This window comes from Nicotiana attenuata, unplaced genomic scaffold, assembly GCF_001879085.1.
Source record: "Nicotiana attenuata strain UT unplaced genomic scaffold, NIATTr2, whole genome shotgun sequence".
NCBI lineage: Eukaryota > Viridiplantae > Streptophyta > Magnoliopsida > Solanales > Solanaceae > Nicotiana > Nicotiana attenuata.
The window spans coordinates 175633-247721 of NW_017670459.1; the positions used below are offsets into that span (position 1 = coordinate 175633).

Here is a 72089-nt window from a genome sequence, read left to right on the forward strand (position 1 = left end):
CCTCAGTGACAAAGCATCGAAGGTAACTTGCCACCCCTACGGGGGCAGATAAAACTTGTGTATCTTTTGGGATCGAGATGATAAGAGGTCGCTTTCGATCGGGGTCAATGCTGGGAGCCGAAAATTGGTTAGCTTATAGCTCGAGGAAGCCTCATTCAATCTCTTCCTTGGTATGTCCAAATCACCCAAACCGGTGATATCTTCCACATTAGCAAAATAGCTACGGAAAAAATCTTACCCTCCGTGGGCCCCCTTTCCGTGACAAGTCTCTGCAGCCTGAGCGTCACGTATCATCGAATCCGGAACTGGAGGGAATGAGGAGGAGTCTCTGATCACTATTGCCCCAAGTAGGTCTATAGAGGAATCATCTTCGTTCCGGGGAGCCTCGAGCTCGGTTTCTACCCAGCCTCGATCGCCTCCTCGATGGCCTCCCCATCTCGAGGTGCGGCATCTTCAACTTTTGTTGGCTCGGGCTCATCAGACCAGGACAAATCAACTTCGGCTCCCGCCCGTCCAGTGGTTCTTTGAACCTCGATGCCAGACTGCACACGAGGCACCAATCCGGAATTTTCTTCTTCATCCTCATCTTCGGTCTCATCCGAAAGATGGTGGACGAACTCTAGAGTTACGTGGATAACATCCCCCTTAGGCTTACGGGGCCTCCTGGCCGGCCTTTTCTTCTCCGGGCTTGAGGAACTCGGAGCCTCTTTCCTTTTCCTCTCTTTGCCCTGCTTCGGGGCAGACTGGGAAAAGAGTGTCTTTTCTTCAGCAGAGGGGGGCCTCATTGGCACGTCCTTCCCGAGGCCTACAATATGGAAAAGATGAGAAGTACAAATAACAAAGTCTGAATGGAAACCTTGCCAAGGAAAAAACATTACCATGGTTTCGAGCCTACCATCGGCCCCTTGACAACTCCATCCAAGCACGCTCGGAATAAGGTTTTTGCGACACCAATCCTCGACCCATTATCTCAGGTTAGGGATCACTTCCGGCATAACGGCCTTGACTGCAGAACAAGAACTTAGATGAGGGGAAAACAAGAAAGCTGAACGGCAATAATAGATACACGAAAGGTCAAGCAATGCTTACGTTTCATGTTCCACTTTTCAGGGAACGGCATATCTCCGGCGGGGATTAGATCCGAAGTCTTTATTCGGACAAACCTGCCCATCCAACCTCGGTCTCGATCCTCGTCTATGCTTGAGAACGGGGTTTTGGTGGCTCGGCGATAAAGTTTGATCATGCCTCCCCGATAAAGTCGAGGGCCATAGAAGCGCATGAGGTGATCGAGGGCAAAAGGATACCCCTCGATCTTACTGACGAAAAAATCGGAGGAGGAGCATGACCCTCCAAAACGATGGGTGGATTTGGCCCAGAGTGACATCGTACCTCTTACAAAAGGCAATGATGATAGGGTCCGAGGGACTTATTGTGAAGGTGTAAATGTAGACAGTCAAATACCCCTCCTTGTAAGTAGTGATGGATTCTTCGGGGCTAGGCACCATGACGTCCTTGCCTAACCTGTTGCACTCCGCTTTCACCTTCTCGAGGAGGCGTTCGGTAATCGTACACATATATTTCGACATGGGTTCACATCGGCCCGGTGTTGAGGGTGTGTTCTCCACCTTGAAATCTGCAGCAGTGGCACACTTCGTCGGAACAAAATCCGCAAAAGGATGTTCCTCCATGGCGGCGACGCCGACGGACTTTGATGAAGAGGCGATTTCTTTCTCCGGCACAGTTTTTGATGTTTTTGCCATTTTGGGTTTAGGTTTGAAGAAAGAAGAAGAAAATAAGACTTTGTGTTTTGAGAAAGGGTTGACAACAAAACCTGAAGATTTTGCAGAGCAGAAAAACTTAAAAGATGTAAAAAGCTTTGGAGATTAAAATAAATTGAAGGTAAAGTTTGAATCAATGAGAAAAGGAGCTATTAATGGGTTTCACGGCGACGGTTCGAAACCACTAGTGGCCGACCATCAACTGGCACGCATTAAATGCTTGGGGAACTGCACCGACGGAACATTTCGGTCATATTTGCCGCTTACGTTACGGGAATGACGTCATGACAGCTCGAGGATCGAAGTCTCAATTCGTTTCTTGTCATTACACTCCAAAACACGAGGGGACTATCTGTATACGGTTAAAATCGGCCCCACCCAATTTTACTAATTTACCGAGACCAGTGTGAAGGATCAAAGATCGATCCCGTAATAGATCAGATCAAGGCACGAGGACAAGATACCGAATTCGAGATTTGAGGTACATGTCAAGATCGAGGCCGGTAGTGATTGAGATCAAATGATACAGACATCGAGCAAGATCGAAGATAGCATAATAACAGAAAGGCGAGATATCAGTGACTGGTCGAAGATCATGGCGGAAATCTCGGAACGGATCAAATCTAGGACGGTTAATTAGCTAATCATGGGATTTTCTTCTGTAATTAGAGTTATACCATAATTAGAATTCCACTACTATATAAAGAGGGGTTCCAATCATTTGTAAGGCACTTACATTCTCGTAGACCAAAGCAATATAACACTCTTTTTAGCTTATACTCTCTTGTTCATCAGCTTGCCTTATTTTTACTTGTTCTGGTATCAATCAGCTCGAGGGCATTCTAACTCGAGGGTTGAATTCCGTCTCAACATTGGTTTGCTTTACTTAATTATTAATTTCTATCACTAATCTTCACATTTATCAATTGGTATTAGGTGAAATCACGTGTCCTTAAAACCACATTATAAGTTTAATTGTTATCCAATTTTAAGGGTAAACATATATGAATTGTAAATTTTGAAGATCGGAAAGGAGGAGTTCTTCCCTATATTTAATGGTCAAGAATTATTCAAAAATTGAACTCTTTCCGACAGTAAATTCTTAAGTAGTACTTACAAATTGTTACACAATACTAGAAGAAAAGGAGGATTCTTGCTGAAGAAGAAAATGAAAAATAATAAGACTTTCAAATAAACACTAATTAATATGACAAAAAGAGATGTAGTCTAACTAGAATTATGACTACAAGTTTCCTATGGTTCTTAGGACAGTCAATTATTAGTAACAAAAACCATATAGATTTGAGTTTTTCAAGGCGCAAAGTCATTTCAATTCTCCCCAAGACCAAAACAAGAAATAATTAAAACAAACTCTTCATATTGCTTTCTCCGCAAGTTCAAAGAAAAGCTACAGCAGATAAACCATGAAAACCCCACGTCCAAATTCTCTCTTCTTCATCTTCTCGGCCGCCGTATTTCTCCTTCACCTCAGACTTGTCCCCGCGATCGCGAAGTTGCAACTCCGTAGGCCCGGTCCAAGTCAGGAAGACATAGATTATATCCACTCCAGTTGTCAAAATACGTTATATCCCGAAACCTGCTTCAATTCCTTTCAAATTTACGCCGACGCGGTCCAGCAAGACCCGAGGCAGCTCGCTTTTTACTCCATCTTGAAGAGCCTACGCAAAACCAAGAGTTTGGCATCTTATATAATTTCCAACGTAGCCGGCTATGAAGCGCAGATACAAGCCCTATATAACGCCGTAAACCAAATACGTGACTCATTTACACAGATGGAAAAGTTGATTGAGTTTGACTGTGGAGGTGAGTCGTTAGGGTTTCAGATTAATAAGGTTCAGACATGGATGAGTGCAGCCTTGACCAATATTGACAACGTGACTTGTACGCTTGTATTTAAGGATGTTGAGCCATTGAAATCGAACGTATGTGATCGTGTAACAACGGTGAAGGAGATGACTAGCAACGCCGTTACTTTGGTAAATAATTATGCCAATATGATATATCAACTCCGTAATGAACTATGAATAATTGATGATCGAGTTGATAGAAATAAAGAAAGATAAGTTGATAGATTATTACTACTAATCACTTTAGATTATTGAGAAGGTAGTATTTTTTCATACAAGTTTAGGTTGCATAGTGTAGTAGTAGGAGAAAAAGAACAAAGAGTATATGAAGAGTGTATTTGGGGACCTCAATCAAACGAATTTTTTTTTTTTTTTTGTCTATCTTTTTATTTTCTTAACGAGTTCTTACCTTTTCTTTCTCTCGATTACAATCTTGTATAAAACTCAATAAATTTGGTACTAAATCCTTTTCCTTTATTAGAATTTAGAATTTACAATTCATTCAACTACAAAAGTTGAGTAATAAGGTATGAGTGTAAATTCTATTCATAAATTACTGCAAATCTTTTACATAATTAGGTCAATTATATATAAGATAATTACAAATAAATTTATATGATAATCATATAACGTATAATCCAGTAGTACAAAAAATTTTACGCTATCCATAAAGTATAAGTTACCTTTTGTTGGATAATACTTTCAAAATTTAGTTACGAGAAAATTCTCTATTAGGACGCTTCTCACGTGACCTATAGCATCCTAGAGAAATCTGGTTTCTCAACGTGATAAGGAAAGGGTGAAAACTTAGCTTTGTTATATCAAGCTTTGTTAAGATAATTATAGAATATAAACTAAGATTTATTATGAGTAATATTTTAATAGAAGTTTTTTTAAAAAAAAAAAAAAAAAAAAACTAGTAGAGTCATATTTGTTGGGCACATGCCCATGTTGTCCAGCCAAATGTCCAATTGCCTAATCCTATTCTCTTTTGGTCTCCACTAATCCTATTTGGAATTGGATTCGGTGTTTATTCCTATTTTGAGTGGGTTTTGGCTTTAAGAAAAAGCACCACTCATGATCTATAAAGAGGACAATCTTAGAGAATTGTTCTATGCTCATTGATACAAGTCTTTGAAAGACTTAAGCACATAAGAGTGGTTTCTGAGAGAGCTTTCATCAAGAGAGAAGAGAGAAGAAAAGTATTTGTTTTGCTGCAGATTTTATTCCGACCAGCCAACTTCAAATCATATTTTCCGAGTCGTTAATTGTTGGATCGGGCTGAAATTTTAACTAAGTATTCGTAACATCTTAGTCTTTGATTTGAACGGTGGAGATCAGATTTGGAGGTCTGTAGCATCTGATTTCGAGCCTCGAACAACAGCTTCGTTTTTGTGGATTCTCCTCTTTCTTCGATTGATTAGTTGTTGCTCTTATTGCTATTGTTGCTTCATGTTTGGAACTTGTTGTGTAGCCAATTTAGAGAACTTTTGTAACTCTCTTATTGTTATAGTGGATTTTTTGGATCTTTGTGATCCAGTAGTTTTTGCCTTCGATTTGAAGTGTTTTCCACGTTACAATTTGGTGTTCTTTATCTTCTTTATTTTTGGGTTTGCCTCTTCCTCGACATAACAGTGGTATCAGAACCTTGGTTATTTATCCGGGTTGTTACGGAATAGAGGCGAATATGAGCAAGATGGTATGTTTAAATGGGATATAATGTTTGGAGGAGTAAGATGAAAGATTTGTTGTTCGTGAAGAAGATGCATCTACCCATTTTTGCGGCTCATAAACCCGAGACTATATCTAATGAAGATTGGGATTTCGAACACCAACAAGTATGTAGATATATACGACAATGGGTTGAAGATAATATTCGCAATTATATTGTGAATGAGACACATGCGAGATCATTGTGGGAAAAGCTAGAGACTCTTTATGCTTCAAAAAACTGGGAACAACAAGTTGTTCCTGATAAAGAAATTGATGACCTTTAAATACAAGGAAGGCAGCCCTAGCCTTGATCACATAAATAATTTTTAAGGCGTCCTTGATCAGCTGTCTGGAATAGGAGTTAATTTTGATGATGAGATACAAGGACTTTGGCTTCTTAATACTCTGCCTGACTCTTGGGAAACTCTTCGTGTTTCTTTGACAAATTCAGCTCCTGGAGGTAGGTGACCATGGAATATGCCAAGAGTGGTGTGCTGAACGAGGAAGTAAGGAGAAAATCTTAGGGTTCATCCTCACAAGCAGATATCTTGGTTACAGAAGATCGGGGGAGAGATAGAACAAGAGGCTCGTGGAATAGAGGTAAAAAAGTCCAAATACCATAATATTACATGCAACTGTTGTGGCGAGAAAGGACATATCAAAAGGTTTTGCCGCAAGTTGTTGTAAGACATTAGAGAAGGAAAGAAAGTTAAAAATAACAAGAACAATGTTACTGCTATTGTTCAAGATGACCTTCTTTTTGCTTATGATGAAAATGTCATCAATTTGGTATCCCATGAGACGAGCTGGATAGAAGATTCTAGAGCTACCTCATATGTCACACCAAGAAAAAAAATCTCATCTTATACTCCTATTGATTCTAGAGTGTTAAATATGGGCAATGCCAGTGAAGTTAAAGTGTTTGGTGTTGGCACAGTTTATTTGAAAACTAATAATGGTTCAATGTTAGTTCTTCAAGATGTCAAGCATGCTCCAGACTTTCCTTTCGATTTGATCTCCGCGGGAAGATTAGACGATGAAGGTTACCATAATAGCCTCTTTAATGGCCAATGAAAGCTCACCAAGGGCTTGTTAGTAGTGACTCGAGGAGTCAAGTCTGGTTATTTATATGTGACACAAGGCTCTATTCTTAATGATTCCATAAATCTAGTGGAAAGTGACATTTTATCACAATTGTGGCACAGAAGATTGAGTCATATGAGCGAGAGGGGGATTACGTGTTTGGCAAAGAAAAGTTTGCTTTCTGGAGTGAAACAAGCAAAACTGAAAAGGTGTATCAATTGTTTAGCTGGCAAACAGAAAAGGATTTCCTTTCATAGCCATCCTCCCTCAAGAAAGCCCGATTTATTGGAGCTAGTACACTCTGATTTGTGTGGTCCTTTTAAAGTAAAGTCAAAAGGTAGTGCACTTTTGTCACGACCCAAACCGATGGGCCGCGACGGGCATCCGGTACCTTACTCAACCGAGTACCAACATAACGTATCTTTCATATCACTCTATCATAGGTAAATGAACCGGAGTAAAGCATGAGGCAATACAAACTTATACATATGAAGTACGGGCCTATAAGGCCGGCATGATTTTTTTTATACACTCGAAACATTAGCCAACAAGACCATACAAGTATCCGTATACATGATATATGTCTACAAGCCTCTAAGAATACATAATATCATAAAGGTCGGGACAGGGTCCCGCCATACCAATCAATACTTGTACTAATCATACTGACCAAAGAAGCAACTCCGGAGCAAATGGAGCGCACCAACACCTTTCGCTGAGCTGATAGCCTACTTGGAGGACTCTCAACCTCTCTATCAGAACCTGCGGGCATGAAACGCAGCGTCCCCAAGCAAAAAGGACGTCAGTACAAATAATGTACCGAGTATGTAAGGAATGAAAATCAGTAACTAGTAGACATGAGAGAAACATGAAGTAAAAGACTCAACATGTATATCTGAATAACCTTATGAATCATTTAATATTATAATGTCGTGCATATGCGTATAAATGTCATACCATGCATGGGTATATGCGTTCATAACATCATCAAGCCTCTGAGGGCATCCCATCATATCATCTCGGCCACTATGGGCAAATCATCAACGTATACCAGCTGATCAGGTGGTGGTGCGCATATAACGTCGTAACGTTTTTCCATATCCCATATACATATATATACATATAAATACACGTATATAACACCATCTGGTCATGGATCAATGTACATGTATAAATGAATGCAGTGCATGAGAAGTATGTCAATAAATCTCTCGGAATGTCATAAGACCATTATGCTTTTGATTAATATCATGAAGTAAACTTTTTCAACTTACGTATTTTTCTGAGAACCATGAACAGATGATAAAATAATAAGACACATGGGAATTTAAGAATATAGGCACCTCTAATACTTCTATTAATAGAGTCATTTATGAAAGTTGTGCCTTTTCTCGTTTCGTTTGTATCGTACGGATCATGCCGAAAAGAAAGAAGGGATAGCATTAACATACCTGGAGTAAGGAAAAATCCGTATAATATTCTTGGAAAAGATTTCACTATACTCCTTTAGAACCGCAAAAATTTACATTGCTACGGTTCTAACAATTCTCATTGGAATTGCTTGCAAGAATTTCGTTGCTAAGAATTTCGTTGAAGCTTAGCGCTAAGAATTTCGTTGCTAAGAATCACGTCTGTTTCTTGAATATTTGAATTAGGAAGAAAGACTTATAGGTTAATTTGTTATTCTCTGTCCAAAACTCCAAAATGAACCAAGCTTTAAAGAGACCCAAATTTTTTTTTTGGTAATTAAAAGATTTTATTACCAAGTAAATATTTACAGATTACATCACGAGACTAATTGTCTATATTCTCCTTTGTTGGACATGAAGCCCCAACGAAAGGATACTACTCTATCCCCTGCACTACTAATTTCATTCTATGCTAAACTGGGTACCAGTTTAAATTGCTTAGGTACTTGTCCAGTTTTTTGTAGCTTTGCGCTCGTACATGGATCTCTTGCACTACCAGTTTAACTATTTTAATCACACTGAATTTTTCCTTTTGAAATATACTCCTGTTTCTAGCCTGCCATACATGATAGACAACTGCAGCCATTGTAACTCTGTGTAGTTCAGCTCCCACACTCTTCCCTGTTGCCTTCTCTACTACCCATTGTATTTCTTCATGCCACTGCTTCTTCTTTCTCACTATCCCTTGCCACATTAATATTTTCTGCCATATTTCCCATGTGACATCACATTCAAAGAAAAGATGTTGCACTGTTTCATTACTTCTCTTACAGAAAGAGCACAATGTATCATCCAGCTTACCCCATCTAGCAAGTCTTTCCTTGGTGGCTAGTCTATCTAGGATTGCCAACCTTAGGATGAAGATCCATTTAGGCATCCCCTTGTTGTTGCAAACTAGTCCTCTCCATGGCACCTTTTGGAGGTCCCCTTGTAATTTTTTATACATCTGTTTAGTGGAGAACTTGTCTATCTGCTTCACCTCATCTTCTGAATATCCTGCCTTTTGAAATTGCTCCTTTGCCTTGAAGATCTTCTGTATTACCCATGATGCATTCCTAGGTTCTATATCCCAGATGCTACTACCTTTTATGTAGTATGTGTGAACCCATTGTACCCATACTTTCTCCTTATCTTTGCATATGTTCCATAACAGCTTACAAATAGCTGCCTTGTTCCATATCTCAATGTTAGTAAAATTGAGCCCCCTGCTGATTTTGGCATATAATCTGTCCCAAGCAATCAATGCCTTTCTTGTTGGTTCAGCATTCCCAGTCCACAGAAATCTCCTGCATATTGTTTCAATAAAATGAATGATCTTCTTAGGTAATATGAAGACCTGTGCCCAAAAGTTTTGAAGTGTTCCCAAGACACTCTTGATCAGTGTTGCTCTCCCTGCATAAGATAAGAGCTTGGCTGTCCAGCATTGTACTCTACTCAACATTTTATCTATCAGTGGTTCACATTGGGCTACAGTCGCTTTGTACTCAATGGGACACCAAGATATCTAAAAGGTAGTTCACCTTTAGTATATCCTAGTATATCCAGTATTCTTTGTTGTACCCTGTTGTCTACTCCACCAAAATACACACTACTTTTGCTTGTGTTAGCTATTAACCCTGAAGCTTTGGAGAAAGTTAGAAACTGCTTATGGATCTCCATCACAGACTTCTCCTCTCTCTTGCAGAATAGTAGCAGGTCATCAGTAAATCCTAGCTGTATGAGATTCAATTTAGCACACCTTGGATGGAACTTAAAGTTCTTGTTGTTCCTTAGCTGCTTAAGTAATCTACACAGGTACTCCATTGCTATGACAAACAGCAGTGGTGATAGTGGGTCCCCTTGTCTTAGCCCTCTCTTTGCTTCAAATGGTTTAAGTGGCTTTCCATTTATGATAACTGAGTATGATATTGTGGTTATGCATGTCATCACCCAAGTTATATATCTTCCTGGGATTCCCAGCTGCCTCATTACTTGTTCCACATAAACCCATTCTACTGAATCATAGGCCTTCTGCGTATCTATCTTTAGCATACACCTGGGTGATGTATTCTGCCTTCCATATCCTTTTATTAATTCATGGCTCATTATGATATTATCAGTTATCACTCTTCCTGGTACAAAGGCTGCTTGACAATTATCTATCACTTCTGACAAGACTTCCTGCAATCTACTTGTTAAGATTTTAGATATGATCTTGTACAACACAGTGCAACATGATATAGGTCTAAACTCTCTGATGCTACTGGGGTTCTTCACTTTTGGGATCAAAGTTATGGTAGTGCAATTCACTTGCTTACACATTTGTGTGTTGTCAAAGAATTCCAACACAGCTTGAGTCACCTCCTTGCCAATTATGTGCCATGCTTTCTTGTAAAAGTAAGAATTGTATCCATCACAGCCTGGAGCCTTGTTGTCATCTATGCTTTGAAGTGCTTGCTGGACCTCCTCTTCAGTTACTTGTCTTATCAGGTTCAATTGTTGCTGCCTATTCAGTGTGTTCCCTTGCTTCATTACTTCAATATTTACTGCTGGTAGTTGTACTGCTGCTGTTCCCAGTAAATTTTTGTAGTACCTTAGGATCTCATCTTCCACTGCATCTCCTGTGTTGAGAATATGATCTGCACTATTATACAAACAACCTATATGGTTAGTGGCCTGTCTGTTTTTTGTACAGGCATGAAAATATGTTGTGTTTGCATCTCCCAGGTTGAGCCATTTGATCCTTGACTTTTGTCTCATGATGCTTTCTTCAATATACACCTTGGGTGTTTACACGTTAGATAGCCACTAATCTTCATATGACCACTTAGTCATTGTCTTTGTGAGCTTTCTTGCCACGTAACAACAACAACAACAACAAGCCCAGTTTGATCCCAACAAGTGGGGTCTGGGGAGGGTAGTCTGTACGCAGACCTTACCCCTACCTAATTCAGGTAGAGAGGTTGTTTTCAATAGACCCTCGGCTCAGGAAGGCAAGAAGAAGAAGAGGAAAGCAAGGGAGGAAGAAAGATGGAAGATAAAAAATAAAAATAAAAAATTAAAAAATTAAAAAAAATTAAAAAAAAAGGATAAGTGGCACCAAATAATAGCAACAGGGAATACAATACCCGAGGCGAACAAAACCACATAACATAATAAAAATCTAAGACTATGAAGGGACTCGCCTACTACTAAGACTATCAGTGAACAACTATAAACTACCAACTAACCTTCTACCTTAATCCTCGACCTCCACCCTCTCCTATCAAAGGTCATGTCCTCAGTGAGCTGAAGCAACGCCATGTCCTGCCTAATCAGCTCTCCCCAATACTTCTTAGGCCTACCTCGACCTCTTCTCAAACTCTCCATGGCCAACCTCTCACACCTCCTAACTGGAGCATCAATGCTTCTTCTCTTAACATGTCCAAACCATCTCAGCCTCGACTCCCTCATCTTGTCCTCCACGGAGACTACTCCCACTCTGTCCCGGATATCTTCATTCCTAATCCTATCTCTCCTGGTACACCACACATCCATCTGAACATCCTCATCTCTGCTACTCTCATCTTCTGCACGTGGGAGTTCTTGACTGGCCAACACTCAGCCCCATACAGCATAGTCGGTCGAACCACCACTCTATAAAACTTACCCTTAAGTCTTAGCGGCACATTCCAATCACACAAAACACCGGAAGCGAGCCTCCACTTCATCCATCTCGCTCCAATACGATGCGCGACATCTTCATTAATCTCCCCGTTTCCCTGGATAATAGACCCGAGATACTTAAAACTCGCTCTCTTGGGGATAACTTGAGCATCAAGCTTAACCTCTACGCCTGCATCGTGGGTCCCGTCACTGAACTTGCACTCCAAGTATTTCGTCTTGGTTCTACTCAGTTTGAAACCTTTAGACTCCAATGTCTGTCTCCAAACCTCCAACCTCGCGTTAACTCCGCTACGCGTCTCATCAATCAACACTATATCATCGGCAAATAGCATGCACCAAGGCATCTCCCATTGGATGTGACGCGACAATACATCCATTGCCAAGGCAAATAAAAATGGGCTAAGAGCCGATCCCTGGTGCAACCCCATCACCACAGGGAAATGCTCCGAGTCACCACCCCCAGTCCTCACCCGAGTCTTAGCATAATCATACATATCCTTAATCACACTAATGTACGCTACAGGAACACCGCTAACCTCCAAACACCTCCACAGTACCTCCCTTGGAACTTTATCGTATGCTTTCTCAAGGTCAATAAACACCATATGCAAATCCTTCTTCCTCTGCCTGTACTGCTCCACTAGTCTCCTTACCAGATGAATCGCTTCCGTAGTCGAACGCCCCGGCATGAATCCAAACTGATTCTCGGAAATAGACACGCACCTCCTCACCCTATCCTCCACCACCCTCTCCCAAACCTTCATAGTGTGACTCTACATCTTGATACCCCTATAATTATTGCAATTTTGGATATCACCCTTGTTCTTGTAAAGCGGAACCATCGTACTCCACCTCCATTCTTCGGGCATCTTCTTTGTCTTAAAAATAACATTAAACAGCCCAGTGAGCCACTCCAAACCTGCCCGCCCCGCGCTCTTCCAGAATTCCACCGGGATTTCGTCTGGCCCCGTCGCTCTGCCCCTGCACATCTTACGCATCGCCCCTTCCACTTCCTCTATCGTAATCCGCCTACAGTACCCAAAATCTCGCCGACTCTCGGAGTGCTCCAACTCACCCAGCACAATGCGTATATCCCCCTCCTCATTCAACAGTTTATGGAAGTATGTCTGCCATCTTCTCCTAATAAGTGCCTCGTCCAACAACACTTTTCCATCCTCGTCCTTGATGCACTTGACTTGGTCTAAGTCGCGGGCTTTCCTCTCCCTCGCCTTGGCCAACCGGTACAACCTCTTGTCCCCGCCTTTGCCCTCGAGCTCCTCGTACAAACGAGCAAACGCCGCGTTCTTAGCCGTCGTAACTGCTAACTTCGCCTCTTTCTTTTCCTTTCTGTAACATTCCCGATAATTCCTTTTTCCTCCTCGTTTGTACTCTCCACTAGCTTCATATAAGCAGCTTTCTTAGCTTCCACTTTACCTTGAACCTCTCCATTCCACCACCAGTCCCCTTTATGACACCCAGGAGAGCCCTTCGTGACCCCTAAGACCTCTCTAGCAGCTACCCTAATGCAATTCGCAGTCGTGAACCACATACTAGACGCGTCCCCCCTACTCATCCAGGCCCTCATAGCCAACAACTTCTGCCCTAACTCCTGAGCTTTGTCCTTGGTCAAGCTACCCCACTTGATCTTAGGTTGCCTGCACCCCGCCCTCTTCCTCCTACTCCTCTTGATCTCCAGGTCCATAACTAAGAGCCTATGTAGAGTCGTGAGGTGCTCACTTGGGATGACCTTGTAGTCAGTGCACAAACCTTTATCACACTTCATGCAAAGAAGATAATCAATTTGAGTCTTGCCCATTGAATTCCGGAAAGTGACCAGGTGCTCTTCCCTCTTCGAAAAACTCGAGTTAGCTATAACCAAATCAAAAGCTCTAGCAAAATCCAATAGTGAATTACCTCCCTCATTCCTAACCCCAACACCGTACCCGCCATGCACATCATCATAACCCCTAGCACTAGCCCCAATATGACCATTGAAATCTCCGCCAATGAACAACTTCTCTGTGTGCGGGATACTACGCACCATCTCGTCCAAATCCTCCCAGAATTGCTTCTTAACCTCCTGGTCTAACCTACCTGAGGAGCGTAAGCACTAATCACATTTACAGTAAACCCACCAACTACCAGCTTAATACTTATCAACCTATCATTTACCCTCCTAACCTCAACCACGAGCTCCCTGAGGTCCCTGTCTACTAAAATACCTACCACATTCTTACCCCCAGCGCTCCCTGAGTACCATAGTTTATATCCGTCTACATCTCGTGCCCTGGTACCCTTCCATCTAGTCTCCTGAACACACGCTATGTTAATCTTCCTCTTCTGAAGAATCTTACCTAACTCTATAGACTTCCCCGTCAACGTCCCAATGTTCCAAGACCCAATTCTCAACCTAGAGGCTTTCTTACCCCCCTTCCCACCCTTGGACCCCGCCCACAGCCCCACCCGAGGACATGACCTTACTCTCACATCGTCCACTACCGCCACTATAAACAAAAGGTATTAGGTACACACTACCACTAAGAACCAATAATGGGGACGAAGGACTACAGGCTACGAACCCGTATTATCTCATAATTTAATAATTAACTAGGTAATATCCCGTTACCCGATAATTAACGAATTACCCGCATAATAAGGAATTACCTCAAATTACCTAAAAATACTATTCATTTTTAATATACTTTATACATCATACTATCACAGTCATATGGTACCTCGTATGGTACTAGTCCATAAATATCGAAACTCGTTTTCTTTAATTCGTGTACCCTTTATCCTTCATGACACTTACTTATCGCTTGTTATAAATGGCATAATCCTTATAATCTCCAAATAATTTTTTCCTTGGACCGATGTCAATTACCTTATGACAAATTCAACGTACAATACTACAGGGTGCAACATCATCGTAATTTAATACTGCGACACGTAACATCATCGTAATATAATACTGCGGGATGTAATATTGACGTAATATTGCGAGGCGTAACATCATTCCCCCTTTCGAACATTCGTCCTCGAATGTTGACTGATGCTCTTATCATTCTCATAACCCATAGGTCTTGCGAACACTTTAGTACTCGTCTTGCCATCTAGGCGACTGTTCTGTGAATGAATCCCAAAGGCCAGGGCATTTCCCCCTTTAAGCCTCTTTCTCACACCACGACTTGTAGTCTGAATCCTTCTAATCTCGTAATTGTTGCTACCTTCTATCATGCAGCCTTTACGACTCTAACTTTGTATGTGCGCCTGACTCTTCTCTTCTCTTCCAGCTTTTAGCCAATCTCTAGGCTTCACTTTATGAACATATACAAAATTATGTCAATCTGTCCCTCTGAGCGTCATTAGCTTTACTACATCCAAGTAGGCCATACTATACCAAAATTCTTACTTCGATTTATCGTTACTGAGGTCTGCTACCGAACTCCAGGTTACTCTCGTTGCTTATCCTATATGCATAAAGGTAAATCCTTTAACACTTCTTCCTTACTGTTCATCTTAAGACTGATGGCCCAATCTCATCTCGTACTTTGCAACTTTTGTCCATCCACTGTTGATTCACCTCGATATTGATCTACAATATACCACTGATAATTTAAAACCTTTTACGTAATCACTAGGGCTCATGTTGCATCGTGGAACATTTGAAGCGATTTTTCTGATCCACTTGGGGTGATACGATACTATACTTCCATAACCGTTTTTCATAGCATCCTAATGTAATTCACTTACATGGGTATTTTAGTCCTGTACAATTCTTGAAATCCCTTTATTTATCACAATTACACCCTCATTCTATTACCAGGGCAGCATTCTATCTCTTCTAAATGCTACTAGTCTTAGACTCCTTTGAGTTTATTCGGCTATACTGAGCTTTCTACAACTTAGAGAAACCATCAGCTCTCTTGTTTACTAGGGCTTAATCCTGAGGACTTATCCATTCTCTTCACCTTCTCACTTGCCCTTTCTTATACTTACTCATGTCCTCCTAAAATCTTGTCGCTTTTCCATACTTTAGCTTACAATCTATACATATCTATTTATACTATTCGCAACCTCCCTTCAACTTGTTTGTACCATAAATTTCCTTATGTTATTCTGGAACATCAAACGAGACACCACATCGTCTCTTAATCTTCTTTACTCCCTTAACTAGATCTCTCGGTACTTAGAAACCATAGGCTGGAAGGTACGCCATTGACGACGTTGCTATCATTCCTGGATATTGAATCCTAGTGCTTCTAGCCTTCTATTCGAAGCATGGACTATTCACGATCTTCTGCTTTTGAGTATTTTGTACGTTGTTCACCTTTACCTTACTTACCTTAAAGCCTCACATCGCATATTCTATCTCTTTCATGACCTCCCCTCCACATAGGTATAATGCACATCCACGTCTTGAACTTCTATTATAATACATGCACCTCTTTACACAATCTCATGAGAGCTTCATACTAACTTCTTATGAGGTTGGGACACTTCTAACTAGATTTATCATAGAGCCGTTATAGAATATGACTACTGTACTATCTCTCTTGTACCTCTGATATTAAGAGTGATTCCACAATGTTCTCAATCATGATGTCTGTAACTTTTTGGGTCCAATAAGCAGACTCCTAATTACTTAGTTGATGTAATTCTTTAGTTTCCTCTTTCTTCTGATTAGCCTTTATGTAGGCTCAAGCTATCTTCCGATCTGTGGCTCATGGAGTTTACTTATTACTTTAGCCTTTTAAGGACGCTATGGAAAACCATGAAATATTCTTCTAATGATTCAATCCTTTGTCTATGACCTGGACCCAATTCCTTCTTTTAGCTTTTACTGGAGTCTTCTACAGCTGATCATTAATCGAACAATTCCTTTTATTTCATTTCAGCTTTCTTCAAATGTAAGCAATTGCTTTTCCTGGTCTTTTTGCCCCCTTTGCGTGCATACTTAGCTTATCTGAGTTTTCACGCATGCCGAAGTTTTTGCGCTACTCATATGGTCTCGAATATTACTTTTGGTTTTACTCCCCGGTCATTAGCCATGGTAGGTGCAACTTTCTTTTGGAGTGCATATAATTTTGTAGTTAAACTGTTGTTACATAACCCTTTCCTCTTTAGGTCAATGTGCTTTGGTTGAAGCCTTCTTCCTTATTTCCTCAACTAGTCTTTCATTGCGGTACTTAGGGGGGAGGATCCTCTGACTCTTGTAAGGCTGCTTCCTTATCATATCGTATGCCTGACGGAATTTTTGATGTTCTTCCTCGCCTATAATTACTCGTAGTTACTTATCTCCATGCCCTTGTGCTTGTAGGGTTACTCCTGAACTAATATTTTGACTGTCTTCACGGTGGCACTTTCTTTTATTTCCGTAACACTCATACGCTACCTTTTTAACTTCCCCCAACTCCTATATGGATATTTTTTTCAAGGATCACGATGTCATAACTGTGAGGCTGAATTCCCCATATTTGGGTTCCCTATGTTTATCTTGCCCGATCTGTTGATTTGTTTGTATTCTCTTGTCTAGCCATAGCTAGGCTCTTCTTGAATCAACTACTAATTGCTTGTTGGCCCATTCCCTTATCAATATTCTGCGTAATCTTTCTTGGGTCATTTCCTTTGTCTTAATTTACCTCTCGCACTGGCTCCTTATTAATCAATAATATCTCGGGGAGGAACCCTTACTTCCTATCCCTGACATCGTGTTTGCATAATGCTCTGGTATCGTAGTATATCTGTAGGCTTTGAATAAGTGCAATCTCATCCCTTTTTCATTTTATTGCATTCTTCCTTTACTATTCCATAATTACTAGAACCAATTAATTCTGACGTAATGTCACGTCATTCCATATTCCCCCCCTTTAGGGGAGTACTAAGAGTTGGAGCTACGACAATCTGCCTGTAGATGATCTACCTCTTTATTTTTGGCGTCCTTTCACATCATCGATGACCCTTACTCTCCTTGCGGTAATCCTTCTGTACTAAGGATAACGAAATTCCTTACTCGCGAGGTGACAATTACTATAACTAGCACATACAGTCTCTTAAGCTTAATTTTGCTCACATTGCTTACTTTAGGGAAGCGTCTTCCTGAATGACCATTCTCTAAATTTCTCATGAATCTTCTTTTGTTGTCCATTCTATTATTGCCGGTACGAAATCTGAAATTCTCATGATGTCGACCATTAACAAATCACTAAATCCCTAATTCATGTTTACTTTATCTTGTTCACCAGCCCATACTGATCTCTATTATTCTGGTGTCTAGCTTTTCCTATTGGTAATCACGTTAGAGTCACGAACTTACTTCTTGAAATGAGGATATGACTTCATGGCCTATACTCTTTTGTTGTCTTAAGTCCTATCACCTCTCGTCTCTTCCTTCACCTGACTATGGACCCGGTAATACCATCATCTTTTTGCTCTACCATTGTCATCCATGCATCTTACTCATAATTCTTCCTTATCTCTCTTCTCATTACTTCTGCTAATATTTCTGCCTATCCCTTTCTCGTGAAAACTTTAGCAAGACATTATTTTGCTCTTTGCTCCCCTTGCTTCATCCATCGGCTCTTCAGGTTGCTCAACGTCCTTGCTCTATTAGGGACGAGAGTCACACTAAGGTAATATTTATCCCTTCCAGGATTCCAGTGCCTATCTTATGAATTTTCTTTTTTCGATCATGCTAGTATTCGCATCTAATTGTAATAATCTAGAGTGCACAATCTGGGTGTCTCAAAAGAAAATCTATTAGCACATTTGTAATACCCTTCGGAAATGTCAACTAACACAAACAATCCATTCATCATTTTGGGTTACTCTAACCCCAACCGGATCCTGATGTTCCGTCCTTTTCTTAAACTACACCTGTTAGCCCCCATAGGGCATAACTAAGATGGGTACGGCCAATTGTACATACCTCTGTTACTGTTGAATATAACTCAAAAAGCTTATATTCCTCTGCCTGAATTATAAACACTGTTAACCTTCATTAATTGGGCGCCTCGTACTCTTCTTCATCTTGCTTCTTTTGCTTGTTGAAACTTGTATTTATCTTCTGAATCTCTCATTGTCTTTCACCATTAAGGTGGATAGTTATTCTTGCCTCAATACTCCTTATCAAGAGTCTTACACCTTTCAGTACGTACATGATCTGCTGAAGACCACACATTTACTTATCATAAGCATGATGCAAAGTCGAGTTCCTCTGACTCAACTTTTTCATAGCCATGTCTTTTACCAATCGTCTTTCTGGATGTAGGTGTTGTCTTATTACGAATAAAATAGAAGTTAGGAATTTGAATTCTTACAACTAAGCTCTACCACACAATCTAGAGTAAGAAGAAAGAGTGACAGTCCTAAATGCCCTGTAGCCTCCTGCTTATAAGTATGGTGCACGACACACTCATAAACAAGACTCTACTAGACACGGCTTGTAGACTCCCTAGGACAGAACTGCTCTGATACCACTTTTGTCACGACCCAAACCGATGGACCGCGACGGGCACCCGGTATCTTACTCAACCGAGTACCAGCATAATGTATCTTTCATATTATTCTATCATTAGTAGATGAATCGGAGTAAAGCATGAGGGAATACAAACTTATACATATGAAGTACGGGCCTATAAGGCCGGCATGATTTTTTTTATACACTCGAAACATAGGCCAACAAGACCATACAAGTATCCGTATACATGATATCTGTCTACAAGCCTTTAAGAATACATAATATCATAAAGATCGGGACAGGGTCCCGCCATACCAATCAATACATGTACTAATCATACTGACCAAAGAAACAACTCCGGAGCAAATGGAGCGCACCAACACCTTTCGTTGAGCTGATAGCCTACTTGGAGGACTCTCGACCTGTCTATCAGAACCTGCGGGCATGAAACGCAGCGTCCCCAAGCAAAAGGGACGTCAGTACAAATAATGTACCGAGTATGTAAGGAATGACAATCAGTTTCTAGTAGACATGAGAGAAACATGAAGTAAAAGACTCAATATGTATATCTGAATAACCTTGTGAATCATTTAATATTATAATGTCGTGCATATGCGTATAAATGTCATACCATGCATGGGTATTGTAGACATGTAATTTTTGATCCTCCCTAAGATTTTTTATATTTTAGCATGTAAATATTTAATTTAGGCGTAATATAACTATTTCAACTAATTTTTACTCTTTTACTTTATTTTATTACAAGAAAATAAAAATCACAAAAAAATAGTTTCATTAATATTTTGTAGTCATTTTTAATCTTGAAAAATACTAAAAAATAGTTTTGTTTTAACAGTCAGTCTTATTTTAATAGTCATTTTACTTAAGTAGGATTAATTAATAAATGAGATCGTATTTAAAGTCTCGTTCGCAGGGAAAGAATAAAACTTGGGCTCGAGCAACCCTTTTTAAGGCCTAATTTTTGGGCCTAGCCCATAATTCCCAAGCTCATAATTACTAGGCCCATACCCCTTAATGTAAGGCCCCGAAAAATTTTGCTAAGTAATCTAGGATTTCGTGATGCCACGTAGGCTAATTTTAATATTTTATGTGCTATTAACATGGTGGGCATCAACTGGAGTTGGTAAACAAGTGTGTGAGTCATATATTAAGTAAGGTGGGGTCCAAGGAGAGGCCTAAGTGTAAGCCAAATGGGGAAAATTTCATAATAGGCTAAGATTCCAAAGGTACTTGCACTAGTCCATTTTTTGAACAAGCACATCTAAATATTTATAAGGTTTTATGTGATGAATAACCTATCAAATGAAAGTTCTTCGAGTCTAGGTTCTAACTCTTCAAACCGTTCGTCATTTGGACATTCCTACACAAAGTTATGATCAAATTACCAAAGGCTAGATTTGCGACCAATTTGCGATCGCAAAACAACCATGCGGACCGCATATGAGTCGCATAGTGAAGCAGTGTCGGGCAACAAAGGACCCCAGAATGCAATTCAAGTCAGCAACAAAAGAAGCTCGCGGCAAGAATGCGAGTCAACAGTCCGAGATGATCAACGGAAGTTAGTCACAATCCAGAATTAAAAAAAAGGGCAAGAAATGAATCCAAATGCAGAAGTGGATGAAAGATGTGAGCTGCTCAAGACATGGCTGAGGTCACAAGCACTACATGTCCGGTCTTGATCCGAAAAGCTGAAGAAGAATGAACTAGCACCTGCAACTAGCATACGTCAAGGTTCAAATCCAAAGTCTGCATGAAGAACCATTCAAGACTAAAGATCAAGCTTCAGAAGACTTGTTGATAGGAATCTTGTAACTCGTAGTTGACAGGCTTAGCTAGTCTTTTTCATTTTTTGATTTTTGATGTAATAACAGGACTGTGGACCGGAACCTCGGCAGAACGACACCTCGACTGGCTCTCCACCTCAGTGTACTCCATCACTGTTTCTACTTCTAAACTACACGTGGCCTGATTCCTTTATAGCCAAGGATATGTAGGCAGCTCAGATACCAGGGCTCGGTCACATTCCCCTTTCTCTTAGTTTTGGTCTCCCTAAATAAGGGTCGGGTCAAAAAACATGTCTAGTCGTTCTTTGTCTGAAAATACTTCGTATTTCCAGTCAAGAGGGGCAGCTGTAGACATGTGATTTTGACCCTCCCTAAGATTTTTAATATTTTAGCATGTAAATATTTAATTTAGGCCTAATATTGCTATTTCAACTAATTTTTACTCTTTTACTTTATTTTATTACAAGAAAATGAAAATCACAAAAAAATAGTTTCATTAAAGTTTTATAGTCATTTTTAATTTTGAAAATTACCAAAAAATAGTTTTGTTTTAACAGTCAGTCTTATTTTAATAGTTATTTTACTTAAGTAGGATTAATTAATAAATGAGATTGTATTTTAAGTCTCGTTCGCAGGGAAAGAATAAAACTTGGGCTCGAGCAACCCATTTTTAGGGGGGCATTTGCATCTATACCCGTTTTTTGTGCCACATTTTAACTTGTGCCCGCTTTGCAAAAAAAATTGCAAGCGTACCCGCTTTTTCACATAACTTCAGCCCACGGGGCTGAAGTTTTTCTTTTGTACTGGAAAACTTCAGCTGAAGTTTTTGTCTTTGTAACCGGAAAACTTAAGCTCTAGAGCTTAAGTTTTCTAGTTATAAAATAAAAACTTAAGCTCTAGAGCTTATGTTTTCCAGTAATAAAATAAAGACTTAAGCTCTAGAGCCGAAATTTTTCTTTTGTAGTGGAAAACTTCAGCTTTAGAGCTGAAGTTTTTGTCTTTGTATCCGGAAAACGTCAGCTCTACAGCTGAAGTTTGCCAGTTATAAAATAAAAACTTAAGCTTTAGAGCTTAAGTTTTCCAGTTATATAATAAAAACTTAAGCAGTTTTCCAGCTTAAGTTTTCCAGTTATAAAATAAAAACTTAAGCAGTTTTCCAGCTTAAGTTTTCCAGTTATAAAATAAAAACTTAAGCTCTAGAGCTTAAGTTTTCCAGTTATAAAATAAAAACTTAAGCAGTTTTCCAGCTTAAGTTTTCCAGTTATAAAATAATAACTTAAGCTCTAGAGCTTAAGTTTTCCAGTTATAAAATAAAAACTTAAGCTCTAGAGCTGAAGTTTTTCTTTTGTACTGGAAAACTTCAGCTCTAGAGCTGAAGTTTTTGTCTTTGTAATCGGAAAACTTTAGCTCTACAGCTTAAGTTTGCCAGTTATAAAATAAAAACTTCAGCTCTAGAGCTGAAGTTTCTATGTTGTAACTAGGAAACTTCAGCTCTAGAGCTGACGTTTTGTATTTGTTTCTTGTACTGTTTCTCGTACATTCATCAAAGGAATTACATGGAAATATCTAGCAATTTTTGGCAGATAGTCTTGAAATATCATGTTTAAGTAGCTACAAATTATTTTCCGTTAAAATTTGTTAGAATGGTCAATGAAAATCTGACGATTACATATCGTGCAAAGCTAAATCCAGAAAATCTATCTTCTTCAGTTACCGCAAAGCATGAAACTAGCAAGTTCCAATCTCATATTCTATTTGTAAAGGCTTATCTCAAACACTAACTACAGTGAAGAGCAAGAACTGTGGTATTGAAGAAGAAGAAGAAGAAGAAGAAGAAGAAGAGGAGGAGGAGAAAGGGAAGCTGATGTTTTTTAAAAAGTGGGTACGGGTGCAAACAGAAAGACAAAGCGGCTACAGGTTAAAAGGGGGCGCCCAAATAGGGCGCTCCGTGCAATTTTTACATTTTTAGGCCTAATTTTTGGACCTAGCCCATAATTCCCAAGCTCATAATTAGTAGGCCCATACCCCTTAACCTAAATCTAACCCTAAAAACTTAAACCTATAAAAGAAGCTAACCCCTACACCTAAATGCAAAGAAATACACAAAAAAAGCTAACCCCTACACCTAACCAGGACGAAGTGTTTCGAGATCCGAGGTTATTGTTCGTTGGTTCAGATTTAAGGCTATTGTTGCGTCTGTTTTTCGATCGAGGTTCCGTCTTGGTTTCCGGTCGAGTTCGAGTTGTCGGCATTTGATGTTGCTGTAAACAAATTGGAGTTTTCATATATAAATTGACTCATATATAAAAGGTTTGTTTTCTTAATTTTCATTGTTCATTCAGCTTGTTACAGTAGAGTGTTTGGACTGTTTTGTTTTTTCTTTATTTTGTTGTCTCCTCATCGATTTTATGCTCTTGTTAGAGTAGCTTCTTAATACTTACTGTTAGTTTAGAAGCCAACTTTTATACGTTTCTTTCAAAACGTGGACTTAATTAAATTGGACCTAGTTGTATAATTATTTCAATGATTAGCTTAATTGTAGAATATTATGTCTTGAATCTATGACACTTCATTTATATGCATGATTCGAAAGGGAATAGTCATGTATCCATGTGCATGATTTGGCAAGATTCAGCTAATTGATCTAATACCGATGCTCGTAGTTGCTTTTAGGCCGGTTTAAAATACTATCGTGGTCGTGGACACGTTCGCGTGACATGATTACTTCGCGCAACTTCGGCCAAACTTTCTTAATATTAGTAAAGAGTTATTAATTGTGGACACGTTTGCGTGACATGATTTTTGACGCGCCAAACAAACGGGTTAACAGAATTTCTTACCCGAATTTCTGTGTTTGCAGACCATAATAAGAGTCAACCTTCCTCGATTCGGGATTTTAACCGGTGACTTGGGACACCATAAATTATCCCAAGTGGCGACTCTAATTTTAAATAAATAATCCCGTTTTGATTGTCACTTAAATTGAAAAAAACTCCCTTTTATATACCCCTTCTGGGGGTAGTAAAAAAGGAGGTGTGACAGGTATATGTGTTCATAACATCATCAAGCCTTTGAGGGCATCCCATCATATCATCTCGGCCACTGTGGGTAAATCATCAACGTATATCAGCTGATCAGGTGGTGGTGCGTATATAACGCCGTAACCTTTTTCCATATCCCATATACATATATATACATATAAATACGCGTATATAACGCCATCTGGTCATGGGTCAATGTACATGCATAAATGAATGCAATGCATGAGAAGTATGTCAATAAATCTCTCAGAATGTCATAAGACCATTATGCTTTTGATTAATATCATGAAGTAAACTTTTTTAGCTTACGTATTTTTCTGAGAACCATGAACAGATGATAAAATTAGGACACATGAGAATTTAAGAATATAGGCACCTCTAATACTTCTATTAATAGAGTCATTTATGGAAGTTGTGCATTTTCTCGTTTCGTTTGTATCGTACGAATCATGCCGAAAAGAAAGAAGGGATAGCCTTAACATACCTAGAATAGGGAAAAATCCGTATCATATTCTTAAAAAAGATTGCACTATACTCCTTTAAAACCGCAAAATTTTACGTTGCTACGGTTCTAACAATTCTCATTGGAATTGTTTGCAAGAATTTCGTTGAAGCTTAGCGCTAAGAATTTCGTTGCTAAGAATCACGTCTGTTTCTTGAATATTTGAAAATGAACCAAGCTTTAAAGAGACCCAAATTTTATATACACCTTGGGTGTTTACACGTTAGATAGCCACTAATCTTTCATATGACTACTTAGTCATTGTCTTTGTGAGCTTTCTTGCTGCCACGTATTATCTCATAATTTAATAATTAACTTGGTAATGTCCCGTTACCCGATAATTAACCAATTACCCACATAATTAGGAATTACCTAAAAATACTACTCATTTTTAATCTACTTTATACGTCATACTATCACAGTCATATGGTACCTTGTATGGTACTAGTCCATAAATATCGGGTATTATCGCTCGAACGGTATTTTATCCCAAATCGGCAACCTTCAACGAAACTCGTTTTCTTTAATTCCTGTACCCTTTATCCTTCATGATACTTACTTATCGCTTGTTATAAATAGCATAATCCTTATAATCTCCAAATAATCTTTTCCTTGGACTGGTGTGAATTACCTTACGACAAATTCAACATACAATACTACAGGGTGCAACATCGTCGTAATTTAATACTGCAAAGCGTAACATCATCGTAATATAATACTGTGGCACGATATCGACGTAAGATTGCGGGACGTAACAACTTTACTTTGTGACCTTCATTGATGATCATTCTCGTAAGCTCTGGGTGTATCCTTTGAAATCTAAAGATCAAGCACTTGGCGTATTTAAGGAATTCTAGGCCTTAGCTGAGAGACAGACGAGGAAGAAATTAAAATGTATTCGCACTGACAATGGTGGTGAATATTGTGGTCTCTTTGATAACTATTGCAAGGAAAAAAGAATTCGTCATCAGAAAACTCCGCCCAAGACGCCTCAATTGAATGGTTTGGTAGAGAGGATGAATAAAACTCTAGTTGAGAGAGTTAGATGCTTGCTTTCAGATGCTAAACTTCCAAATATATTTTGGGGGAAACACATAACAATGTTGCCTATGTTATCAATTTGTCTCCTGTTGTTGCTTTGGATGGTGATGTCCCAGACAGAGTTTGGTTCCCCAAAGATGTTTTTTATGATCATCTGAGAGTTTTTGGGTGTAAATCTTGTGTGCATGTTCCTAAAGATGAGAGATCGAAACTGGATGTCAAAACTAAGCAGTGCATCTTTATCGGTTATGGTCAAGATGAGTTCGGGTATCGTTTTTACGATCTAGTTGACAATAAACTTATTAGAAGTCGTGATGCAATATTCTTTGAAGACCAGACTATTGAAGATATTGACAAAGCTGAGAAGATAGATTCTCAGAGTAATGAGAACTTAGTTGATATTGATCTAGTTTCTATTACTAAGGCACCTATTGCACATGAAGGAACCCAAGACAAAGATGGAGATAGTGATCAAGATCAAAATGATCATCATGGTGTAGATGTTACGGATGCTCTAGTTGATGAAGTTGTGGTTGATCAGCAACCAAATTCCTGCTCAAGTAACTACTTCGAATGCTCCTGAAACCTCTCTTAGAAGATCTACAAGGGAGAAGCAAAAATCCATGCGCTATCCTCCTGGTGAGTATGTACTTTTGACTGACATGGGAGAACCTGAGAGCTATGATGAAGCCATGCAAGATACTCACAAAGATCAGTAGATAGAAGTCATGGAAGATGAGATGAAGTCACTCCATGAGAATGACACATATGAGTTAGTGAAATTGCCGAAAGGTAAGAGATCTTTATCTAACTAATGGATATTCAGAATAAAGCAAGATAACCATACCTCTGCGCCTAGATACAAGGCGTGGTTAGTTGGTAAAGGTTTTGGCCAGAAGAAGGGAATTGACTTTGATGAAATTTTCTCCCTTGTTGTGAAGATGTCTTCTATTCGTGTGGTTCTAGGCTTATCCGCGAGTCTAGATTTAGAGGTTGAGCAGATGGAGGTCAAGACTGATTTTCTTCATGGTGATTTAAATGAGGAGATTTATATGGAGCAGCCTGAGGACTTTGTAGTTAAGCTTGCAGATAAGCATGCGTTTTGCAGAAAATTGGCAGGCATAAAGCCTGTCAATAGTTTCTCTACTTGAAGACATATTTGGCCCCTTGGATGGAGGGGGGGTTTGTTGGGCACATTCCCATATTGTCCAGCCAAAGGCCCAATGGTCTAATCCTATTCTCTTTTGGTCTCCATTCCTATTCGGAATTGGATTCGGTGTTTATTCCTATTTTGAGTGGGTTTTGGCTTTAAGAGAAAGCACCACTTATGATCTATAAATAGGAAAATCTTGGAGAATTGTTCTATGCTCATTGATACAAGTCTTTGAAAGACTTAAGCACATAAGAGTGGTTTTTGAGAGAGCTTCCATCAAGAGAGAAGAGAGAAGAAAAATATTTATTTTGCTGCAGATTTTATTCCGACCAGCCAATTTTACATCACATTTTCGGATTCGTTAACCGTTGGACCGGCCTGTAATTTTGACTGAGTGTTCATAACATCTTGGTCTTTGATTTGAACGGTGGAGATCAGATTTGGAAGCCCTTAGCATCTGATTTCGAGCCTCGAACAACAGCTTTATTTTTGTGGATTCTCCTCTTTCTTTAATTGATTAGTTGTTGCTCTTATTGCTAATGTTGCTCCGTGTTTGGCACTTGTTGTGTAGACAATTTGGAGAACTTTTGTAACTCTCTTATTGTTATAGTGGAGCTTTCTGGATCTTTGTGATCTCGTGGTTTGTACCTTCGATTTGAAGGGTTTTGCACGTTAAAATTTGGTGTTCTTTATCTTCTATATTTTCGGGTTTGCCTCTTCCTCAACATAACAGCGGTATCAGAGCTTTGGCTATTTATTTGGGTTGTTACGGAATGGAGACGAATATGAGCAAGATGGTATGTTCAAATGGGAGAAATTATAATGTTTGGAGAAGTAAGATGAAAGATTTGTTGTTCGTGAAGAAGATGCATCTACCCGTTTTTTTGGCTCATAAACCTGAGACTATATCTGATAAAGATTAGAATTTCGAACACCAGCAAGTATGTGGATATATACGATAATGGGTTCAAGATAATGTTAGCAACCATATTGTGAATGAGACACATGGGAGATCATTGTGAGAAAGCTAGAGACGAAAATTTAGAAATCGAACGGAATTCCAGCTTTATGGCCCTAAAACGCCAAAAAATGAGTAATGGTCATGGCGAGGCGGTGACTATTATTTCTTATGTCGTTTTTATGGGCTGGAAAATTTTTAGGCGTTCCAGGTCTGGACGCCCGGGCCAATGCAAGAGGCATGGGCTATAGCACATGAAAATCCGGGAATCGGGCAGAATTTTAGTTTGATGGCCCTAAAATGCCAAAAAATGAGTAACAGTCATGGCAAAATGATGACTAATTGTTCCTTAGTTCGTTTTTTATGGTCCAAATTTTTTTAGGTAATTTGGGTCCGGTCGCCCGGATGCATGCAGATGACATGGGTTATAGCACACGAAAATTTGGTAATCAAGCGGAATTCCAGTTTTATGGCCCTAAAACACCAAAAAAAAGAGTAACGGTCATGGCGAGGCGGTGACTATTGTTCCTTAGCTCGTTTTTAATGGACTGGAAAAATTTTAAGCGGTTCGGGTCCGGGCGTCCGGGCCCATGCAGGAGGCATGGGCTTATAGCATATAAAAATCTAGGAATCGGGTGGAATTTCTATTTTATGGCCCTAAAACGCCAAAAATTGAGTAACAGCCATGGCGAGGCAAAGACTATTGTTCCTTAGTTCGTTTTTGACTGGCCAAAAAAATTTTAGGCGGTCCAGGTCCGAGCGCCCGGGCCCATGCAGGAGGCTTGGGCTATAACACACAAAAATCTGGGAATCGAGCGAAATTCTAGTTTATGGCCCTAAAACACCAAAAAATAAGGAACGATTATGGCGAAGCTATGACTATTGTTCCTTATGTCATTTTTTATGGTCGGGCAAAATTTTAGGTGATTCGGGTCCGGTCGCCTGGATGCATGCAGATGACGTGGATTATATCACACAAAAATTTGGGAATCAGACGGTATTTTAATTTTATGAACCTAAAACGCTAAAAAAATGAGGAACGATCAGGGAGAAGTGGTGACCATTTTTCCTTAGGTCGTTTTTGAAGGCCCAGCAAAATTTTAGGCGATACGGGTCTTGTCGCCTGGATTCATGCAGAAGGCGTGGGCTATAGCACACGAAAATCTAGGAATCAGGCGGAATTTCAATTTTATGGCCCTAAAATGCCAGAAAACGAGGAACGGTCATGGCGAAGCAATGACTATTATTCCTTAGGTCGTTTTTATGGCCCAAAAGTTTTTAGCCGATTCGTGTCCGATCGCTTGGATGCATGCAGATGGCGTGGACTTATAGCATATGAAAATTCGAGAATCGGCAAAATTCTAATTTTATGGCCTTAAAACACCAAAAAACGAGGAACCATCATGGCAAAACGATGACTATTGTTCCTTAGATCATTTTTTATGGGCTGGCAAAGTTTTAGGTGATTTGGGTTTGGTCGCCCGGATGCATGCAGATTGCATGGGCTATAACACACGAAAATCTAGAAATCGGGCAAAATTCTAATTTTATGGCCCTAATACGCCAAAAAATAAGGAACGGTCATGGCGAAGCGATGACTACTGTTCCTTAGGTCATTTTTGATGGACCGACAAAATTTTAGATGATTCGGGTTTAGATGCCCGTATGCATGCAGATTGTGTGAGCTATAGCATACAAAAATATTGGAATCGGGCGGAATTTCAATTATGGCTCTAAAACGCTAAAAATGAGGAAATGGTCATGGCGATGCGATGACTATTATTCCTTAGGTCATTTTTTATGGCCCGGCAAAATTTTAGGCGATTCGGATCTGGTCTCCCAAATGCATGCAGATGGCGTGGGCTATAACATACGAAAATATGAGATCGAGCGGAATTCTAGCTTAATGAATCTAAAACGCAAAAAAATGAGGAACAGTCATGACGAAGCCATGTCTATTGTTCCTTAGGTCGTTTTTTATGGCCCGACAAAATTTTAGGTGATTCGAGTCCGGTCACGGGATGCATCCTGATGGCGTGAGCTATAGCAAACGAAAATCTGAGAATCGGGCAGAATTCTAGTTTTATGGCCTTAAACGCCAAAAAAAAGGAATGGCCATGGCACAGCAATGACTATTGTTACTTAGGTCATTTTTGAAGGCTCACCAATATTTTAGGCGATTCGGGTTCGGTCGCCCGGATGCATGCAGATGGCGTACGCTATAGCACAAAAAACTAGAAAACTGGCTTAATTCTAGTTTTATGGTCCTAAAACGCCAAAAAACGAAGAACGGTCATGGCGAAGCAAAGACTATTGTTCCTTAGGTCGTTTTTGATAACCCGCAAAATTTTAGGCGATTCGGGTCCGGTTGGATCTGGTCGGCCGGATGCATGCAGATGGCATGGGCTATAACATATGTAAATCTGGGATCGGGCAGAATTCTAGTTTTATGGCTCTAAAATGCCAAAAAATGAGAAACCGAAGAGATGACTATTGTTCCTTAGGTCGTTTTTTATGGCCCGACAAAATTTTATGACCACAAAATACCAAAAAATAATATTTTTCATGGTGAGTATTGCTCACAAGATCATATCCGATGGTTCCACCAATTTTTAGGCCTCTCGGAGTCCGTCAACCAAATTCAGGAAAATTATCACGTATACAAACACGCGGAAAAATAAACATAATCATTAATTCATGAAGGCCATATCCAATGGTACTACCATTTATAGACCAATATGGAGTCCGTTAACCAAATTCAAGAAAATCATTATGTTATAAACACACAAAAGAATAGACATATCATTAATTCATGTTTTATGATCTCGAAACGCTGAAAAATATTATTAATCATGGTGAATATTACTCACAAGGTCGTATCCGCTGGTTCCACCAATTTTTAGGCTAATCGGAGTCCGTCAACCAATTTCAAGAAAATTATCATGTATATAAATACACGAAAAAACAGACGTAATAATTAATTCCTATTTTATAACCCCGAAAAGCCAAAAATCCATGTTAGTCCTGGCAAAGCCATGGGTTTTAGTTACACATTTTCGATGACCCTATCAAATTTCAGGTCAAGCAAAGTCTGACAACTTTTTAAGCATCGTAGAAAACAAGCGATCGTGCATAGCACGGGATCAGGTGCAGTATGCTTGTGTTGATGCTTTTATTTCTTTTGAGATTGGAAAGCGTTTAAATGCTTATGACTATTAATCTTCTTTCTCTTCTCTTGATACTTTGGATTGATTTAAACTGCTTAGTAGGTGTATCTTTTGGGTTTTGATGAAGATATATATCGTGTATCATTCTAACTGCATATTAGGGTTTGCTTTATATTTAGGGGAAAAACAAAGATGGTTTTATATAAGTTAATAATCTTTGCATTAAGCATGTTGCAATTGATGTATTGTTTAATCGGGTTCAATGTGAACAATATGCTACTTATTAGTTCTATCATCATTCAACTATGTTCTTCTTAAGTAGTAGTGTCACAAACCTTGAGCTAACTGTAATACTAGTATTTCTTGCAATTTTACCCATATGGAACATTAGAATAGGCTAAAACTTTATGCGCGTACTTGAGGAAAAAAGAATTTTTGAAGTTTAATCAGATTATGAAGACATTGAAATTTCACTAGTAAGAAAAACAATACATAATCTTATTAATATCTTACAAAACTTCACAAAGATTCAAGTAACCATGTTATCGAACCAAAAAAATAAGAAAAAAGACAATGAAATAGTGGAAAAACAAAAGATGTTACATAGATCAGTAGTAAGGTATGTTTGAGTACCCTTGTTGTATTTTTCTTCTTCAGAATTTATAAATAAAAGTACATGAAAATAATAAGCCCGAGTGATTTAAATAAAAAAAAATGTTACGTATTTCATTGGCTTATATGTGCATACAAGTGTAGAGGTAACCTAGGAGTAGGAACAACTTGTAATGGAGTGTGCATGTAGGTAACTGTACCAGGACTCTCCAACATATCAACATCTTCAAGCTTAACACCAGGAGGCAAAGACCAAGTAAACTGGTGCAACAAATGTGCTAGCATAGACGTGACCAAATTAATGGCAAGATTCATACCTGCAGTGGCAGAACCAGGATATTTATTAAGGGGAATCAAAATATAAAGAAATAAACATACAAAAAATTAGGGAGTTGAACATTGACGTGACCAAGCTCCCATTAGGCCATAGATTTTGACTGCTTTTTTTTTTTTCAAAAAATTGAAAACATTGGGTGAAAATTTGGACAAATTTTGAAGAAAAAAAATACCGAGTTCCCAAAAACTTGTCTAGGGCAGTTTTTGCGTGAAATTTTTTCTCACAAAACTTTAATTTTTTTTTCAAATATAATATATGTCCAAACACAATTTCAACTTCCAAAAATTATTTGGTAACATAACTTCAAAAACTACTATTTTTTTAAGTTTCAACTAAATTTATGTCCAAACGCTAGTCAAATTTATGGCAAGATTCATACCTGGACATATACGTCTTCCGGCACCAAAAGGCAGTAATCTGTAGTCATGTCCCTTCATGTCAATATCCTCTTTTATAAATCTTTCTGGCCAAAATTGCAAAGGATCTTTCCAAATTCTTGGATCACGACCTAAGGACCAAACATTAACATGTACAATTGAACCTTTAGGAATGTTGTAACCACCCACTTTGACATTGTTACTTGCCATATGAGGTAGCATTAGGGGAGTTGGAGGATGCAACCTTAGTGATTCTTTGACTACATATTGTAGATAAGAGAGTTTGGAGATATCCGATTCGTTTACGATCCGGTTTGACCCGATAACCCGGTCTAGCTCCTCTTGGACCTTTAGTTGAACCCTTGGATTCTTTATCAGTTCTGCCATAGCCCATTCAACTGTAATGGCTACTGTGTCCATCCCTGCTGTTATCATATCCTGCAAATGTTTTGATTCACAACACTCAGTGATATGATTCTATAATTCAATATGTGATGTAAAAAAATTAAAAAAAAAAAAAAAAGGAAATTAGTATACTTACCCAAAGAAGGCCAATAACGGTGTCATCACTAAGATCATACTGCTTCTGAAGGGTAAGCAAAGCATCAACAAAATGGTGTTTGGTTTCCCCAGTTTTCTTCCTAGCAAGAGTGTGTTCTTCCATTATAATTCTTGTAAAATTTTCCAAACGCCTGTCTTGAGCCTCGAGAGCTTCATTATCATCCTTAAAAACCCAACGCAGCCATGGAACAAACTCTCCCAAATTAGGCTTTCCTCCAATCTTTAACCCATTGGACACTATGGCTTTGAGCTCTTCACCTTGCTCATTAATTTCACCTTCTGACTTCATAAATCTTTTCCCAAATGTTAGTCTTGTTATGTTGTTGAATGCTACTGATCCCAAGTAGTTCCTCAACATCAAGGTTTTACTAACATTGCCTGCACATGTACACATATAACTTAATACTCTATATATGCGCTCATACTACTTATATATATAATAAAAGGATTTGAAATATATGCACTGATAATTTAATACTCCCTCTGTTCACTTTTATTTGTCAACTTTGGACTTTTCACGCCCCTTAAGAAATAATAATTGTAGTATGTATTTTACCATATAACCCCTAACAATGAAAGCATTTAAAAAAATCTTGGAAAATAATTTTGGAAATGAGTAATTAATGATAAGGGTAAAATAAGAAAATTAAAAAAATTGTCTTCTCTTGATTTGCTAAAATGGATAAGTAAAAGTAAAAATATATTTTTGGTATATATAGTGAACAAGTAATAGTGAACGGCGGAGTATTCTATTATAGCAATTTTTTTTATTATTTATTGTAGGTTATAACTACTGAGTACATATTAAATAAAGTTATTTATAACTACCTTCCAGATCACCTGATTATATAAAATATTTTTATGTCATCACATCAATACATATAACTTAAACTCATAATCTCTGTATATAATCATTTGTGGGAGCCTGGAGGATTCGGTTGTTGCATTTAGAATATATTAACCATAATCTAATTCTCAGATGTTCGAATAAACAATTAGGTACCAAAAAGAAGAAGCTGTCACTATCTAATCAAGAACGCTTAAAGATGAGCTTAAATTCTATACTTAGAGCAAGACGATCTAACACGAAAAGGACCGCTAAAGGCCATATCCACATTTTAATCCACACATTACACGACTAATTAGTCAAACTTAGGGATGGCAACGGGGCGGGGCGGGGGCGGGATGGGTTGCGAGCGGGTTTAATATTGGTTCGATGCGGGGCAACTTTGAATTTTATCTTTTTTGAAACAAAGCAACCATTTCAACTACATTCTTCTTCACTAGCACGAATATTATTTTTGATCTATAATTAACCAATTTGCATAAGTCTCACCAAAATGATATTACATAAGTCAAGATATCGTATTAGTAATAGGAAATGATAGTAACCCATTTATTTTGGAAGATGAGCGTAATACTCTCTCAGTTTTATGTTTATGTGATCAGAGGCGGAGCTAGTATTTAAAGCTTGTGGGTTCGTGATTCTAATTCATTTATGTTAGTGGGTTCTAAATTAACAATTTATACATATTCAATGAAGTTTTAAAACAAATACATGGTTTGGACCAAAGTTAGTGGGTTCGGCGGAACCCGCTAGCTCTATGCTAGCTCCGCCCCTGTATGTGATTCTATTAAACTCTTCATTTTATAAAGTTAAAAATCAAACTAGTTTGTTTTAGAAAAAAATTTAAAGAAAAAAGGAAAAAAATTAAGTGGGGCGGGGTGAATTGAAATTTTTATGAGTTTTGCCAGACCCGCCCCACCCCATTACCATCCCTAGTCAAATTATCCTGTTTTATTATTGTGGATTTCTTTAAGCATTTTCACTTGTTGGGATTAACAAATCTATCACATTGTATTATTATTTTCTTTATATTTCCATAAATATGAAAAACGACATTATACAACCTTCCCTTTAAATAATATTAGGGAAAATACCCATATCGGTGTTGAGAGAAATCAGGAAGAAGTCAGAAAAGATGAACGAGTTTTAGAGTCTTCAAAACAAAAACATAAGGTGGACTAGTGGAGAATATTTTGCTCAAATTTCACTAATCAAATTTGGATGAATATTCTCGTCTAAAACAGCAACTATTTGGGATAACTCGCTATCGCCCATGTTGATTTTCTACTTAATACTCATCTAATACTATTTTCTTATTAGCCGTTCCAAAACTAACGAATGACACTTTTTTACATTTAAAAGCAAATACCCCATTCTTTATCTAGCACTTCATATATATATATATATATATATATATACACACGCGCACACAAATGAATAAAACTAACCTACAAGGCTACAACAATTGGTAAATCTTGCACATATAATATTCTGAGTTGATGGTAATATGGAAAATAGGATTAGAACTTGCCCGTTAAATTCATGATATTAAAAATAGGATTGCATTGATATTGTAATAAATATCGTAAGTATGTATAACTTAAATTCATGATATTAATATGTTCGTCACCACTCACCATTTGAGACTTCATTAAAAATATTCAATCTAGCTATATATAGTATGTACTTTGTTATCATTGGAACTTTCACTTTCTAAACATAGTATCATAAAACGTTAACTAAAGTATGATAATCAAATTGCAGTGTGATCTCTTCTGACGTCTGAGTAATAAATTGTCTTTTATGAAACTGAAACATATACGCTATAAGCCTATAATTAACACACGCGCAGAGAAAAGATCAGAGACCACTCTCTCCCTTTGATTAATATATTTTTTTTATATTGCTTCCATTTTGGATAAGTTAGTACAAGAAAATATTTATTTTTTAAAAAAAATAAAACTTGTGCTTTGGTGGGTCGATTTCTATCTCCTTTTGACTGGAATAAAGAAAAGCTTTTCGCGTGGAATTGTAGGGCTTGTGCCACACAAATAGCCGGTCAGATTTAATGTTTACTTTTTTTAGCCGGTATACATAGATTAAATATTAGTTATATATAGTTATACATAAATTATACATATATTATACATCCGTTAACTATTTTTAGTTTATGAGATAATTGGGTGGATTGCTATTTGGGTTAATTCTTCAAAATAAAATAGGGATAAAAATCCTAACTACATTCCATTTAATCACTATTTATACAAAACGACTTTAATTGCTATCAAATAACTATTTAGCCGTATACAAGAAATATCCAATATGATTGCCGTTCATAATATACCGTTAAGGTTTTTTTTTTTTCCTTTTGTTGGATTTGTCATGGAATTTAGTACTCAAACCTCTTATATGTCGCATGGCCAGCCATATTTTAATTAATTCAACATTAATTTGCATTGTCTAAATAAGAGTTGCTATCAAAATTTCACAAGAACAACATTTCACGATATGAAGCAATCAATGAGAAAATTTCAAGATCTACCCAAAAAAATGGACACAGACAGTAAAAAGTAAAAGTGGAAAACTTACAAGGCTTAATAGAGTCTCTGAAGATGTTTTCAACCATGGCAATAACTTCATCTTCTCTAATAGGTCTAAGAGCTTCAAGTCTTTTAGGAGTAAAAAGCTCGAGATTACAAAGCTTCCTTACTTTCACATAATGAGGCCCATAATCAGCCCAAATTAAATCCATCCCATTTTTACTAACATTTTCAAGAGGCTTAGTTCTAAACCTGTTGGCCAAGTTTTGGTCATTATCTTTGAGAACTTCTTTAGCTAATTCTGCATTGTTCACCACCACATTTAGTTGTGAACCAAGGTAAAATGAGAAAATGGGCCCATAAATTTGGGCCCATTCAGCAAAGCATCGGAACCTCACCGGCGTTATGTCGAAGAGGTTTCCGATGACTGGCCACGGCCACGGACCCGGCGGCAGCTTGGCCGTCAGCCGGTGGTAGAGTTTATAAGAAAGAAAGATGAGAATTATAGATATGGAGAGTACTAAAGGAAGAGCCATTATGGAAATTAAAGTTTGTGTGTGAAGAAATGAGGCAAGCTATGGCTCCTTTATATAACAATTTTTTCATTCCCTTAAAGAAGGAAAAGTCGTACCTTTTATATATTTTTAAATTTTAATTAACTTTGATGGAGTTAATGATTCATGAATTGACAGAAACAATTATTATAACTATTATGACCATATCACATTCTTATGATTTTGCTCAACTTGAAAATAAGTGGACCACTAGTTTAGGAATCCTTTTTCTTTTTGTAAAGAATTAACCCAAATAGCAGTCCACCTAATTTTTTAAACTAAAAATAGTCGGCGGATGTATAATATGTGTATAATTCATATATAATATATGCATAACTATATATAATTAAGAGAAATTTTCATGAAGTACTATTTTTTAGTGGTAATTAGCTATCTATAGATACCATTTGCTATATTACGGATTGTAGATACGTTTTCTGTTGTTATATGACGTATTAGATGTATTTAAGCTATTGTATTCATGAATACAGTAGCAAAAATAGGCGTGAATCAGGGAAGTCCAGCTAATCAGTTGTTGTATTCGAGTGTATTCGACTGTATTCATGGCGTGAAACATGGGATTACAGCTCGACAGATTATTGTATTCGACTGTATTCACGGCATAAAATTACACTGTTTTTAAACGGAAAGTGAATGAATTAACATAATAGACTCCTAATATAACTCAACAAACTCAATTATAGCACACAAATTTTGTATTTTCTTGTATAAAAAAGATTCTCAATCGAAAAATACCCCAAAAACATAGCAATCTTCAAAGAAATTATATAATACATCTGAATACATAAATTATATTAATTAAAAAAAATATATGAATACATTCATGGCATATAGCGAGACAGTGAATACAATGAAATACATAGAATACAGCGGGATACATTGGAATACAATAAAAAAAAGACAGTTAATACAATGAAATACGTGGAATACAGCGAGATACATTGAATTACAATGAATACAATGAAATATATGAAAATACAGCGTGATACATTGAAAACACATTGAAATATATTAACAGAAAATCAAGTTGCTCAGCCCCAAACTCCGTCGTCTTTGTTCAAGAACAAACCCTAATTTCCGGCGAATTCGCCGTCGAGCAAAAACCCTGAATCTCAACAAAAAGGCCCTTCGTATTCAATCAAGTGCCCTTCGTATTTGATCAAATAGGAAGGGCCCTTCGTAACAGAAAATCAAGTTGCTTCTAACCCTTTGTATTCAATCAAGTGCCTTTGTTCTCTTGCGAGCAGAGTCGAATCCTTTTCACGAAACAATAAAGAATCTGCTATTGCAGCAAAAAAATATCTGAGCTTCTCCCAAAGAACTCATTTTGCCAGAAAGAGAAACTTTATGAGTTAGTTAGGGTTCCGATAGAGTGAAGGATGGCGGAACCGACGAGTCCAGGCGGCGGCGGTGGAAGCCATGAGAGTGGCAGCGAGCGGAGCCCTCGGTTGTGTTTTCAGGGAATGGGGAAAGAGAATGGCATGTATCAAAGTAGAGAGAGAAAGAAAATAGTGTAACTGAATAGCGTATTTAGTGGCTTAGGGGTAGGAAGTAACCAAAATTAGATATTTTGCTATAAACATTAAAAGGTATCTATAGAATATAATTTTTTTAAATGGTATTTATTTAAAATAAATAAGGTGTTAACCTTTGCCATAGGAGGTAAAAATTTCTATAATTAATGTATAATCTATGTATACCGGCTAAAAAAAAGCAAACATTGAATCTGACCGGCTATTTGTGTAACAATCCCTTCTTTTTTTGTTTACCAATGGATATCCCATATCCGCATTAGGGCCCCAACTAATCTGTCGTATTCGTTCAGCATAAGGTCTATTAGAGGAGAAGCTGCTTCCTATTAGTTTTTTTTTCTACGATCAAACCTGAAACATTTAGTTAAGGGTGTAGAGTTCCTATACATTCTACCACAACCCTTGACGGTACTTTAAAAAATTATTACTCCCTCCGGTCCACAATAAGTGACCCTTTTACCTTTTTATTTTGGTCTAAAATAAGTGTCCATTTACGTAATCAAGAAGGAATTAATTTTATTTTTTTTGCCCTTATTTACATATTCTAATGTATCAAGGTAACAATTAATTAAGGTTAATTTAGTGAATATATCTTTTTTTTCTGTAGGAGTTCGTATTTTCTTAATGGGTGTGCCAAAGGTAAAACGGTCACTTATTGTAGACAGGAGTAAGTAGTTGATTATACCATATATAGCAGACATTGACCTTATCCAAGGATTGCCTTATTTCTTTGATCCATAAATTCAATTGACAAATTTGTAAATTATAACTTACGGCTAGGGGTGGGTGTTCGGGCAGTTCGGATTGCATATGAAATTTCGGTTTGGATTTTCAGTTTTCGGATTGACGAAATGACAATCCAAATCCAATCCAAATAAGTTCGGATTGGATTGGATTTTTTAAGTTCGGTTTCGGATTAATCGGTTTGGATATTTTGGATTTTCGGTTTTGAGCTTATAAGTTGAGATGTCTCTTCTTTTTACAAAAATGAATATCCAAATGAAGTACTCATGTTAAATTGCCTGAAAAGTTCTTTATTCTCACCGCAATCATCCAAATAAAATATTAAAGTAATGAACTTATTATATAAAAAAATAAAAAAATACAATAGAGACGTTAATACGACAAATAAGAAGTAGAAATAGTAAAACCATGTCCAAATAGAAAGTATTCTCATAATAACTTAGTAATTAATATTGAATATATATGATAATATCTAATGGGTAGGGTATTGAACTTATTACTATTGACATATGGATAATGGACTAAATATAAAGTATAAGAATTTCGGATTTTCGGATATCCAAAAATTCGAAGTACCAAATCCAATATCCAATCCGAAATCCAAAAATTTTAAAAACTAAATCTAAAATCCAATCCGTAATCCAAACCAAAAATCCAAGAAATTCGGATTTCGGTTTGGATTTCGGGTTTGCCCAAAGTATGCCCACCCCTACTTACGGCATGACCAAGTTGACTCTTAAAAGCTTTGACAGTAATGATGCATGTAAGGCTGTATGGTGGGCCGGGCCCGGGCCTAAATGGGCTAAACGGGCCGGGCTAAACGAGCCTGGGCTTAGCGGTCCCGGGCTTCACGGTCCCGGGCTTCGTGGGCTCAACGGGTAGGACCACCCCGTGACGGGCCTAAGCCCATATGGTCCTGGGCTAAATGGGCCGGGCTCGCGGGCTTAGCGGGCCTAACGGGATTTTTTTTATTTCCGGGCTTTTTTTTTTAATTTTTTTTATTTAAGGCAATTTCTTGTAAACCATATGTGTATGTATATATATAAATTGCTCTTATGCATTGCTATATAAATATATGTAGTATATATAATATAGAAATCTAATTATTAAAGTGTTTGACGAAAATGTAAAATAACAAATCAATAGTAAAACTAAATTGGCATGCATAATAAATTAATAACAAAGTACAACATGAAGCATAAATACGTCTAATAATTTTAAAATAACACAAATTGTTGAAAAATCTTAAAGACGAATTTGCGGATAAATACCCTCAACACAATACTTTATATGCCTCCTTAAAATGCCTGTGGTACACCCTGAACGAAAATTTAAGAATCTTCCACAGTTCTTGCACTTTAATATTTGGCCTTCTTCATTTTCTTCAAGCACTTCATAGTATTGCGAAACAAATAAGCGCACTCTTTCCGAACGAGGCATGATTTAACTTGAAAATTGAGATTGAGACTCTAAGTCTTGAAAATTGGAGATTGAGAGATTGAGAGAAATTTAGATTGAGAAATGAGTATTGAGTATTGAAATGAAGAAGAGGGAGGGGGGTACTTATAGTGTTAGAGAAGGTTAGTTTTGTAAATTGGAAAAAAATGGCTATTTGTGCAATTAATATGACCGTTGGTGGTCATTGGGGGTTGGGCCTTCATTTTGAAAAATCTTGTTTTGTAGTATATATAGTACTACTTCTTCATGTATATATAATATATATAGTATATTAGTATAGTATACTATATATTGTATGTTATGTATATATATTCCCTTATATAATTTGTTGTAGTATATATTGTATGTTATGTATATATATTCCCTTATATATTTTCTTGTAGTATATATTGTATGTTATGTATATATATTCCCTTATATAATCTGTTGTAGTATATATTGTATGTTATGTATATATATTCCCTTATATATTTTCTTGTAGTATATATTGTATGTTATGTATATATATTCCCTTATATATTTTCTTATAGTATATATTGTATGTTATGTATATATATTATAGCTTATAAATAATTGCAAGTTAAAGACAAAAAAATATTGCAAAGAGATATTCAAGGGCATGTCTTATAATTTTTATTACCAAAAATGGCATTTCTTTCTTAGTCTTCTTCCCCCCAATGGAATAAGCACAACAAGGTACTAATACCACCATTAAAAGGAAAAAAAACTAAAGAAGATATGCCAAAGTACAAGTTACACCATAATCTACATTGTATCTCTAACAAATCTCATAAATCCTTCAAGGTTCGGAGGAGGTTCCGTTGGTGGTGGCGGAAAAGAAGCTTGTTCATCACCGCTTCCGGGCGAAGCAGCATCCTCCGCAAGTTCCGCTATCATTTCTTCATAAGCTTCGTCTATCTCCGGTTGTGATTCTGCAAGTCCAAAGTTTCTTCTTTCCGAGCGGATCCAATCTCTGAATAGTACTGATTTTTCCAAGCTCTCCCTCATAGACGCTCTATGATCACCTATTTGAAGTCTTGCTTGACTGAAAGCGCTTTCTGATGCAACTGTTGAAGCTTGAATAGATAAAATATCCCGAGCCATCCTTGCAAGAACCGGAAAATGTTTTTCCCTAGCCTTCCACCATTCCAAAAGATCAAAGGTGCCGTCTGGATTCTCCTTTTCAAGTCCCTGCGACAAAGAAACTTGAAGCTTATTTAGATGTGAAGTCTCATCAAAATTATCACCTTGAGAACCCCTAAACTCCGTCCAAGATTTAAGTGCTTTTAGGCCCGTAGCTCTTTTAGATGATTGTGAACTAGACGAAGTAGGGGTTGGAACATTTGGCCTAGCATGATCTAACGCAAGTTGATAAGCATTATAAATTGTTTGAGCATTTATTTTAATTGAGGCTTTTGCCTCTGCAAGTGAAGAAAATTCCTCAACTGAAAGATCTAAAGCCTTATAAATATTTGAGTACCAAAAGTGAGGACCTCCTAATTTCATTGTAGGATTTAACATTGCAGCAATACCAAAAATAGGGGGATAGGGAAAAAATATTTTTTAAACATATTTGAGTACCAAAAGTGAGGACCTCCTATTTTTTAACATTGCCTAGCCAAACTACCCGTACCGCTACGGTCTCCAGTATATTTATGCGCCAGCAATTTCCCACAAGTTTTACACTTAGCCTTGTTTTGTTCTCTTACTTGAGTAAAAAAATTCCAAACTATTGATGTGTCTAGGCGTTTAGAAGGTTGTCTATTAAAAGTAGGGGTTTCTACAGGTGGGTCGGGCGGGGGCATCAGTTGGGTTATTAACAGGACTAGTAGGTGAATCATCTAAATCCGGTTGGGTTTCATCTACATCCTCATTTTCCTCATCATTTTCTAAGATAGTTTGATTAGGATAAAGAGCATTCATAACTTCTTCATTTAATTGTTCACCTGGTGCAACATTATGGCAAAATTCACTATCGGAAAATTGAAAACAAGGGTTATCACTATCAAGAATAATAGGAGCAGCAGGACGGGTAACAGGTCTGGGTCGGGGAGCCGGGGGAAGGGTAGTAGGTTGGAGACTACTTTCACCAATTTTAGCTTTTCCCTTACCACCAAATATTTTTTTCAAAGAAAATGCCATATTAATTACAATTATGCAAACTAAACACACAAAAATATATTCTTAAAACTTAAGAGTTGGAACGAGTTTACCGAATTGCCGAACAACTTCTTGAAAATTGAAAATCGTTGAAGACTGGAAGACTTGAATACTTCAATTCACCAACTTCACAATTTTTTACGAAATTGCAATAATAAAATAAGCAATTATAGAAGAGAAATTAGATATAGATTGAGAGAGATTGAGATAGATTGATGAATTGGTGAGTAAAAATGAAAGAATGAGGGGGTATTTATAGTTGAGAATTGGGAAAAAGTGTAATTATATAAAGTTTGGGGTTAAAATAAAGTTTGGGGGCCAAATGGCTATTTTTTAAAGTTCCAAATGGTTGAAAATTAAAGGCCAACGGCTAGATTTTAAAATCTGACCGTTGGTCTTTTTAAAAAAAAAAAAAAAAATTTTTAAAAAGAGCCGTTGGAGCCCGTTAGGACCGTTAGGCCCGGTTGAACCGGCCCAGGACCGCCTGCCGGTCCGGGGCTTAGCGGTCCCGGTCTCGTGGGCTTGACGCAAGGAACCGGCCCGCCCCGGGCTTTCTATACCACCAGGGACCGGCCCACCAGGACCGGCCCGCCGGGACTATTTAGCCCGTTAAGACCGCAGGCCCGGTCCGGTCCCGGTCCCAGCCCGGCCCACAATACACCATTAGATGCATGTGTCCAAATGGCAACTCTTTTCTGTATTTTTTAATTTTTTTTTGGAGGTTATTGGTGATTGTTTATTTATAACTCATAATAAAAATATTTAAACCACACCATATACAATTTTTTAATTTAAACACCCTTGCTAATGCTGAGAATGGTAGGATACCGTATATTTGATTAAATTAATGCATAATATTTAGGAGCTAGTTTGATCTAACTTCTGAGATCGCGTTATTTTATTCTACTGAAGTCAGTAGAGATATGTAATTTATAAAAGAAAAAATTTATATTTTCTCCCCTGCTGATGCCATTAAATGAGTTGAGAAAAAAAAATTATGATACACTATTTTTCTATTTAACGATCGAGTATTTTCAATCTGCTGAAAGCCTAGCTATTAATGCAAACGATCGTTGTTGAACTCAGAGAAAGAAATATTCAACTAAAATTTGTAAAGGATGTACTAAATTAACCATAGTTTAGCATATGTAACTAGAGTTAGTTGTTAGTTAGAGCTGGTTAGAGTTAGACGGTTAGAGGAGTATAAAATGAATACAACACTCATTTGTATCAGTTAGCAGATATAATGAAAAGCTTCTGCAAATCTCCATTTCTCTCCTCCTTCTCTCACGATCTCATTTCTTTCTGCATGTCTATTTGCTGCATTTGACATGGTATCAGAGCAATTCTCTATGCAATTTTAAGGATTTCTCATGCAATTCAAAGAAAAATCGATAGAGTTTGCACAAAATTTGTGTGATAATCGGCAATTTTTTTATATTCTAGAACCCTAATTCCAGAGTTTTTCACAGTAATTGAACTGAAATTACACAGATTCTACTCATTCTACACCTAATTCTTCATTTAACATGACGATTCTGGAGGATTCGAGCAGAATTAGTAATGGCACTTCTAATGGCGGAGCTGGCGGTACGGTAGTTCTCGACCACAGTCATCCATTGTATTCGCACCCTTCTGATGGGCCTGGCTCGATGAATGTAGGACTGTTACTAACAGGAATGGAGAACTACACACTACGGTGTAGGGCGATGAAGATTGCGCTGTTAGGGAAAAACAAAATTGTGCCTTGTCGATGGTACAACAAGTAAGAGTAATTTTGGTGCATATTTGGCTAAGCAATGGGATCGATGCAATGCGATAGTCACCTCCTGGCTAATGAGCAATGTCAGTAAGGACTTAGTAACCGGAGTCCTCTTCTCGTCTAACGCACAGACTATCTAGGCAGAGCTCAAAGAACGTTTTGATAAAGTGAATGTTTCACGACTATATTACCTGCATAAGGAGATATTCACATTAACTCAAGGTATCTTCTCAGTCTCTGTTTACTTTATCAAACTCAAGGATATATGGGCAGAGTATGACTCTATATTGCAACCCCCGCCTGTAAAAGATTATGCAGAACAAATTGAGTTTCAGTGATTGTTGCAATTTTTAATGGGATTAAATGACAAATTTGAGCAAGCTAGGGGACAAATATTGATGATGCCAAATGTGCCCAGTATTAACCAAGCGTGCTCTATGGTAGTGCAACCTGAGAGTAGGAAGATTATATCTACCAATAACTATCGGGGTGGGAACAACATAGATCCCACAGCAATGTTCATCGCTCAATCTAATCAAAAACCAAAGAAGAATTATAATTTACAATGTGACTACTGTCATATGAAGGGACACACCAACGATAAATATTACAAATTGATGAAGTGTGATTTTTGCAATAAGCCGGGGCATGTAAGAGAAACTTGTTACAAGATTATGGGATATCCCTCTGATTTTAAAGGGAAACATAGAATTAGTGGAGTACAAATGGAGGGAGGCAGAATATAATTTCCTCAGCATGATGCATCTGGTATGACATGTGCACAGGGGAGTCCTTGGTAGGGGAACAGTCAGGCATCTCCTCTCTAATGTTTACTCAAGAAAAGTATACACAACTTCTACATTTGCTGCAGAAAAACACTGTTGGTGACACCAATGTCAGTGCAAACATGGCAGATAACTATGATGCTTGTGCAAACATGGCAGGTAATTATACTTGCATTGACACAAAGAGTTCTAAGTGGATTGTAGACACTGGTGCTACTAATCATATGACTGGAGATAAGGATTTATTGAATAATAATATGTCAACAGATAATGCAGGGCAAGTTCAATTGCCAACTGGGGATTCTACAGCAGTCACTCATGTGGGCAACCATCAACTCACAGGAGGTGACGTGTTTAAGAATGTTCTGTGTGTGCCTGCATTCACATTTAATCTCTTGTCAGTTTCAAAATTGATAAAAGAGCTGAATTGTAGTGCAACATTCTTTCCAATATTTTTTGTGTTTCAGGATCTCTTATCTGGGAAGGTGAAGGAGATTGGTAGAGAGCTAAATGGGCTATATCATTTACATTCCATGTCACATAATAAGAGACAAGAGATTCCAAAATCTTTTGCAGTTTCAACAGGGAATAACAGAGGAGAATCTGCAGCATTATGGCATAAGAGAATGGGACATGTTCCTGTAGCAGTGTTGAAGAAAATAACAAGTCTTAGAAATACTATTAGTTCTCACATCGACCTGCAACATAAGTGTGTAATTTGCCCTCTTGCTAGACAAACGGAATTTCCCTTTCCTAGTAGTTCTACTAGATGTCTAGAAAACTTTGATTTGATCCATATGGATGTGTGGGGTCCTTATAGGACAACTACTGTGAATGGCGTGAGGTTCTTTCTTACACTAGTTGATGATTGTACTAGATGGACTTTGATATTCTTAATGAAGTTCAAATCTGATGTTCCTGTACTACTCAGAGATTTTATAACCATGATTCATACTCAATTCAATAAAACAATTAAAATGTTCAGATCCGACAATGGTGGTGAATTCTTTAACAGCACTTCCAAAGATCTTTTTCAATCACAGGGGATTCTACATCAAATCTCCTGCCCTTACACTCCACAACAGAATGGAGTGGTTGAAAGGAGGCATCGACATATTTTAGAGACTGCCCGAGTTATCAGATTTCAGGGACACTTACCAGCAATATTTTGGGGTCATTGTGTTCAAGCTACAGTATACATCATTAATAGGGTGCCATCTACAGTGTTGGACAACAAGAGTTCTCATGAGATGCTATATCACAAGCAAGCCTCTTTGAGTCATTTGCGAGTCATAGGCTGTCTATGCTTTGCTACTAATTTGACTGCTACAGATATGTTCAGTCCTAGAGCTGTGAGGTTAGTGCTGCTTGGTTATGCACCATTGCAGAAAGGTTACAAACTATCAGACCTTGAAAATGGGGTTCCCTTTGTGAGCAGAGATGTGACCTTTCATGAAGATGTCTTTCCCTTTAAAGAATCTTCTTACACATCTGAGCAATTATTCCTTGATATACCTGTTGTTCCTAGGCATGACATAGTAGAGGAAGCACCTACAACTGTTGCAATTCCAAGCACTCCTTCTGTCCACACTCCCATAGATCACAACAGTGCAGAAGGGTCACAAGAAAGCTTCAACAATCCTCATGTTCAAGTGCCCACTGATCTTGGAAATGAGGAGATGATGCAGGAGCAGGTTGCACCTGCACATGAGAGTTCTACTGCAGATTCACAGGACTGGCCAGTTGTTGATTCCTCAATACAACTGCCAGCTATTCATTCTCAAGAAGCAGATGTTCGGAAGTCCACTAGGACATCAAAACCACCTGTTTGGCTTCAATACTATGTCACCGAAGGAAGGGAATTGGAGCTCATAGCTACCGGTATCCTATATCTGATTTCATCAGCTACTTTGTTATTTCTTATCAATACCACAGTTTCTTGTCAAAGATTTCCACATAGGAGGAGCCAAGATCATACTCTGAGGCAGCTAAAGATTCCAGATGGATACCTGTAATGAATGATGAAATCAAGGCATTGGAAGACAATGAAACTTGGGAGATAATGACCCTGCCTAAAGGAAAGAAAGTTATCGGCTGCAAGTGGGTTTACAAGATTAAATATAAGGCAAATGGTGAAATAGAAAGGTTCAAGGCTAGGCTTGTATCTAAGGGGTTTAATCAGCAAGAAGGCTTGGATTATCAGGAGACTTTCTCCCCATTGGTCAAGATGGTCACTGTGAGAAGTGTACTTTCCTTGGCTGCTTCTAGACAGTGGAAAATTTTTCAAATGGATGTTTATAATGCGTTCCTACAAGGGGATTTGGATGAGGAAGTCTACATGTAAATACCACAGGGATTCAGTAGCACAGGGGATAAGTCTCTAGTTTGCAAGCTGCACAAATCACGTTATGGCCTTAAACAGGCCTCTAGACAATGGAATCTTAAACTGTCTACTGCTCTAGTTGATTTTGGGTTCACACAAAGTCACCTAGACTACTCTCTCCTTACTAAAAGAACTGGAGGCAGGATAGTGGTTGTATTGATGTATGTGGATGATATTCTCATCACAGGTGATGACGTTAAGTTGATTCAAGACACTAAATCTACTTTCAGCAGAGATTTAAAATTAAGGATCTTAATGAACTTCATTTCTTCTTGGGCATTGAATTTTCCGGGAGCAAGGAAGGGATACTCATGCATCAGAAGAAATACACCCTTGACCAATTGCAGATACAGGTCTATCAGGCTTTAAGCCTGTGGGTTTCCCATTGGAGACCAATCTAAAGCTCACCACTGTTGAGTTTGATGCACATGTAAGGGATACCACAGACAAGGTTTTGGTTGATCCAGGGCCCTATCAACGACTACTTGGGAGACTGCTGTATCTTACTGCTACTAGGCCAGGCATTTTCTTTGCCGTGCAAAGCCTCAGTCAATTCATGCATTGCCCCAAGGCTTCTCATATGGAGGCTGCATTGCGTGAATTTACGTGAAATTGCAATAAATTCTTTTTGGGTTTTTTAATTAAAATTAAAAGAGGTGTGAATGAAAAATGGTAGGAAAAGAAATGGAGGGAAATGAAATTTTGAATTAGTCCCTTTTACAAAGGAACTTTGTTCCTCATTGGATAGGAAGAGGAAAATTCTTGTGCTTATATATAGAAGCACTTCTTATAACTCTTAAAGAGTTGAGATGAGAGCAAGCCTCGCGCCGTCGTCGCCGCTCGGCTACGGCTACTCAACTCAACTTACAAAGCAAAAACGTAAGCATTTTGTGTGTAAATTGCTCCATCATTTGAGTTCACCGAAGTTCTGTGATTTGAAGTGTCACTATCACAGAATAGTTATTACTTTCTATACTAGAAGGAATTAATCCGAAACCTTGGGCAACTCATGTGAGGGGATTAAATTCCTTAAGGATACACACGAAACTTGTGGGCTCGGAATTTTCTGTTTTGTTTTCTGGAACTAACTTTTTCTGATTTTCTGGTTTGAATACGATTATTAACAATTCTGAGTACAAATATTCAACTAAATCGACTAGCGTGATTTAGCTACTACTACTACTATATCTAGCTTGCTGCTGCATCACTCATTAGACGACGACATAGTGATAATAAGCTAGCTAACAAACATACCCTCCTTATATATCTCAATTGGAACAGAATTTCAATACTAAATTTAAGAAAAATAGAACAAATTAATGCATCGTCTTAACTTCAATATTAAGACTAACTCTACCCGTGTGAGCTCAAGCTCACACTGTATGTTTCCAAACCCGAACAAAAGATGAGATTAATAATCAACGTAAAACTAATTAATTTATGATGAAATCTAACTTATAATTAAGGTGATTTGAACGGTGCGTTAGATTCGGATTGAGATGTATTTAAATAGAACGGTATGTACAGTGATAATTTATATGTATATTCGACCCTAGCTTACTTGGTATTGAGACATATTTGGTGGTAATACTCATGTTATGAATAAGTAAGATCTTAGCAAATTTTTGAAAGTAAATTTTGCTTTCAGACTAGATAGTCACCTTGAAATAAGCATGACGTAACAAAATTCTGGCTTGTATCACAATGTCAACTTTTGAATGGTCAAAATTATCCCATTTTGGTAAGGATAGGGATCAAGGCTAGCTCATGGCGTCTCCGCGTCCTTACTAATAATAGCAAATATAAAGTTCGCTCATCTTTAAAAAGGAAAGATACAATAATATTATATAAACTTAATTTATTACATTCATATTATATTTCGTAATTATTCCTCTTTTCTCTTTTTTTTTTTTTTGTTTTATGCGTCAAATGTTCAAAACTCGCTACTTTCTTAATTCGAAATCACATCGAAAATCTCAACTAATGGGAAGTAAAATGCTTCCTATCGAAATATTTTCTATTCTCAGGAGGCTCGAACTCGAGACTTTTGCTTTTCTTGGAATATATATTATAACATTGATGAACCTAAGAATACTAGGTCCGAAAGGTTAAGTTTATACCAAAAAGAATTATGGTGGAATGGTAAGTACTCTTTAACCAGAAGTCTCGGGTTCGAGCCTTGGGTTTGGTGTCGTCTTTATTATGGAGTGCTTTACCCCCTCCCAATATGAAATTTTTAGCGCGAATCCGAAATTTATCGGGCCCCGATACGTATACCGGGTGAGAAACCAGAAAAAAAGAAAAGTGAAGTTTACGAATTGGCTCAATGTGTAAATGGGCAACCAAGTTGGAGGCCTAATGGGTCAGTGAATGCTGCGGATCCTTAATTAGGACGCGGCATATGCCATGAGCTAGCCTTGACCTCCATCTTTTATCAAGTCATGACATATGTTTGACCATTCAGAGATTGACATTTTTAATAAAGTTAGAACGTGCCATGATAAGATTGAGGTTATCATCTAGTTCGAAAATGATATAACATATACTTTTGGATGCTCGAATTTCCGCCTGATACAAGTACGATACAAATTTCTTTTTCTATAGCTAAGATTCGAGTATGGGTTCCACCGAATTCACTAACTTTTGTTCAAATAGTTTATTTGTATTAAAAAAATCATTAAATATATATATAAATATTAAAGTTAGAACCCAACTATTAATACTTGAAATCGTCATTCTAAAATCCAGAACCATAAATTTAAAATTTTAGCGCTCCAGTACTTTTGGGTCCGTCATGTTGAGATAAGGGTGCTTATTATTAGACGGCGCATAAATTCTACTACTATGTCATATGACTCGGTAGCAACTAGCAATTGACAAGAACTTATGCACACTCAATATTTGGGACAATTATGCTAAATTATTGTGAAAATATACATACTAGTCATGGTTCAAATGATAAAAATTTGTTTAAAATACGCACGTCATACGTTAATTACGGTCATTTGGTTTGCATAACTATCCTAATCTCTTTATGCTATTCCCCAGGATTTTATTCAATTGGCCATATCTAGCCAAACTTTACTTTGCAGAGGAAATGATATAAGGTAGTCACTTTTAAGCATGTTGTATAAAATATATCTAAAATTTACAATGTATTTAAAGATCGGCCAATTGCGCTCAAACTTCAGGACACGACGTCCTATAGTTTAAACCTCAAAGTTCAAACTTCAGGACATCGTGTCCTAAAGTTCGAAAATTGTGTCTAGAAGTACGAATCTTATGTCCTGAATTTTAAATTAGTAGTTCAGAAATTCAGGACACTTAGTCCTGAATTTCAAATTAGCAGCTAAAAAATTCAGGGCATTAAGTTTTGGATTTCCAAATTCAGGATACCTAATCCTAAAGTTTGGGTGAATTGACTAATCTTTAAATACATTATAAATTATGAATATATTTTAAATAACGGACTTAAAAGTGACTATGGCTACACTTCACCTAAATGGAGTGGAACAGTGATCGGCCCACGAGCTAAAAGCACCAAACATTTGGGCTAGACAAAGTGTACTAGACTTATGGGACTGGACCAAGTCCATTCTTTGTTTCATTTGGACCCATTGGGCCTATCACTTGACTGAAACAACAAAATTGAAAACACCAACTTAACCTGTCATTATTATAGTAGGGAGCTCAACTCATTTAACCCGCTCAACCCGTTCAACCCGCTCAAGGTTGGACTGGTCATTGACCCGCTCATTTAATCAATTAAACCCATCTTGGCCCAGTCCATCTCAACCCATCTAAAGTTGGGCTAATTTTTAGCCCAAATTGATCCGTGAGTAACTTTGCTAAAATATCTTTAAAATAATTTTTTTTTAATATGTTATATATGACCCTAACAAAAGAAAAAAATCTTATTTGATAATGAAATTATTCATAAGAAAACAATACACCATAATTAAAGCATGGTAAGAGTTGGAAGGGTTGGGCTATGACCCATATTTTAGCCCATCTTGACCCAATAATGATCTCATACTATAGCAACGTAGAGAGCCCGATAATGAGGAGAAAAATGTTGGGAAAGGAAAAGAAAGCATGTCGCATAATGAAATGCGAATTACCGTTTCATAAAATTTACACCAACGTGACAAAAAAGAAAAAGAAAAATAGAATCCATCACTGGAGTTTAGTTCATTTTGCAATCCATTTAAGTCCAACAACATCAACATACCCAGTGTAATCCCACAAGTGAGAGGATAGTGTTTACACAGCGTTACTCATATCTTTTGAAGATAGAAAGCTTGCGACTCATATATTATTATAATCTGAGTTTGTACCAAAAACTGTCAAACACATGCAACTCCAACTAGCTGAAGTGTAGAACATCCTTTCAATAAGCTTCTCTTGCTTTAATCATGAAGAATAAGAACAAAGAGATCTATAAGCAGTGATGTGATGTGCCAATTCAGTTAACTCGATCTTCAAACAGGTTTGATAGTCTTCAACTTAGTTTAGGATCGCAACAGAAATCTAAGGAGCAGTAGAGATGGAGGAATGATGGGGCAATGAAATCAAGAATAGAAATCAGAAAAATAAACGTGCATTAAAAATACTTAAACAACACACTGTCTTCTAATCATTGCAGGAATATAGCCAACGCTACAATAGCTTCTGATAAAAATTTGACACAAACCTAACTCAAAACACTAAATACCCAAAATGCTTTTGCAATCTCATCATATAACCAAAAAGGGAAAGAACAAAATGTTTTACATATCCACTGGCACACGTCCATACAAGTGTGCAGGCAATCTTGGAGTAGGAATAGCTTGTATTGGATTTTTCATGTAAGTTACTGTTCCAGGGCTCTCCTCCAAGTCAATATCCTCCGGGTTAACCCCCGGGGGCGGAGCCCACGTAAAATGATGCAACAAATGACCCAACATAGATGTGACCAAGTTGATAGCAAGTTGTGCACCGGGGCAAACACGCCTTCCTGCACCGAAGGGCAATAACCGATAGTCGTGACCTTTCATGTCAACGTCTTCCTCAAGGAAGCGTTCTGGTCTGAACTCCAACGGGTTCTTCCACACGGCTGGGTCACGTGCAACAGCCCAAACGTTCACGTGCACGATGGACCCCTTAGGAATGTCATAACCACCAATTTTGACACTGGCACTGGCCTTATGAGGAAGCATTAGAGGAGTTGGAGGGTGCAACCTTAGAGCCTCTTTGGCTACACATTGTAGGTAAGGAAGTTTAGAGAAATCGGTTTCTGACATGATTCGATCCGTTCCAATTACCCTGTCAAGCTCCTCTTGAGCTTTTTGTTGCACTCTTGGGTTCTTAACTAGCTCTGCCATTGCCCATTCCACTGTTATGGTTGTTGTGTCCATTCCTGCTGTAATCATATCCTGCAAAAACATTAAATATGAATGAGAGTGATACAATTTCTCTTATTATACAGAACCAACTGCCAAACAATTCATTGAGTCCTATATTCTCAATTTCTGTAAACACACTTCCAAAGTTCTTCTTTAGTCAATTATAATGAGAACCAATATTCACACGATGAAGACCTCGCCAACATCAATATAAATCATCATACTCAATATCCTAACTTATTCAAATACTTAGGCTAACACAATATATATTATTGAACAATTTGAAAATGCATATATGTAAACCGAGTTGTCTCTAACGTCACAAAGTGATAGTTCCGTTGTCCAAAATATTGTTCATTCTTTATCATGTCACCGACAAATCTATGTACTTCCATAGTCTCTATCCTTGTTCATACGCATATATATTATTGAACAATTTCAAAAGATGGTTTGCTCTTTATCATGTCACAGACGCGTCAATGTACTTGCATCGTCTCTATCCAATAAAATATAGTCCCAATTATAGTTTTTAAACCAATTGAGCCAACCTCTTGCCTCTATAGGATGAGCATTAGTTCTTTTGCCAGAAGAGACACTGACTTATACATATAGAAACTAAGATTTTTACTTACCCAGAGGAGGCCAATAACAGTATCATCACTAAGATCATACTGCTTCTGAAGAGTAAGCAATGCATCGACAAAATGCTGCTTAGTATCACCAGTTTTCTTGCGAGCCAGTGTGTGTTCATCCATGATCATTCTTGTTAACCGGTCTCTACGTGCAGAGTGCTTCACGAGTGCCTCGTTTTCCATTGTGAAAAACCAACGGAGCCATGGAACATACTCTGCCAATGGAAGTTTTCCGCCAATTTTGATGCCATTAGAGACAATACCCTTGAATTCTTGACCTTGCTCATCAATCTCACCTTTTGAGTTCATGAACCTTTTCCCAAATGTTAACCTTGTAATGTTGTTGAATGCTACTGATCCTAAGTACTCTCTCATCAACAAGCTTTTACCTGTGTTATCTGCAGATTATTAAGCATTTTTAGCAAAAGAATAGATGACATTCCAACAACAACAACAACCAAAAACCCAGTGAAATCCCAGTCTTTGGCTCTGGGGAGGGTAATGTGTACGCAGACCTTACACCTTCCTTACGAAGGAAGAGATGTTGTTTCCGGTAGACCCTCGGCTCAAGAACAATGAAATGATAACATTCCATGTTGGTAATTAACTACTATGATTAGTATTTCAATAGTTAATACTTCAAAAGTTTTACTTATTTCATTCTAAAAAAAACTATGCTCTTGCAAAACTAATTAACGTCTTTATTGCCACTACCTACTTATGGCATTTTAGCTTGATTTCTTAAAATGGAAGTAATTAACGTATTGAAATTAAATAAGAAATTTAATCAAAAGTGTACACAGACATTAAACTATAAAGTCATCTAAAGATTCACCTACTCCACCATCTTTATTTGAATAATGAATGGCCTTTCGTGGACCATAGTCTTTAATTATTTCACATAATTATAACCCAAAGTTAAATCCTCAACTTTTGTGTTTTTTTTCATTACTCTTTCTATTTGAAGTTTTTAAAAATAGTCATTTGAAAGCAACTTAATATTTTATTGTCAACTATGTGGAAGCTGAGCTGTCACAAAAATAAAGGACAAACAAGAAATAACTATGTGACGAATACTTTCTCCTACCAAACCTGATGAGATATATAGGCAAACTCACCTCCCCGCGAGGTAGGACCCAATGGCAATTTAATACTACAAGGTTATTCAGAATTTAATGTTTAGATGAGTAATAATGTAAGCTAATGTTAAGTTTAAAAACTTAAAGTAATAGGAGTAGTAAATTCATCTCTAAAATGCAACAAAAAATTTAGATTAATTTATTGAAAAGGGGTATATTCTAATTTCTATTTCCATCTATAGAAAAGTCAATATTCATAAAGTGGCAGCCGAAATCACGTGAAAGTTCGTATGCCCATAAGGTCAAAGTCACGTGATGGCTATTGCATCTTCCACAAATACTTTGAATTGATCCCCACTAAAATTAAAATATATATAAAAAAAACTTTCCCACCACAAATTGCGGAGTTGATTAGATCTCAATTCAAGGAGTGACCAAATAAAAATACGTAATTTTGATCTACAAAATTACATAATTTTGGCAAATCTTGCTCCAAAATTTTATAAAATAAATGGGTGAAAACCTATTCTGTGTATGTTATTTACACCAACTCAATAAATATATCTCAAGATTCGTATCACTAAAATCTACAGTTATTAGCATTTATACATAAACATAATAAATTAGTTTAATTTAGTATAAATACCGAGTGCCGATAACTTTGTACTAAATAAATTAACTCTAAAAAATAATAACGAAGGAAAGGAAAATAACATACCAGGCTTAGTACAATCCTTGAAAATGTTTTCAACCATAGCAGTAACTTCATCTTCTCTAATAGGTCTAAGAGCTTCAAGTCTTTTAGGAGTAAAAAGCTCGAGATTACAAAGTTTCCTTACTTTTACATAATGAGGCCCATAATCAGCCCATATCAAATCCATCCCATTTCTGCTCAAATTATTTGCAGGTCTAGTCCTAAATCTATCTGCTAAATTCTGGTCATTTTCTTTCAATACTTCTTTAGCTAATTCAGCTGTTGTTACCACAACATTTAACTGTGAACCGAAGTATACTGAGAATATTGGGCCGTATGTTTGGGCCCAATCGGCGAAGCACCGGAATCTCACCGGTTTTATGTCGTAGAGGTTTCCGACCACCGGTAACGGCCGTGGACCTGGTGGTAGTTTGAATTTAAGACGGTGGTAGAGTTTATGAACTAGAAAAATTAGGGTTATGGATATGAATATGAAAGATAGAGCCATGATTTTGGTTGAAAGTTTGGTTATGGCCTATGAGAGTATATGAAAAGTAGTGATTTATATAAATATGGAGTTCAGGGGCTGCTTTTGCAATTTTTTTTTATTTTTATTTTGTGGGGGTTGGTTCTTGGTAGGTGAAGTTCGAAGAAGAGGTAGTTGGGATTGAAGTGAAGCTGAAATAATTGCACGTTGTAAATCTCTGATAGTACGTTTGCCAAAATAGTGTTCGGAATACGTAGTATCATTTGCAACGTGGCCAAATTTAGACCAACATTTTTATTTAATAAACTCCATCAGTTTAATTTTTTTTACAATGACAGTTGAAAAAACATTAAGCAATTTTTTGGTTTTGCACATATCATGATATTTATTCAGGTTCATTTGACATGAATATTCTAATCTGGATATAAAAATTAAATTTAATCGTCAAAAGTAAGATCTCTCGTAGTCCGATCTTTTTTTTCCATTTGAGTCAAGTTCTTAAGACAAAAAATTTGGATTTTCTAGATATCTCTCTTCCAACCTATTTTATAAATTAGTTAATAAGAGACCGAAACTAGATTTCTAGTAAGAGCAAGTGTGCCTCAAGTTGAGGAGAGTTGTTCATAAGTAATGATTATGAGTTCTTTCTTATTCCAATTCAGAAGAAGTTACGCCGCCTACAGAGTTCAAAACTAAAAGTTTTAAATTTATGGTCTTGAACATACATAATATTTATATTGTTATAAAATTAACAATTAAAATTTGATACTCAAATAGATAAAATGCTCATATTCATTTACTATTATATTTTACCGTTTTCGAAAAGCTTAAAAGATCTTATGGTTCTTTTTTTTTTTTTTTGGTAGATTTAGTGAGAACAAGAGGTGACAGGTGAGTAGGGGGTTCATAAAAACCCGAAAATCCGAACTAAACCGACCAAAAAAATCGATACTTTTTAGGTTTTGTTTGGTTTTGATCTATAAAAATCGATCAAATTTGGTTTGGTTTTGGTTTTAATAAAAAATAACAGAAAAATACCGAACCAAACCGACTATAAAAGTAGCTATTCAAATTTACACACACACACACACGTATATATGTATATATATATATATATATATAAAGTTTCTAAAATTTTATGGTACATATTAGTCATTTATATTTTTAGTCTAGTTCTTTGCTATTATAATAATCTAATTCTTTACCTTTACATTCTAGTTTGATTGGTAGTTTTCTTTTGCTAAGTACAAAAATTTATTTCATGTTAAAAATAATCGATTTTTAATTGAGTACTTAAATTATTCATCACTATTTGATTCAATTATAATCAATATATCTTGGTAAATGATAAATTTCTCAAAGAGCAATTAATTTGATAGTGTTACGTTGAAAATGTAGTCGCCGAAATATGCGTTTGGTAGTGTATGTTTCATATTTAAAAAAAAACCAAAAAAATCGAAAAACCGTCAAAAATCGAATCGATAAAAAAACCGACTTAATTGGTTTGGTTTGGTTCCAATATTTGAAAAATCGACTTACTTGATTTGGTTTCTTTTTAGGAAAAAATCGACCCAAACCGAACCCATGAATACCCCTATTGGTTAGCCTAGGACTAGAAATAGGTTATTAATCAATAAGTGGTGTTGATGAAGAGACGTAGCATATAGTTTACTGTAGGGCTCCTTATCGGGCGGATTGGGCGGTTATTTACTCTTATCGGTTTGGCTTATTGGCTTTTAAATGTATTAATCCGCTAGCAACCCGATAAGATACCGGGCGAATTGGTATCGGTTTAGCTCTTATCGGGGGGTTTATCGGCGTAATTCAATCTATATTGCGTGCATTAATTGTTTGCTGACCTGTCACGACCCGGATTTCCCACCCTCGGGAGTCGTGATGTCGCCTACTATTAGGAGCTAGACATGCCAACTATTTATTATCTCTTTTGGCAAACCTCGACATTAATAAAAATAACGAAACATTTAATAGAAAAGCGGAAGTCTTAAATATAAATAAACGGAGAACAATGCGGAAGTTCAATACAACTCTACCAAGAACTGAAGTCACAAACTCACGAACGTCTAGAGAATGCTAAATACAATGTCTGAATAAAACCATAATTCTGTTTGTTCCGGTACAAATGATAACAAACTAAAGTAAAGATAGAAGAGACTCCGGGCCATGCGGACGCCAGCAAGGCTACCTCGGGATCTCTGGACTGAAGTCAGCTCCCAAAACTCCTACTGCTGTCCAAAAGCTGCTCCGGTACTGTGATCTGTGCAAAAAGATGCACAGAGTGTAGCATCGGCACAACCGACCCCATGTGCTGGTAAGTGCCTGGCCTAACCCCGGCGAAGTAGTGACGAGGCTAGACCGGACTACTAAACAAACCTGTGCAGTTCAATATATATGTATGCAATATAAAGGTATACAGAAATTAACCAGTCAAGGGGGAGGGGGAGCATGCTGTAGGGGCTGTAACAGTTCAAGTATAAAATCAATAATTGAGGAATGAAACAGTACAACTACAATAGCAACGATAGTAGGAAATCAACAGTTGCACGGCACCACCCTTCGTGCTTTTACTCTCATTCTCACCCAAACAATCATATAAAGTGCACAGCATCACCCTTCGTGCTTTACCTCACAAAATGATGGCACAGAATGACCCTTCGTGCATAAACACTCATATCATGGCACGGAATGTTCCTTCGTGCATTAGTAATCAAATCAGGGCACGGAATGTTCCTTCGTGCATTAATAATCAAAACAGGGCACGAAATGTTCCTTCGTGCATTAGTATTCATATCACAATCGTACACGGCATCACCCTTCGTGCTTTATCACTCGTCCTCACCCAAACAACAATCACAAACAATGGGGCGAGGGGTTAGACAAACGGTAATAGAAGTCCCGGCAAGGGAAACACAAGTAAATAATTAAATCCCGGCAAGGGAACAACAATAACAACTTTCACATCCCGGCAAGGGAGGTAATCAATATACGAATACGGCCCGGCAAGGGAATAATCACATTTCTTTCTCTTTCTTTCTTTTCTTACTCAATAATTACTTTATCATTCGAGCCAACGCTCCAAAGAGTTCACAAATCATAATTCTTTCCCATACTCTTCACATTATATAAAGTTCATCAATTACACGAGGAAGAGTCACAACAAAATAGGAATAAACACAATATACGGACTCAAGGTCATGCTAGACACCAGTGTATAGATACTCCTCACCATGCCTATACACCGTACTCGGTCAATTAGCAGATAGCAAACAAGACTAAACTCCTATTCCCTCAAGCTAGGGTTAAACCAAACACTTACCTCAACTTCCACAGCTAAATCAATCCACAACGACCGCCTTCCCTCTCGAATTCGGCTCCAACTCAATCAAATCTATGAAATAACGACTTTACAACATTAATATAAGCTAAACAAATCAAACCCAATGCCTAAATATAGTTTTCTAAGCCTTCTTCCCAAAATTCCAAAAATCGACCCCGGGCCCGCTTGGTCAAAACCCGAGGTTCGAACCAATTTCATATCACCCATTCCCCCACGAGCCCGGATATAAAATTTGTTTTCAAATTCGACCCCAAAACGAGGTCTAAATCAAAGAAAATTGAAAAGCCCTAACTCTACCCATTTCCCCTCAATTTCAACCCTAGATTACATGATTTGAGCCTAAGAATTTGATAAATGATGAAGGAAAATGAAGGAAACAAGTTAAATAATACTTACCCAAGAAGCTTTTGGGAAGAAGAGCTCTAGAAATCACCTATGGGCTGTGGAGAAGATGAGTTCGTGAGTTTTTGGGTGAAAAATCCCGTCACTGTTCTGTCTTGGGTATTTAAAATCACTGGGCAAAATTGCCCTTCGCGTTCGTGGGAACAGTGTCGCGTTTGCGAAGGGTAACTAGGCAAGGCATCGCGTTCGCGATTGGTATGATGCAAACGCGGAGAATAAAGCTGGGGGGGTCCAGGACTTGGTCTATGCGAACGCGGGGACACCTACGCGAACGCGATGAAGGGAGCCTTATGCACTACGCGAACGCGAGGATATAAGTGCGAACGCGATGAGTGAAGTGAAGGCTAAGTCTTCTGAGTCAAAATACTCTACGCGTACGCGAGGAGTTGATGCGAACGCGATGAAGGTTGAAGCTGAAGCTTCGCGAACGCGAGAGGCATAGTGCGAACGCGAAGGAGAAAATCACTCTACACCTGTTGCAGATTTTCTGCAATCTCCCTAAGTCCAAAACTACCCCGAACACCTCCGAAAACACTCCCGAGCCCTCGGGGCTCCTAACCAGTCACACACACTAACTCGACAACATCCTACGAACTTAACCGTGCGATCAATTCGCCAAAATAACATCATAAACGAGGAATCAAACCTCAAAATCATCACTTTTTCTTCAAACTTCATAAACTTTCATTTCTAGATATTTAGGTCCGAAACACGTCAAATGACGTTCGATTTCAACCAAATTTCACAGGAAGCGCTTAAACCACATATAAGACCTGTACCGGGTGCCGGAACCAAAATACGGGCCCGATTCCAACACGTTCTAATCAATTTTCTTTTCAAATTTCCATATTAATTTTAGAAAAACAATTTCACAGAAAAATTCATTTCTCGGGCTCTAGACCTCGGAATTCGACTCCGGGCATATGCCCAAGTCTCATATTTTTCTACGGACCCTTCGGGACCGTCCAATCACGAGTCCGGGTCCGTTTACTCAAACTGTTGACCAAAGTCAACTTTATTCATATTAATATCAAAATTCGTCAATTTTTACACAGAATTTATATTTAAGCTTTCCGGCTACACGCCCGGACTGCGCACGCAAATCGAGACAAGCCTAAATGAGGTTTTCAAGGCCTCGGAGACATAGAATGAGTGAGAACATAGGTGATGACCCTTTGGGTCGTCACATTCTCCACCTCTAAAACAACCGTTCGTCCTCGAACGGACAAAAGAAAGAAGTACCTGAGTCGGGAAATAGATGAGGATAACGGCTCCGCATATAGGACTCGGACTCCCGGGTCGATGCTTCAGGGGGCTGACCTCTCCACTGAACTCGTACTGAAGGAAAACTCTTCGATCTCAACTGTCGAACCTGCCGGTCTAGGATAGCCACCGACTCCTCCTCATAAGACAGATCCTTGTCCAACTGGACAGTGCTGAAATCTAACACGTGGGCTGGATCGCCGTGATACCTCCGAAGCATGGACACATGAAAAATTGGATGCACGGCTGACAAGCTAGGCGGCAAGGCAAGCCTATAAGCCACCTCTCCCACACGGTCGAGAATCTCAAATGGACCAATGAACCTAGGGCTAAGCTTGCCCTTCTTCCCAAATCTCATCACGCCCTTCATAGGCGACACTCGGAGCAATACCCGCTCACCAACCATGAAAGCTACATCTCGAGCCTTACGATCTGCATAACTCTTTTACCGTGCCTGAGCCGAACGAAGCCTATCCTGAATGATCTTGACCTTATCCAAGGCCTCCTGAACTAAATCTGTGCCCAATAACCGAGCCTCTCCCGGCTCAAACCATCCCACCGGGGACCGACATCGCCTACCATACAACGCCTCATAAGGAGCCATCTGAATACTGGACTGGTAGCTGTTGTTGTAGGCAAACTCCACTAAAGGCAAGAACTGATCCCACGAACCTCCAAAGTCAATAACACAAGCTCGGAGCATGTCCTCCAATATCTGAACAGTCCGCTCGAACTGTCCGTCCGTCTTAGGATGGAATGTTGTGCTCAACTCAACCTGGGTGCCCAACTCTCGCTGAATTGCTCTCTAGAAGCGCGAGGTAAACTGCGTACCCTGGTCCGAAATGATAGATACCGGCACCCCATGAAGGCAAACAATCTCTCTGATGTAGATCTCAGCTAACCTCTCGGATGAATAAGTGGTTGCAACAGGAACAAAATGCGCTGACTTGGTCAGCCTATCAATAATGACCCAAATCGCATCAAACTTCTTTCGGGTCAACGGGAGTCTAGTAACAAAATCCATAGTAACCCTCTCCCACTTCCACTCGGGAAGCTCAATCCTCTGAAACAGTCCACCAGGCCTCTGATGCTCGTACTTAACCTGATGACAGTTCAAACATCGAGCCACATATGCAACAATATCCTTCTTCATCCTACACCACCAATAATGCTGCCGCAAGTCCTGATACATCTTCGCGGCGCCCGGGTGAATAGAATACCGGGAACTATGGGCCTCCGCTAAGATCAACTCTCGAATCCTATCAACATTGGGCATACAAACCTGCCCCTGTAGTCTCAAGACACCATCATCATCTAAGGTCACGTTCTTGGCACCTCCACGCTGCACTGTGTCTCTCAGGACACACAAATGGGGATCATCAAACTGCTGATCACGGATACGCTTCAATAATGAAGAACGAGCAACCGTGCAAGCTAACACTCGGCTAGGCTCAGAGATATCCAACCTCACAAATCGATTGGCCAAAGCCTGAACATCCAAAGCAAGCGGCCTCTGGCTGGCCGGAATATAAGCAAGACTACCCATACTGGCGGACTTCCTACTCAATGCATCGGCCACCACATTGGCTTTCCCAGGGCGGTACAAAATAGTAACATCATAATCTTTCAATAACTCCAACCACCTTCTCTGGCTCAAATTCAACTCTTTTTGCTTGAACAAGTACTGAAGACTCTTGTGATCAGTGTACACCTCACACATCACACCATATAGGTAATGCCTCCAAATCTTCAAAGCATGAACAATGGCTGCCAACTCTAGATCATGAACCGGATAATTCTTTTCGTGGATCTTCAGCTGCCTCGAAGCATAGGCTATGACTCTGCCATCCTGCATCAATACTGCACCAAGCCCAATACGGGAAGCATCACAATAGACTGTATAAGGCCCTGAACCTGTGGGCAAAACCAATACCGGCGCCGTAGTCAGAGCTGTCTTGAGCTTCTGAAAGCTCGCCTCACACTCATCTGACCATCTGAACTGGGCACCCTTCTGGGTCAATCTGGTCATCGGGGCTGCAATAGATGAAAACCCCTCCACGAACCGACGATAGTAGCCTGCTAACCCCAAGAAACTCCGAATCTCTGTAGCTGATGCTGGTCGAGGCCAGTTCTTGACTGCCTCAATCTTCTTCGGGTCCACCTGAATACCCTCTGCTGATACAACGTGACCCAGAAATGCAACCGAACTCAACCAGAACTCACACTTCGAGAACTTGGCATATAACTGACTATGCCTCAGAGTCTGAAGAACCACCCTAAGGTGCTGCTCGTGCTCCTCCTGGCTGCGGGAGTACACCAAAATATCATCAATAAAGACTATCACGAACATGTCCAAATATGGCCTGAACACTCGGTTCATCAACCCCATGAATGCTGCTGGGGCATTGGTCAACCCAAACGATATGACCAGGAACTCATAATGCCCGTACCAAGTGCGGAATGCTGTCTTAGGACATCGGATGCCCTAATCCTCAACTGATGGTAGCCAGATCTCAAGTCTATCTTTGAAAACACCTTCGCACCCTGAAGCTGGTCGAACAAATCATCAATCCTCGGCAGTGGATACTTGTTCTTTATCGTCACTTTGTTCAATTGCCGGTAATCAATGCACATCCTCATCGAACCATCCTTTTTCTTCACAAATAACACCGGCGCACCCCAAGGCAAAACGCTGGGTCTAATGAAACCCTTCTCAAGCAAATCCTGCAACTGATCCTTTAACTCTTTCAACTCTGGCAGGGCCATGCGATACGGCGGAATGGAAATGGGCTGAGTGCCCGGAGCCAGATCAATACAAAAATTAATATCCCTGTCGGGCGGCATACCCGACAGGTCTGAAGGGAAAACCTCGGGGAACTCCCGAACTATAGGAACAGAATCGGTAGAAGGGACCTCTGCGCTGGAATCGTGAACATACGCCAGATAAGCTAAACACCCCTTCTCGACCATGCGTCGAGCCTTCACATATGAGATAACACTGCGAGTGGCATGACCTGGGGTCCCTCGCCACTCCAAACGGGGCAAATCTGGTAAAGCCAAGGTCACGGTCTTGGCGTGGCAATCCAAGATGGCATGATACGGGGACAACCAATCCATCCCTAATATAACGTCGAAATCCACCATGTTTAAGAGCAATAGATCAACACGGGTCTCAAGACCCTCAAACACTACCACACAGGAACGATGAACTCGGTCGACCACTATAGAATCACCCACCGGTGTAGATACATAAACAGGAATACTCAAAGCATCACTAGGCATGACCAAGTATGGTGCAAAATAGGACGACACATACGAATACGTGGACCCAGGGTCAAATAGCACTGAAGCATCCCTATCACAGACCAGAATAGTACCTGTAATAACTGCATCTGAAGACTCAGCCTCTGGCCTGGCTGGAAGAGTATAACACCGGGGCTGGGCCCCACCTCCCTAAACCATATCCCTGGGACAATCGGCTGCTGGCTGGCCTCTACCTCTGGCGGTCCGAGCTCCACCTCTATGATCTTTACCTCCACCTCTATGACCTCTACCCCCGCCTCTTGCTGGCTGGGCGGCCTGTGGATCACCTGGTGCCTGAATCATGGGGCGAGGACCCTGCTGCTGGGAACTACCCGAAGCTCGAGGGCAAAATCTGACAATGTGACTCGGGTTGCCACAACCATAATAAGCCCTCGGCTGCTGAGACTGCTCACCCTGTCGACTTGAATGTCCTCCCCGGAAACTCTGAAGTGGCGGTGCACTGATGGGTGCTGGTGGTGCATTGAGAGACTGCTGATCAGAATAATGCGGCTGAGAACAACTACCGCCTGAAGTGCCATGAGAGACCTAGAGAGCTGACTGAAAGGGCCTCGGAGGATGGTCTCTACCATAAGAATCTCTACCTCCAAACGAGGTACCACTGAATCTACCTGCATGACGGGGCCTCTTATTTGACCCATGACCACCTCCCTGTGCAAGAGCCATCTCAACTCTACGGGCCGCATTGGCCGCCTCCTGAAAAGAAATCTCACACCCGGCTCCCATAGCCATCTGGAGACGGATCGGCTGAATCAATCCCTCAATAGACCTCCGCACCCTCTCTCTCTCGGTGGGGAGTATAACAATAGCATGGCGAGCTAGATCAATGAACCTGGTCTCATACTGTGTGACTGTCATAGAGCCCTGCTGAAGGCGCTCAAACTGCCTGCGAAGAGCATCTCGCTGAGTAACGGGGAGAAACTTCTCCAAGAACAACTCTGCAAACTGGTCCCAAGTCAGAGATGGCGACCCTGCTGGTCTGGCTAAACAATAGTCCCTCCACCAAGTCTTGGCGGATCCAGATAGACGAAAGGTGGCGAAGTCGACCCCATTGGTTTCCACAATACCCATAGTCCGAAGAACCTCATGGAAGCTATATAAGAAATCATGGGGGTCCTCTGAAGAAGCACCGCTGAATGTGGCGGTGAAGAGCTTGGTGAACCTATCCAGCCTCCACAAAGCATCTGCGGACATAGCCGTTCCATCGCCGGTCTGAGTCACAATGCCCGGCTGAACTGCCACAGCTGGCTGAACCGCTGGAACTTGAGCTTGGTGAGCTACCTGCTCCGGAGTACGTGTGGCAGGAGTCTGAACCCCTCCTCCAGCCTGAGAAGTGGCTGGTGCTACTGGAAGCAAACCCGCTCGAGAGACGCTCTCCATAAAGCCTACCAACCTGACCAAAGCGTCCTGAAGAACTGGGGTGGCTATAAACCCCTCTGGGACCTGAGCTGGGCCCACCGGAGCTGCTGGGGCTGGAACCTCCTCATCATAACCAACATGAGGCTCCACCTCTGGGACTGCTGCTAGGGGCTGAGCTCTGCCCCGGCCTCGGACTCTGGCACGGCCTCGGCCTCGCCCTCTGCCCCTCGTAGGACTCTCTGCTTGGGGCTCGGGCTGCTGCGCGGTAGAAGAGGAAGCACGTGTTCTCGCCATCTGTGAAAGAATAGAGTAGAAAGACAATTAGTATTTGAGAAACAGAATCGCACGACAAGAAAGAACAAAAGTGAAGTTTTCCTAACTCTGTAGCCTCTGGGGGATAAATACAGACGTCTCCATACCGATCCCTCAGACTCTATCGAGTTTGTCCGTGAGTTGTGAGACCTATGTAACCTAGTGCTCTGATACCAACTTGTCACGATCCGGATTTCCCACCCTCGGGAGTCGTGATGGCGCCTACTATTAGGAGCTAGGCAAGCCAACTATTTATTATCTCTTTTAGCAAACCTCGACATTAATAAAAACAACGAAATATTTAATAGAAAAGCGGAAGTCTTAAATATAAATAAACGGAGAACAATGCGGAAGTTCAATACAACTCTACCCAAGAACTGAAGTCACAAACTCACGAACGTCTAGAGAATGCTAAATACAATGTCTGAATAAAAACATAATTCTGTTTGTTTCGGTACAAAGGATAACAAACTAAAGTAAAGATAGAAGAGACTCCGGGCCATGCGGACGCCAGCAAGGCTACCTCGGGATCTCTGGACTAAAGTCAGCTCCCAAAACTCCTACTGCTGTCCAAAAGCTGCTCCGGTACCGTGATCTGTGCAAAAAGATGCACAGAGTGTAGCATCAGCACAACCGACCCCATGTGCTGGTAAGTGCCTGGCCTAACCCCGGCGAAGTAGTGACGAGGCTAGACCGGACTACCAAACAAACCTGTGCAGTTCAATATATATGTATGCAATATAAAGGTATACAGAAATTAACCAGTCAAGGGGGAGGGGGAGCATGCTGTAGGGGCTGTAACAGTTCAGGTATAAAATCAATAATTGAGGAATGAAACAGTACAACTACAATAGCAACGATAGTAGGAAATCAACAGTTGCACGGCACCACCCTTTGTGCTTTTACTCTCATTCTCACCCAAACAATTATATAAAGTGCACGACATCACCCTTCGTGCTTTACCTCACAAAATGATGGCACGGAATGACCCTTCGTGCATAAACACTCATATCATGGCACGGAATGTTCCTTCGTGCATTAGTAATCAAATCAGGGCACGGAATGTTCCTTCGTGCATTAATAATCAAAACAGGGCACGGAATATTCCTTCATGCATTAGTATACATATCACAATCGTGCACGGCATCACCCTTCGTGCTTTATCACTCGTCCTCACCCAAACAACAATCACAAACAATGGGACGAGGGGTTAGACAAACGATAATAGAAGTCCCAGCAAGGGAAACACAAGTAAATAATTAAATCCCGGCAAGGGAACAACAATAACAACTTTCACATCCCGGCAAGGGAGGTAATCAATATACGAATACGGCCCGGCAAGGGAATAATCATATTTCTTTCTCTTTCTTTCTTTTCTTACTCAATAATTACTTTATCATTCGAGCCAACGCTCCAAAGAGTTCACAAATCATAATTCTTTCCCATACTCTTCACATTATATAGAGTTCATCAATTACACGAGGAAGAGTCACAATAAAATAGGAATAAACACAATATACGGACTCACGGTCATGCTAGACACCAGTGTATAGATACTCGTCACCATGCCTATACACCGTACTCGATCAATTAGCAGATAGCAAACAAGACTCAACTTCTATTCCCTCAAGCTAGGGTTAAACCAAACACTTACCTCAACTTTCACAGCTAAATCAATCCACAACGACCGCCTTCCCTCTCAAATTCGGCTCTAACTCAATCAAATCTATGAAATAACGACTTTACAACATTAATATAAGCTAAACAAATCAAACCCAATGCCTAAATATAGTTTTCTAAGCCTTCTTCCCAAAATTCCAAAAATCGACCCCGGGCTCGCTTGGTCAAAACCCGAGGTTCGAACCAATTTCATATCACCCATTCCCCCACGAGCCCGGATATACAATTTGTTTCCAAATTCGACCCCAAAACGAGGTCTAAATCAAAGAAAATTGAAAAGCCCTAACTCTACCCATTTTTCCCCAATTTCAACCTTAGATTACATGATTTGAGCCTAAGAATTTGATAAATGATAAAGGAAAATGAAGGAAACAAGTTAAATAATACTTACCCAAGAAGCTTTGGTGAAGAAGAGCTCTAGAAATCGCCTATGGGCTGTGGAGAAGATGAGTTCGTGAGTTTTTGGGTGAAAAATCCCGTCACTGTTCTGTCTTGGGTATTTAAAATCACTGGGCAAAATTGCCCTTCGCGTTCGCGGGAACAGTGTCGCGTTCGCGAAGGGTAATTGGGCAAGGCATCGCGTTCGCGATTGGTATGATGCGAACGCGGAGAAGAAAGCTGGGGGGGTCCAGGACTTGGTCTATGCGAACGCGGGGACACCTACGCGAACACGATGAAGGGAGCCTTATGCACTACGCGAACGCGAGGATATAAGTGCGAACGCGATGAGTAAAGTGAAGGCTAAGTCTTCTGAGTCAAAATACTCTACGCGTACGCGAGGAGTTGATGCGAACGCGATGAAGGATGAAGCTGAAGCTTCGGGAACGCGAGAGGCATAGTGCGAACGCGAAGGAGAAAATCACTGTGCACCTGTTGCAGATTTTCTGCAATCTCCCTAAGTCCAAAACTACCCCGAACACCTCCGAAAATACTCCCGAGCCCTCGGAGCTCCTAACCAATCACACACACTAACTCGACAACATCCTACGAACTTAACCGTGCAATCAATTTGCCAAAATAACATCATAAACGAGGAATCAAACCTCAAAATCATCACTTTTTCTTCAAACTTCATAAACTTTCATTTCTAGATATTTAGGTCCGAAACACGTCAAATGACGTCCGATTTCAACTAAATTTCACAGGAAGCGCTTAAACCACATATAAGACCTGTACCGGGCGCCGGAACCAAAATACGGGCCCAATACCAACACGTTCTAATCAATTTCCTTTTCAAATTTCCATATTAATTTCAGAAAAATAATTTCACAGAAAAATTCATTTTTCGGGCTCTAGACCTCGGAATTCGAATCCGGGCATATGCCCGAGTCTCATATTTTTCTACGGACCCTCCGGGACCGTCCAATCACGAGTCCGGGTCCGTTTACCTAAAATGTTGACCAAAGTCAACTTTATTCATATTAATATCAAAATTCGTCAATTTTTACACAGAATTTATATTTAAGCTTTCCGGCTACGCGTCCGGACTGCGCACGCAAATCGAGGCAAGCCTAAATGAGCTTTTCAAGGCCTCGGAGACACAGAATGAGTAAGAAAACAGGTGATGACCCTTTGGGTTGTCACATGACCGCTGACTCAAAATAAAATTCCTATGCTCAGCAGACTACATTCTAGTCTATACTCAATAGAATACAATAGATGAGTCCATGACAAGGGTTCAAGGCTTACTATTCCAACAAACAAACTAAGGTATTCTGCATTCCCCTGCTACAGCTAACAAAACTCTATCTTATTAACTAGTGTTTTCTGTATTTTGCTTGAATTAACTTTTCCTTTTGTTCTGGTGTTCTTGGAGGGACAGACCTGGTTTATAACTTTTTGGTCCTAAACAGACCAACTACACTGCACTAATCTTTATTTAAGGTCCAATGCTTTGAGTTTGTTTTGGTTCGGCACATGAGAGGCTTGATTCAACATATGAGAAATCTTATGTGGTTTGTTTTTTATAACCTGTTCAGCGGCACCCATGGGAAGTAGACCTAATTGCATTTCAAAAAAAGTGAAATCCATACAAAAAAGTTTAACTTAGTTTATAATTCGCATATCAAACTGAATAGGTTCATACAACTTCTGGGTTCAAGTGTTGCATCTGACACACCTACGCAGTTGGAAAGAGTTATCAAAGGCTGGAGGACAGGGAAGACTTGATTGGTATAATAAAAATGAAGGTTGCGCGCCAAATAAATCAACAACAGAAGCTGGCGTCTACTCAACATCTTAACATGATACTCTTATGTTCAATTGTTCACAATTTCTTTTTTATAAAAAAAAAAAATTAGACCAACCAAATTAGGGATCAGGATCACCATCTTGTACACCTGGTAGGCTCATAAAATGAGAAACCTTCTTGATATATGGCGTTGTACTATTCCTCAAGATTTGTATGGTATATCAGGAGAAGAGTCTAAAGTGAGGGCTCAAAATAGAATGTACTGGAAGTCGACGAGATAGAGTGATGGAACCTGGAAGTCGACGAGATAGAGTACTGCTGGTGGCTACTGGTTGAAATTTAGGCGTTAGGGTTTCTGATTATTTAGGCGTTAGAGACAGAGTACTGGAAGTGGAAGAAGAGTTTTTGATTATTTAATATATATATATATATATATATATATATATATATATATTCTTAACGGGTTAACGGATCCGTTAAGAAAATTAAATAATCCGCCCCAAACCAATAAGCCGTTAATAAAAAAAATTCAATCCGTTCCCCGTCCGTTAACCCGATACCAATAAGCTATTAAACTTCGGTTTCGGTTTCGGTTTCGGTTTCGGTTCGATTTTCGGTTTCGGTTCGATTTTGAACACCCCTAGTTTACTGGACAAAAAATAAGAATAGAAATAACACGTGTGACTTTAAGGCGACCTATTTATCAAGTAAAATAAAATATTTTCAAGTAATTTTCTCACACAAAGCAGGGCACTTACCAGAGTTTATACTTTTATTTGTCTAAATTTACACAAAATTGGAAGTATAGTACTCTCCTACAGATTTTACTATTTTATTAATTAATTAAACATGTGCCTAAGATCCAAAAACGGGAGATTAGGTTTAAGATTTTAGTAATATTAAAGATAGTTTAAGCACAATTAAGAAGATCATGAGTGAACAGGAACTAGATCTAACGAATCTGAAAAAGGAATCAGTCTCAACCACAAAACCACATTACTTTTCAAATGAAAATCACATACTATTGCTAATATAATTAATACTCAAATGATTTTATTGTCTTCAACTAATAAGTATAAATGAAGGGAATTAGATTTTGATTAGATATTACGACAGAATATTTTTTAAATTAAAATAATATGAAAACAAACAGATCTATAAACATATTAAAGTAAAGTCACACACATATATATATATATATATATATAACCTTAAACATATTTACAAAATCCTACAAGGTGTTCCTATGTGTCGCATTAATTTCTGTAGAGAAATAGAGATGATGGATGCTGTAAATGCCTGTAGTAGTTGATTGTATGTATTAAATATAGGAAATGAGACATCTCTATTATATATCTGGACACTCTCCACCCAAGTGGCATCTTCTCTATCATTAAAACTTGTGAAAAAACATACTCTTATTGTTCAGAAAATAAAGGTTAGCTAATTTGACAAATTAAAAGCCAAATAATAAAATAATTCAAATTCTTACTAAACACTTTTTAGATCCTGTCAATAAAGAAATTTTACTACATGCATTAATTATTTTATGGAACTCATCTAGGTGCCTACAATAATGATGTCTCCAGGGGCACAATTATTGCTATATTCAATCTCATTTCCTCCTTATTTTATTCCCCCTAGACAAATTGGGGCTTTGGTTCACACGGGTAACAGTTAGCTACTTGTAATAAATTAAGGGATTTTTTCATTCCTATACCCTATTAGAAATTTTATTACTCTAAATGTTCATGTTTAGTTAATTACCTGGCATAAACATGTTTTGTTTACAAAATATATACAATCCACCTTAAAAGGCTCCGAAATCCATTATTTGTGCCTTCAATCAAGGGATTTAGTTACACACTTTTCATTTTTTCTCTCTTCTCTCCCCTCTTCTCTCCGAATACAATTGAATGTGCACCACGCTGTTTAATACTGACCAATTTCATCCCATTTGGGACTTAATTTATGCATTAAGTTTGGACTGACGTATTAAGTCAAATGCATAACGTTCCATGGTTGTCAAATACTGACCAATTTGTAGGTTCAAGAAAAGATGGAAAAATATAGGTCAGAAAAAATATAGATCTTTTCTTGAAAATTTCCATGAGCCATGACTTGGGTTTTTAGCAAGAAACAGTTGAGTTTCATTTTTATGTGTTATTCTTCTCCTGGGGCTTTTGCATTTCAAAGTTCCATATTGTTGTGAAGCAGAAAATAAAAATAATGGCAAGTTTTACAGATTCAAAGGTGATTTTTCTTCTTCTACAAAGAGAGATGTTAAATCTCATAAACGTGGTTTCTTCTCAAGAGGAATAATATTCCAAATATGGATGAGATTTATATAACTTATCTGCATTATTTCTACCCAGTTATATATATCTACAATATCATACCACTCAAATACAATTCTTATACAAATTTTATACAATACGTCTTTTATATATTTTGTATCTGATTTATACATGTAAAAATAAATTTCATACAACTAATTACATATTATACAACTTATCTATGCATACATTATTTCTACCCAGTTAAATACAACTACAATAAAATACAACTTAAATAC

The 72089-nt window shown here is 38.6% G+C and overlaps 3 protein-coding genes across 3 annotated transcripts in view; 1 reads left to right on the forward strand and 2 right to left on the reverse strand.

Moving 5' to 3' along the window:
• The window catches only part of LOC109239721, a 10885-nt gene extending 7062 nt beyond the window's left edge, over positions 1-3823 (forward strand). The window contains exon 5 of the mRNA XM_019406304.1: positions 3271-3823. Within this exon, the coding sequence (XP_019261849.1) occupies positions 3271-3823 (553 nt within the window). The remainder of the gene's footprint in view (positions 1-3270) is intronic.
• A 27474-nt stretch (positions 3824-31297) lies between these two features.
• Positions 31298-36492, reverse strand: LOC109239726 (cytochrome P450 98A3-like). Its single transcript, XM_019406308.1, has 4 exons — positions 36006-36492; positions 32550-32947; positions 32011-32446; positions 31298-31611 (listed from the first exon to the last, which is right to left on the reverse strand). Exons 1-4 carry the CDS (start codon positions 36490-36492, stop codon positions 31409-31411), a joined length of 1524 nt encoding a protein of 507 aa, XP_019261853.1. The 3' UTR covers positions 31298-31408.
• Positions 36493-51933: 15441 nt separating this feature from the next.
• LOC109239730 (cytochrome P450 98A2-like) lies at positions 51934-55793 on the reverse strand. Its single transcript, XM_019406309.1, has 3 exons — positions 55169-55793; positions 53372-53769; positions 51934-52769 (listed from the first exon to the last, which is right to left on the reverse strand). Exons 1-3 carry the CDS (start codon positions 55650-55652, stop codon positions 52125-52127), a joined length of 1527 nt encoding a protein of 508 aa, XP_019261854.1. The 5' UTR covers positions 55653-55793; the 3' UTR covers positions 51934-52124.
• Positions 55794-72089: the final 16296 nt, after the last annotated feature.

Bases quoted from the DNA above. Each gene is read 5' to 3' on its own strand.
- LOC109239726 (XM_019406308.1), bottom strand. From the start codon at position 36,492: ATGGCTCTTCCTTTAGTACTCTCCATATCTATAATTCTCATCTTTCTT. The intron at 32,948-36,005 runs GTAAGTTTTCCA...GTACATGTGCAG, and splicing joins CAGAGACTCTATTAAGCCTT to GCAATGTTAGTAAAACCTTG. The intron at 32,447-32,549 runs GTAAGTATACTA...AAACATTTGCAG, and splicing joins CCGTTATTGGCCTTCTTTGG to GATATGATAACAGCAGGGAT.
- LOC109239730 (XM_019406309.1), bottom strand. From the start codon at position 55,652: ATGGCTCTATCTTTCATATTCATATCCATAACCCTAATTTTTCTAGTT. The intron at 53,770-55,168 runs GTATGTTATTTT...AATAATCTGCAG, and splicing joins CAAGGATTGTACTAAGCCTG to ATAACACAGGTAAAAGCTTG. The intron at 52,770-53,371 runs GTAAGTAAAAAT...ATGTTTTTGCAG, and splicing joins CTGTTATTGGCCTCCTCTGG to GATATGATTACAGCAGGAAT.